Genomic DNA, 70,242 nt, shown 5'->3' on the forward strand with positions numbered 1-70,242 from the left:
CTCCAGCTGTCTTCACCACCTGCAAAGCAAAAGGAGGCATTTTGAGGCTAAGGCCTGCGGAAAGAACCACCAAGAGCCACTGCCTCTTCTCTCCCGGGTCCTGCCACATGCCAAGGACAGCAAACACATGCCCACGTCCCCCCGCAACAACGTCTCTTGCATTATGCCCCATTTTGGGCACAAATGCACGCAAGGCACACATTGGTGCCCCATTTTGTGCACCTCCAAAGGCACACAAGCATGCATGCAAAACAGGCTTCCAAGCTCCCACTTCCAAGACCATCTTGCAATGGCACCTCTCTGCTCAGCAGCACACACCCTTGCCAAGCCAGCCTGCCCACCTCTCCCCAAACTAACACCTGCCGCCACCTACCTGGGAGCTGCTGCCTGAGCTCGACCAGTCCATCGGCTGGGCTGACCTGGCCGATGCCAGCCTAGCTTTTTTCACCACCTGCAAAGCAAAAGGACACATTTTGAGGCTAAGGCACACAGAAAGAGTCACTGCCTCTTCTCTGTCAGGTCCTGCCACACGCCAAGGACAGCAAACACATTCCCATGCCTGCCCCACCAGGGTCTCTTCTACTGGCATCCCATTTGCTCTTACTGACCGCCTACAAGAATGGATACACAACACGTTTTCCAGCCTCATCTTGCAAGGTTAAGCATCGGGCTTAACCTGAGAAATTTTATGAGCCCTAGGCTATTCCCTAGCTCTCCCCATAAGCTCATTTTTAGTGCATATCAGCAAGATTCAATAGGGAAGCAGAAAAGCATGGTACTGCCTCTTACTTATCGCAATGCCACTAGCTATTTGTTGCGGATTATGAGATTTTCATGTATTCCCCATCTCCCTCTCAGTGCAATGGGATGCTCAGAGACATCTGTTGTCAGAATTGCTTTTCATCTGGGAATCTCCACTGTAGCGTTGGCAATGGAGAGAGGTCACCAAGCTGCTCTCACCACATGTTCAGTTATGACCTGTGTCCTCAGGTGGGCCTTCCCCTTCTGTGACTACCCTCTTGCTTTTGCTGCATTGAAATAACTTCTGTACTAGTAGCCGGAGACCCTTCTGCAAAGCTCATCCCAAGCTCTCTTTAAGGCCTCTTCTTTTCCTTATCCTGTCTGATCTTACAGACTTCCCTGCTCTCCTGACCTATGACAAACTATCTAGGACTCCAAGGACGACTTTCCCCTTCTCTACACAGTACTCCTTGCTTTCATAGTAAACCATACAGGGGGGTTTACTGGGACCCTTAGTCTTTCACTCTTGATTGTAAGAAACAGGCTGCTCATGCTCTTCATGCAGAATTTTAGCAGCCTGCAGGCTCCTGCGGCTTTTTCCTGGGCAGTCTTCTGTAGTATTTTACTAATTGCCTCTTCCTTACATCGCTCCCTTTCTTGAAATGATCTGTGTACATCCTGGCTCTGGTTGGCTTGCACTTTGCTATTCTCATGTTAAGCCCAGCTGCACTTCACCACCCCAGAGTGACTCTCTCCAGTACCTCCCAGACTAAATCCTGCACAAACTAAATCCAGACCAAGTCCACCACAGTGTCTTTTCTCACTGCTTCACAGACCACCTGGTGTAGGAAGCAGCCCTTTACAAGCAGGAGACACTTCAGGTCTGAAGGCATCGTCTCCTGACAGGGCCTCTGGCCTTCTAGCCAAGCATCACAAGACGTCAGTGCTGCCTCTGTGCCTCTTCCCATCTTCCCCTTTGTGTGAGGCAGCCCAGCTGGAACCTCAGCCAGCCCTTCCAGGCCTTTGGCAGGCTCTCCCCCTCCTCCTCAGCGCAGGAGGAAGGCCAGGGCACAAAAGCCTGGAGCCTGCCCTGTCTGATGGAAAAGGGCAGAGAGGCATGCCTGCCTCTGCTTCGCCCAGCACCTACCGCTGTGTCACTGTTGAGCCATGCACAAATACTCCCCTGTGTCTCTCCCCATGTAGGTGTCACTTCCCCCTTGGGGGCTTTGGACCAAGGGCAGGGCTGTTCTCTTCACTCTTTCAAAGCACTTTGTGTTCATGTCAGCCATGGTTGTCAGCCCAGAGGCTTTGTGTCCCTTGGCCAGGGCAGTTGCAAGGAGTTCAGGATCTAATGACAAGGCTGCTTTTCCTGTAACTCCAAGAGCCCCTGCCCTAAGGACCCTCTGCCAAATGCCTGCAGACCAGGTGATCATCTGAGGCTGCAGCCTCCCTCCAAACCCCCTCTCCCAGAACATCAGGTGATGTTTCATCCTCAGGAATTTAAATGCCCACAGGCATTTCCAACAACTCCAGGGCCTCACCCAGGGACATCCCCCCTGCCAGGGCTGGAGGCTCCCAGGGGCCAAGACCAGCTCCCCAGCATCAGCAGCCCCTGACTGCTCCCATTCCCTGGGGTCCAGTCGAGACTGCCCATGCCAGGCCAAGTCCTCCCTCACCTCCGCCACACACTGCCTGGGTGCGGCTCCCCAAGGCCAAGGGGAAAGTGGAACGGTTCATGGATAAATGAGCGGCCCAACCTCATCTCTTCCCCATTACCTCCATCACACCCTGCCCCGCCAGCCCCATCTCGTGGGCCTGCCTCCCCTCTCACCCACCCCGCAGGCCTCCCCCACGCCAGCACCAGACATACCTGCCCAAGCTGGCAGGCCCTGCTGCGCACCCGGCCTCTTCTCCCCAGGCCGACACGGCGAAGGCCACAGGCGACCTCCTTCCCTCCTGTGCACATGGGCATCATGAGCAGCAACACACCAACAGCCACCGACCACGGGGAGAACCGCTCTGGCACAGAAACCCCACGGCCGGAGCCCTGAGTGCATCCGTGTTCCCATGGCGATAACGGCCACTCAGAATGGAAGCAGAAGGGGGCCAGGAGGGGGCTGGGGGAGACGGCCCTGTAGCACTCGCCTCAGCACTGCCCACCACGGCTGCAGAGACCAAACCTGGGAGCAGCCAGCACTTGCTGCTTTGGACTGCGTCCCCCACTTGATGCCCAGCTGCTTTCCCAGTCATGGTTTCTTCTGGGTGCAGAGGTTTGGGCCCGCCACTTGCAGCAGGACAAGAGCGCCCCAGCACTGTGCTGATGCTCAGAGAGGAGGATGTTATGCTACGATGCGACCCATCGTTCTCTGTCCCCACCAAAGCCCTCAGGCTGAGACCCCATCTGGGCATGTGCTGACACTCCCAAACCAGCCTGGATAACCGGTACTGCACACCGGACCCCAGAGGTTTAGGAGCACTGTGCAAGGGAGCTGGGCGTGTGGTGCTGCACATGCAGCACAGCCCCTCTGCGCTGCTCCCACTTTGCCTGCTGGGGAGCAGCGCTGAGTCCAAGCCCAGATGTCACAAAACAAGACAGAGCCCCCAGCGCTGAGCCTGGGCTGAGCTGGCACCTCCTCTCAACCCTGGTCCTCAGGTGTGCAGCAGCTCAGGGCTGAGCCCCAGGGTCCTGCAGGGGCTGGGGATCCCCCTGCCGTGGGCCAGGCCAGGGTGGTGGAGCCAGCACGTGACCAGAGCTGGTCGGTGCCTCCTGGCTGGCAGACAGGGTCCCAGGGCCAGCGCAGCCATAGCCAAGGCCGAGCGAGCTCAGGAGCCCCACGCTGACTCTGGCTGGGCTGTGCAGGGAGGGACTGGGGTATGGCATGGCCCTGCACCACTGCTCCCAGCACCGGCGGCCCAGAGCTGGGCTCCCCTTGCTGCCCCGCACGGCCCCCAGGGCAGCCAGGAGCCCCGCAGCGCTCCTGCGGCAGAGCCCAGCCCCTGCGGGGCAGCGGCCGGGCCCCGGGGCCCTGCACTGCCCAGGCACATGATGCCAGGCTGCCCCGAGGCCCCACCATGCCCCGCCCTGCCGCCCACAAGATGGTGCCTGGGCCGGGGAGGGCCGCCCACTGGGTCACGTGGCACTAAGGTTGCTATGGCATCGTCCCCTCCATGCGGCCCTCCTGTTGGCTGGCAAGAGGATGAGGGTGGGGATCCCTTGGACTGACAGTTCTGCCAGCCAATCGGAGTCTAGCATTCAGAGTCTGCAGGAGGGGAGGAAGTTGTGGGGCCTCATCTGGAGGAGAGAAGAGAGAGGAGAGAAAGAGAGAGTGAGGGGGGGAGAGAGAGAGAAAAAGAGAGAGGGAAGTGAAAGAGAAGAGGGAGAAAAGAAGGGGAGACGAGCATGGAGGAGCGAGAGAGCAGCGGGAAAGCAAGAGAGCAGGGCAGAGCTGTGCTGGCAGTGACCGCTGCTCCCTCGCCTCTCCCTGTCACACTGAGGTTACCTCTGCCTTCCCCACAGCCTCCTGCCCTCCCTGCAGAAATGCTTTCTCCCCAGATCTGGCCAGCCAAAAGCCCTCCCGGCCTCACTGAGAAGCACGGGGCCCTGACAGCAAAACTGCCCCAACCCTGTGGGGGCTGCAGGGCCAGCACGGACACCTGCTCTCACCAGGACCTTTAGCAAAGGGGGCCATTTGTCAAGCAATCTGGGTGGGGGGAAATGGCCAAGACTAGGCATTTCCCCCAGGGCTGGCCTACCCTGGAGCTCAGATTTAACTCTGCTCCTGCTTCTCTGAGCCTGGTGTCCTTTCCCATGGCAAGAGCATGCTCCAGCTGCTGCCTCTGCAGTGCAGCGCCTGTGCCCATTGCACAGCCCCGGAAGAAGTCCCCCACCAACCACCTTGGCCATGGGGGCCTTGCAGATGCTCCTGAGATCACTGTGCCTCCAGCAGGTTGCAAGGTATCCCCTCTGGGCCCTCCCACCCAGACACACCGGGGAAAACCCACCCTTTGGGAACAGGGGTCACAAAGCCACCTCAGGGACTAGCTTTGGTCACTCGCTGCTTTGGGGCACTTACCCAACATCTCCTGCCGTGCACGCATCCTCCCTCCCTCCCTGTATACTGGCAGGACAGTGCTCCCTGCCAGGGGCTTCTGACACTTCCTTGCAAACAGCATCACCAGTGCTGAGAAAAAAAGCCCCTCGTGGGTAAATGAGAGCAGAACTGGGACAAGACCAACATGTGTCTCTCCGGCACCCCAGGTCCCAGGTCAGGCTCCTGCCCAGAAAACTCCAGCCTAAGAAACGCTGGCTGAGGACTGGCTGCCTGCTGTGAAGAAGCCAGAGATCCTAGCTGCTCCCCAAAATGACCTGCCTGGCAGCACCCAGGAGGCAACAGCTGCAGATGCAACCAATATTTAGCACTACCCCAAGAGCACTAACAAACAGAGCCACTGTTGTGCCCCACACACAGTGTTGCCCCCCTCCCCCCCAAAAAATCCCAGGGTAGCAGCGGGTTGTCAGGGAGCCCCAGCGATGGGCACAGCAGGCCCCAGGCCCAGACATTTCTGCATATCCATGGACAAGCGCTAAAAGCTCCTTCACAGCTCCCCCCACCACAGAAGGAGAAGGCAGAAGAGCAGTCAGCACCACAACCTGGTGTAGCAGAAGCCAAAATATCCCCCCTCGTCATGGCAGGGCAGGACCGGACCCCAGCTGGACACCACTCCCTGAGCCCTTCATGGCAGAGACCTCGCTGTAGCCGTGCTACCAACAGCGGCTCTGACCCATTGCAAACAAAGAGCTGCCATCACTGGGGATTTATGGGCCACACGGAGCATCAGGGGGATGCTTGAGCCTCTTCCCAGGGAGAGGGCAGCGAGGGGCATATATAAAAATATGTGCACACAAAAACACACACAAATCACCGCACACCCTACAAATCACCAAGAGACCTCTACTTTTCAGATGAGCCTTTGTTACCTGATTATTTCCCTATTTCAGTTATCTTTTCACTTCAAGTATCAAGTATCTTCAAGTATTTAGCCATTCCTGCAAGTATCATTGTTGCAATTGGCATTTCTCCCACAGGAAAACCCACAGGCCAGGACTGGGGAGGGCTGAGATTAGCCCCAGTCCCCTTAGCAGCTGCTTCAAGGAGAGATTTCAACTCTGGCCCAGGAAGAGGTCTGGACCCATCCTTCCAGAAGCTTCATCCCCAATAACCCCTCCAGGGACTTGGGGACTCCTGTTCCAAACCTCAATACATCCGCTGCTCGCCTCGGGACCCCCAGCAAGGGCACAGAGCACACAAGGGGCAGGGGGGCTTTCTCCAAACACTGCCAGCGACTCCTGCCCCACGACAGGCTGTAACACAAGAGCCCCAAAACCTCTGCTTCCCTTAGTGCTTACTCAGCCCAGAGTTGAAAACACAATTTGAGCAGGTTTGCTTTTAGACTGCCTGGAAACCTCAACACACTTTCCTTTCCCTGCGCTCCTCCTGAGCGGGCTGCTCGCACCTCCTTTCCTCTCTGTCTGCCTTGGCTGGGGAAAAGTGCCCAGGAAGTCTGCCTGCAGTGCTTCTAGTTGGGCTCTTCTCATTGCTTGTCCAAATGTGCCACAGAGCCTAGGAAGGGGATTTTCCTGCTCCAAAGATGCACAACGTGCCTGTCCTGCATGGCAGGAGCAGGGTACAAATCCAAGTGAGGAATCAGAAGGGAGCTCCATGGGCCCTCCCAGCCCTTGCTGGCTCCCTCAGGAGACTCCTTTCCTCTGAGATACCAAGGCCTTGCCTCCAGGGATCAAGACACTGAGCTTGCTAAAAGGAGCTGAGTGCCTTCATGGCAAAATTCCTGTTATCCAAGAAGAGTTGGGGTCATTTCCATGCAGGAGGTGCTGCCTCCATCATGTCAAAAACCAGATGCTCAAACGTGGAAGGAGGCACAACAGGCTCCATGGCACCCAGTCTGTCTGCTGGACCCTGCTGCTTCATTTCAGGCACCACTTTGCAAAAGGAAGGAAAATCCATGCCCCCTCCTCAACTCTTTCTCTCTCTGGCCCTGTTGCCTGCCAGGAGCCCCCAGCCAGCTCCTGCCAGGTGCAACCAAGCGGCTGCTGCCACCCACCCCAGCTGCATCCTGCCCTCTCCCTCAGCAGTGCCACTGCTTCCTCCCTCTGACCACTCCCAGCCTTTGGGCACTTTCTGCTTCTGGGGTTTGGGAAAATGCAGCAGGCTCAGAGCAAAGCAGAAGCACCGCAATTCAAACCCCAGGGAGGGGAGGTAGAGCAAGGCCATTCTTGCACAGCCCCAGGGCAGCCAGGGACCCCTGGGCAGAAGGATGGGATGGGGCAGCCCCAGGATGGACCAGAGCATGACCAGGAGCAATAAAAAAATCTCTGCTCACCCTCTGGTATCCTGCTCCCCTCCAGCTCCCTCATGCCTGCGCTCTCCCCAGGCTCGTTGAGGGCAGGCAGGGGGACTACAGACCCCACACCCATCCCAGGGAGCCCAGCTGCCTCACTGACCCCAGCCCAGCTCTGGCCACGAGGCCCCACTGCCTTTCCACCACCAGAAGAGCTCAGCTCTCCAGCTCTGCCCACGCTCTGTCCCCGGACCCTCCTGCCCTCCCACTGCTCGAGAACCCCCGGTACCTGGGGGCCAGGGGGAGGCTCCCACAACCATCAATGCCCTGAGCATTGCCAGGTCCCTGCTGCATGCTGGAACCTTGGGCCGGGCCGGGCCAGGAGGGGGCTGATGTGCTGGAGCCCCCCTGGCTGGCCCTGCTCTGGCAGCACTGCTGGGACCATGCTGGAAGTACTGGGAGCAGTTCTGGACTCCCAGGACAAGACAGACATGGTCGTGCTGGAGCAAGTCCAGCAATGGGCCACACGGATCATTGGGGGACTGGAGTATCTGCCACCCGAAGCGTGGCTGAGGGAGCTGGGACAGTTTAGCATAGAGGAGGGGAGACTCAGGGGGACCTTTTCAATGGGTAGAGAAAGAAATACATGATGTGGGAGGGAGAGGTTACAGAAGATGGAGCCAGACTCTTCTCAGTGGTCCACAGGGACAGGACAAGAGGCAATGGGCACACAAGGAAAGACAGAAATTCCATTTAACCATAAGAAAAGCCCATTTCACTGTGAGGGTGACTGCGTCCTTTCCTTTCCAGGGGCTCATTGTGCTGCCCTTTGGCATGGTGTGCTAGCAATGCCTGCACTCAGAATGGCTGTGGGACCTCCACCAGGATCGGCCCCTTGCTCTGCACCTTTCCCTTGAGTCATCCCGGCTCTCCTGGAGTCCTGCATGGTGACAGCGCTCAGTCCTCCCCGAGAAGACCTACACTTCACCTTGGGAGCCAGGAACTCACCTGTCAGTGTGAGCCCTGCTCCTGCGCCTCCTCCACCAAGCTGAGGACGCATAGTGCGCTGTGCCCAGGACTCCCCAGCGGAGCTGGTCGCCTCGGGGGGACCTGCTGCCGGGCCTCTCTTGGTCAGAGGAAGGCTCCCTGTGCCTGCTGGGCCACCTCAGGGGCTACTGCCATGCTTTGCCCCACGCCGATGGCAGGGCGTGTGCTGTGGGGGCAGAGACTCGCTGAGCTTTTTTCCCTTTTCTCCTCTGTCAGCGGACTTCAAGCTGAGCGCTGCCAACCAGCAGCGTGGCCAAATTCAGCCAGAGCCATGCTTGTGAACTGGGCAATGTCTTCTGCCAAGCAGAAAAGCAACCTCTTCCCTCTGCTCCCCACCTTCCCTGGGCCATGACAACGCATGCCCTGCATGGAGGGGTTGGGTCCTTTCTGAAAAAAGCCCAACTGGACAAGAGCTTGGGGATGTATTTGACACAAGGGGCAACAAGCAAAAGCCTCCCCAGGCAATGTCAGAAGCGCCCAGGCAGAGAGGGCAGATTAGAGCTCAGATGGTGCCAGCAGCATTGCCGGGTGCAGCTGGCTTGTGCTGGCTGCAGGGAAAAAGGCGCCATCGTCCGAAATTCCTCCCTGCTCTGCCGACATCACAGACTAGAAAAGAAAGGGACACTCAGCCAGTGACAGCAGCGTGGAGTGAGCCAACAGCTGGGCTGCATTGCAGGCTGTCCCGATCCAATATCGGGGGGGTTTCGTTACGATCCCAAGGACGAGATTAAGACGCTAAAACCAGTCAAATGTCGTACAACCTTTTAACTTTATTTTCCACAAAGTGGGGAGAAAAGGTGGGGAAAGGCGAAGGGGAGACGAAGGGAAGAAGGGAACAAGGGTAAGGGGAAAGATAAAGTTGGAAAAGGAGAGGAGAAGCTAGCTACCACCACTCCGAGTCCGATGATGTTCTGCCGACTCCGTTCGAATTACAGCTCAGGCTGGGTGCCTCCAAAGAGGGACCCTGAACAAAGAAATCCCTGGGCAATTATATTTTCCAGTCTAAGCTCTCCGCCCTTCACGCAGTAGTTTGGACCAATAGTAATATTTAGGTCTGGGGTCTCCTGCTCCTTATTGGGTCCCTAGGTAGGTTGTTTACCGTTGTGGTTTCTGCTGACAGATGCGTTTTCATTCTTCGGGTCTTGCCCTTATCTCTCAAAGCCCTGACAATTTATTACTTCCCCAGCAGTGACGGTAGGTGTTATTTCCCAAGGTCCAGACAAAGGGAATATGATCTGGACCCCAAGATAGCCCAGACCCCCCCAATCAGCATTGTTTCCGCAGCAAGAGGAGGCCCTGCTCCCCAGGGTCCCGGTGCCCAAGCAGGCCTCACTTCAATGCCTTGACATCCTCCCTCCCGGAGCGTGAAGCATGGGAATGCAAACTGCTGGTAACCCCCTTGTCTTTCCTGCCTGCACCAGCTCTGGGGCCCTTTCTCACTGAACTAGGGAGTGCGGCCTAAGGCTTCAGCAAATTTAGCTACTCATGCTAAGCAAGCTTTATAGAAGTTGTGCTAAGCAGCAGTAATTTATAGTCCAGGTCCCAAAGTCTCTGCCCGATCGTGGTCTGGTTCGGCGCAGGCTTGGTGTGTCCTGAATGGTTGCAGGGAGACCATTTCGGGGGTCACAGCAGCTCAGTCCTGTTCCCGCCGGGAACAGATGGCTTGTTTGGGGTTATGGTTTGCTTGCACCTTATGTACCAAGAAATATTTAAGGCAAAAGTTCACTCATCTGTCCGCCACACAGGCGATCCACACCAACCTCCCATCTGCCCTGCAGGCAGCCCCGCTCCGGCCCTGGGCTCAGCGCAGATCTCGTGGGAGGGCACCGTCCCACAGCCCTGCTCCGACAAGGTGAGCGGGCAGGGCTTCGCCTGGCCCAGGCTGCCTCTCTCAGCCTCTCTTCCTATGACAGATGCTGCGGTCCCTTCATCATCTTTGTGGCCCTTCACTGCACTTGCTCTGGTAGCTCCATGTCCCTTTTGTCCTGGGGAGCCCAGGACCACACGCAGCACTCCAAGTGTAGAGGGGAGTCCGTGAAGGCTGTGTACAGAAGATGCCCGGCCTCATCTGGGGATAAATAACACTAATCAAGCATTGGACTGACAGCAGGGCAGGGCCCATCCCCGTGGGCAGTGTGGGCAAAGAGCCCGCGTGGGCAGGGGTGAGTTGCGCCATGGGCACAGGAGCGGAGCTGGGCTGCCCCATGGGGTCCCTGTGTGTGCCGAGCCCATGAGATGTCCTTGGCTGGGGCCAGGGCAGAGCCCAGGTGCCCTCGGCCCTTGGGAGCAGAGCGCAAAGGCAAGGCCAGAGGCCAGCTGGCCGTCCTGCGGGACGTGGTCCAGGGCTCGTGTCCCCTGCCCCTGCCCTCCGTGTGCTCCTTGGCTGCCTCAGCCCCATCTGTCCTCTGCTCCCACCTGCCCCGCACAGCTTTGGGTGCTCTGGGTCTGCCCTTCCTCACAGCCCCTGCTGTGGCCGAGTGCCCCCCAGCCCCCCAGCCATCCCCGCTGCCAGGCGCTTCTGATGCGCTCGATGGCCTCACAGCTCTGTGGCGGCAGCAACCTCACTGTCCCAGCCCTGTCCCATCCCACGGGGGCAGCAGCCACAGAGGGCTGTGTGGGGAGGCCAGGGCAGCTCCAAAGGCTGCATCCACTCCCAAGCCCTCGGCCCCAGCCCCGCCATGCTGGACGCCATGGGGCTGGCTCAGCACAGCTGGCTCTGCCTGCTCTGGGGCAGTGGCAGCCTCCTCTGCCTCTGCCCCGGCTTCCTTCTGCTCCTGGCTGCCTGGGCCGCCCTGCGCAGCCAGCGCAGCATCTCTGGCCAACACCGCCAGGTAGGAAGGAGGCTCTGGGCAGCCCTTCCTGGGGAGCCTGGCCAGCCTGGCCCCATGGCGAGCGACTCCTGCCCTGCAGGAGGCCCCGGCTGGTGGGACCCACACGCACCATGGGTCGGGGCCTGGGTCCTGCGGGTTCAGCCGAGGCCACGGTCACAGTGCGGGTGATCCTGTGCCTGCAGGTCTCTCCCTGGAACTGGTGCGGGGGGAGGCACTCAGAAGCCCAGGACCCAGGCGAGGCTGCACCACCCCAGTGCCGGCTCCTGCTGGGGATGGCGTGCCCACCTGGCTGGGCTCATGGCCCCAGCATGGAGCTGGGCTCCAGGAGCTGAGTTCACACCGCACACGTTGGGAGGGAGGCTGTTCCCAGGGGGCTTGCCATGGGACAAGCCCTGCTCTGGGATCCTGGGACGTGGGGGTGTCTTGTCCATCTCTGCCCTGCTGATTTGTGTGTCCCTGCTGGGGGCTCCCAGCCCTCCCCTACCTCCCGCCATCCTGGGGTCCCAGCAGCTGCCCCAGGCTGGAGTGCATCCATGCTGGGAGGAACCAGGTCCCAGGACACAGGGCTGTTTGGGGCAGACCCACTCGGCCCTGCTCAAGGTGCTGTGTCCTCCTGCTGTGTTGCAGGTGATGTGCAGCGGATGTCCAGCTGCAGGGGCTGGCTCCTCGCTGCCCACGGCGGGTCCTTGGGCCAGTTCCTCTGCTACGACCTCAGCTGCGGGCCCTGCAGCGAGGCTGCCCGGGAGAGGCAGCGAGGGCTGCGTGCAGCGCGACAAAGCCCCTGGGCCTCTAACAGTCCAGGGTTGCCTTCCTCAGTGGGCTCCAGCCTTGAGCTGGGGTGCAGTGTGCCGAGGACACTCCTTCCCCAGCATGGGGGGCTGCTCAGTCTTGCCCCAGCCCCCCACCCCCCGACCTCAGGCTTCACAGCTGGGCCAAGGAGCTGGAAGACACAATTCGATCACTGCCCAAGAGAGACGTCAGCTGCGAGGCTGGATTGCCTGCCACCCCAGGGTCGCGCTCGGTGGATGGTGGTAGCAGCCAGCCTGCTGGTGCTGACCCTCACCCCATGTTGAGGCTGGAGCTGGAACAGGGTTGTGGGAGGAGGTTGCGGATGCACACCATAAGGAAGTGTGTAGAGACCCATCTGGGAAGCTTCCCCGCTGTGGTGCAGAGATCCCATGAGGTGTCCATCCACAGGCTGGTGCCCCCCACGTCCCTTGCCCTGCTGCACTCCGGCACAGTGCCTGTCTGCTTCCACATGACGGAGGCCCTGTTCCTGCCGGGGGAGGCCCTGGAGCTTCATGTCTGGGCAAAGAGGCTGCACCACCAATGGGACTTGTCCAGGAAGTCCCTGGGAGCGCATGTGCCCCAGGCACTGGTGTCAGCCCTCTGACAGCACTGTGCAGACACCCACATCCAGCACCTCCCTTGACAGTCACCGTGCCATTCCCAGGCCACCCAGCACCACATGGAGCCACAGCCTGACCGCTTCCCTCTGGAGAAGGACCAGATCAGCAGCTGCAAAAGAAAGACATACCACGAGGTCTGGCTTGGCATGCCTCCTGGCCTGGTGCAAGAGTCCCAGAGAGCAGAGCCCAGCATGTGATCACCCACATCCCATCCACATTCTTACTAAATCCTATTTCTAGCTCTTTTTTGCATGGCCGCATTCCCTCTTCTGCACAGCATGTGTGAGCTGCTGGCAACCCTCAAGCTGGTCGAGGTAGCGAGGAGGCTGGGGTGGCTGCAGGAGGGTTTTGCTCCAGTATCACCCCACAAAGCTGGGATCAGGCTCCTGTGCTGTGGGTGTTTCTCTGGAGCACACATGGCTCTGGGGGTAAAGAAAGGCCAACAGCATCTCTGGGTTGAGTGGAAATGCCTGCTGAGGCTCTGGGCTCACCATGGACTGGCGGAGTGATGCTGAGCAACTCAAGAGGCTCACAGAGGGCCTGGGGTCCTGGGGGGCCAATGCAGGACCCTGGGGGCACCAGGACTCACCCACGGCATGTGTTGTGGCATGCGGAGAACAAAGGGTCTCTCTGCGGTGGGGCACAGCCACGAACCTCCTCTCCCAGCAACTTTCCCAGTGCTAGTTACGGCCCGAATTTGTGTCCTGATTGTGCCAAGCCTCAGCTTGGATTCACGGTTGATCTGTTCACATATACCGCGGCTTCTCCACAGCTCAATTTCACCTCACTGAGTCTTGGGATGGAGCATCCTCATGACCGAGTGGCTTCCCATTGCCTCACCCCACAGATGTGACATGGAGGGATACAGGGGAGGGGGACAGAGGCAGTGGGGTGGTACCCAAGGGACCACAAGGGGCCTGAGACAGAGAGCAGGAAGCTCTCACCCCATGGGGTCCTTCCTCCCCACCCGTGCTGAGCCTGACCTGTACTGGAGCCAGGAAGGACAAAATAAACATCAGCATCACCTAAACTGCCCTCCTGAGAGTGTAAAATCGGGAGTAAGGCAGAGGGGCCTTAATAATGTCATCCCAATCATGTGGTGGGCAAACCCACCACCATCCTCCTCCTACTGATGAAGAAACTGGGACCTTCAGCCAACTCTTACCCACCCCACCCCAGCCTGGGCAGACTGGAGCTGAGAAGAGGTAGCCCCTGCACAAGACATGTAGGTATATTAATGAGACTTTGCCTTTAATAAGATTCTTTATTTGAGTTTTTCCACATTAATTTGAGATGGACTAATTATAATGCTCTAATTGGATGGTTACTCATGTGATGACAGCAACAGCAAGTCCTTGGCTTGGCCCCTAAAGGGTGCTCCCTTGGGGTACAAGCATGTTTCCTCCTGCCATCACAAGCCTTTGAGCATGATCAGTCAGTGCAGGATGTGGGCAGCCCCTGTTTGGGATCCTGGGGTGTTTCAGGGTCCTGTCAGCATCTGCCTTAGCAACCCCAGGTGAGATCTCCCCCCTTTCCTGAGGGCTGAGAATTCCCCTCCATCCCTTCTGCCCCTCTGCATCCCCCACACCTCTCCATCCCTGCCTGCCTGCCGGTCCCTGCCTCCAGCTCTCACTCAAGCTCTTCTTCATCTCTCTCTCTCCCCATGTGTTCATCCCTTCCCCCTCCATCACCCACCTCCATGCCTCTTCACCTTCCTCCATCCTGCTGTCTGTGCATCCTTCCTGTCTGCCCTCCATCCCTCTTTTCCTCTCTTCCACTCTCCATCCCTCTGTCTGGCCCTCCATCCATCTCTTGGGCGTTCCATACTTCTGTATCTCTTTCACACCCTCTGTCCAGCTCCCCCTCCTCTATTCCTCTCTCTGTTTTTCTGTCCACACTTACATCCCTCTTTTCTACCCTTCTGCTCCCCATTTCTCTGCCCAGCCCTCTGGCCCTCTCTTTCTGACCCTCTGTCCTTCTCTCAGTCTTTCACCTTTTGCAGCCATCTGTCTGCTTCTCCATGCCTCTCTTTCCTCTTTTCTCTCTCTGTCCAACTCCCCCTCCATCTTGTCCTCTCTCTGTTCCTCTGTCCACCTCTACATCCCTCTTTTCCTCTCTTCTGCTCCCCATTCTCTGCCCAGTCCTCCATCCCTCCTTCTATCCCTCTGCTCAGCTCCCTATCTTTTTGTCTGGGTCTCCATCCTTCCCTTTCTTTCTCCAGCTCTCCTTCCAGCTCTCTATCCCTATCTCTCTCTCCCCATCCCTCTGTCTGGCTCTGGCAGTCCCTGGCAGCACAGAGCAGAGATCCTGGGGAGGGGCTGGGGGTGCTGGCTTACAGCTGGGCTGCTGATGTGTTGGAGCTGATCCCAGGGCACTCGCCCACCTGGGCTGGGTTGGAGGAAGAGTCTGGGCAGGATGATTGGTGCCAGATTGTTCTTCATCACCCACAAAGATATACCATGGCTCTTTCTTTCTCTTCCTCTTGTAAAGCAAAGAGCCAGATGTCTAATTTGGAGTAACATTACATGAATAACACACAATCAACCTGCGCCTGTAACCAAGCAGTACCTGAGATGTCCTACTCTAGGGCATTATTTTCAATGACATATTTACATGGTAATTTAAAACATTCAGCAGAACTACAAGTACATTTTAGAAAAGAAAGTCTCAAGTAAAAAAACTTTTTTTAAGTTTGTTTCACAGGAAAATCTTGAACAAAAATCTGAAGAACCATTTATGACTGGTTTTGATGGTAATTTTAATGCTTGGATAATATATTTTGAATTTTAATGGTTAGAATTGTTTTGATGATGTTTATCTGTTGGTTTTGATGCTAAGTTGTGGGGTTTGATGGTAAGTTTAGTCTGAGCATTGAAGGCTTCTGTCGGTAAGCTCTGCATCTGAAAGACAGAGAGGAAGCGATGTCATTCCCTGTCATGATACTCAGCATAAAACTATCTGGCTGAGGGTTTGATTTCTAAACAGCAAAGGCTTGAACCTCCAAACAGCTTGATCTGCTCTGAGGCTACAGGAACAAACTCGCTCGAGAGGGAGGCTTCCAAAACCCTTACATGAAAGCTGACTGTATTCCAGTTTTCTGCTAAGAGTGGTGTACTGTACAGAGGATTAGGATAAAACTACCTGCTTTAATAGCACATGGTAGACCTTAGCTAAGTGAAATCTGGTGGAAGTTTCACCTAGAGGTTTAGCATGATGGTACCCTTTTTTTACCAATGATTTTCCAGTCAAGCTGAAGAAAAGGAAAGACATGAGAAACACTCAATAATCATGGAAAAACTGCTGATTATGCTGTAATCCTTGCTTATTTGTAATTCTTCTCTCAATGTTTATCTTTGGACTTCTTTTCCTTCTTGACTTTATTTTTTTTCATTTTTGATCACCTGAAAGCTCTTTCTCTATCTCTCTGTGCTTTTTTTTCTATTTTGGCTTCACTCCCCTCTGCACAGGTATGCTTTCTTTTTCTGTTTCTTTGTCAGTCATTTTTCTGGGAACAGCCCTCAGAGTTTGAATGAACCCACACAGGTGGAAGTACCTGGCTTTCATGAGAAGATTTTTCAGATTGCTGCTGAGGCACCGAACAATGATGTGAGGCTGCTCTGTGGCTGCTGAAGTGGTGCACATCCTCTCTAGAGAGTGGATGGTGAAGCCCTCTGCTTTTGTAAGAATCCTTACAAGACCCGTTGCTGTAAGTGTGACTTGATTTGTCAAAGTCCTTATCACAATCAGACAACTCTCTGCCACCTGTCATTGCAGAAGAGGAATGGTAATCATTGTAGCATCTGCACTGTTCCCATCTCCATGGTTCACCTTGACAGGATCTTTCTCTGCTCCAAGCTCGCTCTCTTTTGGAATGAGTACAGCAATTCCTGTCTTGTTCTGTTCTTCTTCTCTTTCAGGATCTGAAAACAGGACATTTTCCAAAGCTTCTGCCATTATCAGGGATGTTTCTTTCGTTATCAGAAGATCTATACATGCTTTCATTTCAATAAACCTGCTCATGGCAATTTTGCTTCTTTGTTTCCACCACGCAAGAGCACCCCTCCTGTGAGAACGACCATCTGTTCTGCTTCCATTTTGCTTGTCTTGCTCTCCAGAGACAGTGTTCTCTCTTCCTTCTGTAGTGCTCTTTGTGAGTTTTTCTACAGTGTTTTTTTCTTATCTGTATAGTTATTTTGTAATTATCTACTTCTCAGATAACTAGATAGATAACTAGATAATTGAGGACTATTATGTACTTCTTATCTACGTAGCTATTAGAAATGTCCTTTGTATCTTGGCATGTATCATCTGTGGTATCCAGAGACACAAGATTTTTAGAAGTATGTTCAATGTCATAGAGGAATTTTGCCCTAATATCTCTTCAGTCTCTGATGTACAAAAGGTTATCTTTCAAAATAAGTCCAGTTTCTTCTGATCTTCTAGGTTTGCCTTTGTCCCCACTGCCTTCAAACTCACACTGCCCAAGCAATTCATCCTCAGTGTCCAAGGATCATTTCCTGACCTTGTGCTGACCATTGGTATTGGGATGCACATTACCAGCTTTTATTATAAGACCTTCAGCAACTTCTTTGTTGGTGGAAATTGTTTCAGAATCTGACTGGATAAAAAGACTCTCAAGATCACAGCTCAAGGTGGTAGGAACTCTTCTGGATTCTTCACAGACAAGCAGTGCTTCCATCACTACAGTTTCCATAAGAGCATCAGTCTCAGAATATTTTTGAGGTCCAGAGAATATGCACAAAACAAAAGTGCCTTCACATTCAGTGAAGTGAAAAAGAGGAAAGAAGAATGCAGAAAGTATAGACAGTATGACAAAATGAAGAGAAAAAAATCTATGTAGAAGCCCAAGTTTTCAGTGAGGCATCATCCACATGTTTTTAATATCCAATTAATACGTTGCAGTGCTGATTGCTAGTTCTGTTCATAACACTATGTGCAGTGTGGAATTCTCTCAACTGATTTAAATCTTCCCATTAAATAGTGTCAGTAGAGAGATAAACCCGTGCTAACCTCATATAAAATCTTACTTTAATCAAAGCATACTTATTTTACCTTATTTCCTTGGACAAACTGTTAAATAGGCTGCCTGTGAGGGATTATAAGATTCTCTCTTGAGTGACTGGAGGCAAAGCTATAGGCATCTGTAATTAAATTATACAAGGTAACAGGTAGGAAGGTACTGTTGGGAGTAGAAAACCACTGTTTGCAAAATTTCTACATTAGGTGTTAAATATGGAAATTTACACTCCCCCTTCCCAAAACGGAGTTCATGAAGATCTCGTGTATTATTATCTCAGCTAAGCTTTTCTAAAGTTGATAAGTTCTAATATATTAGCTGTGTTCTGTAAATTCTAATTGGTTAATGACACAAAGAGCTACAGTGAAATGTGTGCTGTGTATTTTCTCAGTACTTCGCCTGGATTAGGAACATGATAATAATCCTGAATACTGAATACATCATTGGTGAGAAATTTTAGATGCAACCAACACAGCTCCCTCTTCCCAGCAATCCATTTTTTTTAGAAAAGAAAATCTCAGAAGCTTTAGAAGGTTGGATGTGGCAAGTGGAATCATGAAGTTTTACTCCATTTTTTTTTAGATTCATTATCTAAGCTAATAGCACCATGGAGTGACTCAGTTTTGGGCTACTCAGGCTGGGATCTTTCTTCTTCAGAACTCTGACAGGAAAAATGGGAAATCTTCCACACATGGACTACCTTCCAAAACACAATTCCATTTGAAGGTATTGCATTGCATTTCCTTTCTGCTGAGCTCTTTGAGTCCTTCTCATTTTTTTCTGAAGATGCTGCACCATAAGGGACCATATTATAAGAAAGGAGTTTGGGATTTCCAGCCACTGCTGGCTCAACAAGAATTTCATCAGCAACTTCTTGTTTGGAGATGTTAGTAGCAATTGACATGGTGGATGCCTTTGAGCTAGACTCTGCTGCAGAAGAGTTTGCAACTGTGTGTCACAGCCTGAAAGGAGTTGTTTAGGACGACTTCCCTCTCCTTGGGACCAATGACCAAGTTTGTGATGCTCTTGGACTGAATTAAGGTGAAATGATGCCAGCCAACCAGTTTTATAATTTATTAATACAAAAGACAAGGCATGTGGCTAAATATGATAACTTGATGATGACTACTTTAACTAGATAAACAAGTCCCGTGCCACACGATTTGAACAGATCTTATAAACATTCATCAAAAGAGAGGAAGGAGAGAGACAGAGACAGAGAAAGAAAGAGATATCACCACCCGTGGATCCAGTGGTGTCCCGTTGGTCCTCTTCACCCTGGGTGTCTTGGAAAAGTTCAGGGCCAAATCAAGGCAAATTAAATAAATAAATTGTAATGACGTGCACGCAGTAATTGCAACTCGAGCTGGGTGCTTCCAAAGAGGGACCCCAAACAAAGAAATCCCTGGGCAATTATACTTTCCAGTCTAAGCTCTCCACTCCTCACGCGGTAATTCAGACCAATAGTAATATTCAGGTCTGGGGTCTCCAGCTCCCTATTGGGTCTCATCAGTGTCCCTAGGCAGGCTGTTTACTGTTGTGGTTTCTCCTGACAGATGTGTCTTCATTCTTCAGGTCCCACCCTTGTCTCTCAAGCAGAGAGTCTCTCCCCAGCAGTGACAGTAGGTGTTATCTCCCAAGGTCCTGACAAGGGGGAGATAGTCCAGACCCCCCACCCCCCAGTTAACACTGTTTCAGCAGTGAGAGTAGGCTTTGTTTCCCAGGGTCCTGGCACCCAAGCAGGCCTCACTTCAAAGCCTTAACAGCCTCCCTCCTGGAGTGTGAAGCACAGGAATGCAGACTGCTTGTAACTCCCTTATCTTTCCAGCCTGCATCAGCTCTGGGGCTCTTTCTGACTGAACTAGGAGTGTGGCCTAAGGCTTCAGAAAATTTAGCTACTCGTGCTAAGCAAGTTTTATGTAAGTGGCTACCTCTAGACAGCTTCAGTTCAATGATTTACAGTTCAAGTCCCAAGGTCTTCAGTTAAGGATACATGGACCTGCAATTCTTTTGCCAGATTGGCATTACATACCTAGAAATCAAACATTTTGATTTAATGTTTCTTTCAGGGCTTTAGCAGTTCTAGGATGCCCTTGATTAAAGAATGCTTCTTTTTAGAAAATGGAGATAGAAGTTATCCTAATCTACCTAGTTCAAACATTCTTTCTGAGCTTCCCAGGGCTGTCTTGGAACATTACCACCAAGCTCACACTTTCCAGAGGGCACCTCAGGGGGCTCCGATGATTATTTTGCTCTCTTGCTCCGGCAGACGTTGCGCTCAGTGCCCATGGAGAGGGAGGACTTGGTGGGGGCGAGAGCTCCCTCCGTGGCTGTTCGGGTGACACCCCACTGCCTCCTTCCCTCCCTCCCTCAGCGGCAGGTCCACAGGGGGAGGCAATGGGAAACCACCCTGTCACAGGGATGCTCCATCCCAGTGCTCAGGGAGGTGATGTGGAGCTGTAGAGAGGCCTCAGGATGTGCAGAAAGGTTGGCTGTGAGATCGAGCTGAGGCCTGGCAGAATTGGGACATGAACTGGGGCCAAAACCGGCACTGGGGAAGAGGAGGTGCTGGGTGACGAGCAACGTGGCTGTGCCTGACTGTGGCAAGGCGCTTTGTGCTCCATGCACCACAAAACACGCTGGGGGAGCCCTGGTCTCCCCACAACACCTTGGCGCGTCTGTTGGTGCCCCCAGCACCCTACCGGTGCCCTCTGGAGAAGCCCAGATCCCGGCATGTGCCACCACAGCATGGCCAGCCCCAGCCCAGCCCCAGCCCGCGGCAGGCACTGCGCCATGCTGGCCCCACGCCTGGCCAGCAGGCACAGCCCCCACCAGGGCACGCCATTGGGCAGCCTGTATGTCGCTCAGGAAACGACCTGCCCCTCACAGGCATGCCTTGGCTCACCACCTCCCCTTACTCTCTGACTGGGCAGCCAGCACAGGGGGCGGGGCAGCGGGAAGTGCTGTTGCCAGGTGACGGCGGTGGTGTGGGCGTGGTCGGCGCTTCTCCCCGTGGCAGGAAGCAGGGTCCTCCCGGCTGGAGCTGCCCCTGCCCCGGGGCGCCCCCTGGCCTGAGCGGCGACTGCCCCGCGGGGCTGCCGGCACTGCCCGGGAGGGGGCGGGAGCCGTGTGCCTGGGGCTGGGGACACTGCCCGGGGCAGAGCTGCCTTCCCTGCCCTGGTGCTGAGACCTGGGAGCTGCAGGATGGAGGGGCTGGAAGCAGGTGTTGGTCTCTCTCTCACAGTACACTGGCTTTTCTGTACATCTCCTGGGATTTCCCCAGTTCCAGCTTATTCCTGTTTCCCCGTTCCTTCCAACTGACGCCTCTGAGCAGAGCTGGGCTCTGTCTTCTCTGCCCCTCCCACTGGGGGGCTGTAGGCAGCGGCGGGATCTCCCTGAGCCTTCCCTTCTCCAGGCTGGACAGAGATGTGCACAGAGGGTGGCTCTCAAGCAGAGAGACCTGGGGATCCTTCCTGAGAGCTCGTCAGTGGCTTGTGTGACCACTGTCTGCCATGTACGGCAAAAACTGTGATTGCCTAGCCAGTGTGCTGGTGCTAGAGTTCCTACGACACACTCAGCTATCAGCTGTTTTTGCTGTGCCCTTGGGTTCAGAGGCCCTGGGCAGGGAGTGCTGTGTGACCTGGGAGCTCCCTGAACCCTGCAGGGTTCCTCTTCCAGCATTGCCAAACTCACACCCAACCCCAAAATGTGAGATGCCAACAGTCCCCTGAGGAGAAGCAGCCTGGTCATGCAGTGAATGCAGACCAGGCAGCACTCACGTGTGTTACAGGTAATGGGCTGGAGAGGGCTGTGGGCAAGGAGGTGCAAAGGACTGAGGGGTAAATGCAGAGCTGTGGGTTTATGCAGGTGCTGTGCAGGGCTGGTGTGCCCCCATCAGCAGAGCTGCTCAGCCAAGAGCGCTGCAGGCATGAGTCCCTTTTTGCAGGTTGTAGGGGCAGAAGGGATTGCTTGCTGGAGCATATTACAAGGTAACTGCAGGCACTGCTTCTGTGCTGACAGCTCCTGCTGGCCCTTTTCAGGAAGGCAGGTACTGAGATGCCCAGCACAGACGCTCACAGTGAGCTGGCTGGGAAATGTGAGCACTCCCTCAAATGATCACCAGAGGAGGAAGCCAGCTTTTTAGCAGCAGCATGGTAGTGAGAGCAGTCTGCATGCAATTTTGGAGACCTTAGTGCAATTTAAAAACAGAAGCTGCCCCCAACCCGCCGTCTGGTCTGCTGAGCCCTGCCTGCTCTCTTTGGAGCTGCCTTCAAGGTTCAAACTAAAGGGCAGCCAAGAGAGTAAATACAATGCAGGCAAAAAAAAGATGGTAAAGGCCACCAGTTTCTCTGTGTATCTTATGATCACTTCAGTGAGCTTTAATTCTAGAGGTATTTGATAAGGAGACATTTTAAATTGTCCTGCTAACTTACAGAAATCTCACTTTTTAAGACCAAGAAGCTAACTGACCCTCATTTCTCTCTTATTCAGATCATCATTCAGCTTCATTTAAAAGGGTACTTATTTTTTAGAGTAGAATATGCTCTTTTGGGGCCCCCATTTTTTTGTTCTTTAACCTCCTCATGGCTTAGGTACTAGATTTTTTTGTTGTTGATTAACAATCACAGAGAAGTTTTCAATGCGCAGTTGCCTAGTAAGGCAAGCAAAACAAAAGTTTTGAGGACTTTCTTTGAACTACAGCTGCCAAGCCTCTGGCATGCAATCAGAAAGCAGGTGACCCTAACCCTAACCTCTAACCCTAACCCTCTAACCCTAACCCTCACCCTGAACCCTAATCCCTAACCCCTAAATGGCCCTGACCCTGACTCCTAACCCCAAACCCCAACCCCTAACCCCAGCCCTACTCCCTACCCCTGACCCTAACCCCAACCCCCTAACTGCAACTCCAACCCCTAACCCTGACCTGAACTGTCTAACTCCATAACTCCAATCCCCTAAGGCCTACCTCAACCCCTATCCCAACTCCTAACTTCTCACCAGCGTGTTCTTCAAGCCTAATATTAAGGGGGTGGCATAACTGTAATTGTAATAGCAGAAGGGCATATACACACACTACATACCACATATACACTATCTGTGTGTGTGTGTATATATATACACACACACACTGTGTACAGAGTGTACACATTTGGTATGTATAGTGTATATATAGTATGTATAAAAAGAAGAAAAAAATAAATATGCAAATTAAGCCTTTCTATACTTATTAATGAATTCAGTAGCAGGGGTAGGATACTGGCTGGGAACAAATAATTTTTTTTAAAATGGTGAAATTATTATTATTTGCTCCCAGCCAGTATGCTAGAAGAGGAAGGGAGGACAGGACGAAGACAGAGAGGGACAGGACGAAGACAGAGAGGGACAGGACGAAGACAGAGAGGGACACAGAACACAACAAAAGACAAACACAGGACAAAGACAGAACAACAGAGACGACAAACAGAAAAAAGACAACAGAGAACACAACCAGAGAGAACAAAGACAACCAGAGAGAAGACAGAAAGCACAGAAAACAACAGAGAAAACAGAGAACAGAGCAAAAAGCACACAGGAGAGCTGAGAGAGCTGAGCAGAACAGAGAAAAGAGCAGAACACAGAGAAGAGAACAAAGCAAAGAGCACAGCAAAACAGATAATACAGAGCAAAGCAGAACACAGAGCGCAAAGCAGAAAACACAAAGCTGAGGGCAGAGCGCAGAATACAGAGAAAAGCACAGAGCAGAGCACCACAGTGCAGGCAGACTGAAAGAGTAAATAGTAAAGACAGAGAAAGGTAGAGAGAAACCTGGACAAAGTGAACACAAACAATCAGGGAAAAGGAGAAGAAAAAGGCATGAGACAGACAAAGAAAAAAAGAATAACACTAAAAATAAGAAAAAAACCCTTTTCTTATTTTTAAAGGAAACAGAACAGAAGACCAAAACATTAAAATAAGAACAAGACAAAAACTTCAGCCGCCTTCTTATTTTAAAAGGTCAAAAGAGCAAGAGCAAAGAGGAAAAGGGCAAGAGCAAATGTGTGGCACGGGCAGTTCAAATAAGACAATGGAAACAAACAGCAAAAGCATCTTTATTTGAAAGGAGACACACACACCACCATCTTTATTGTTTTATTGCACAAAAAAATTCATCATCACAACATACAAAACATAACAAGCCCACACTCTACATGAGCTGCACACACTCTTCAGCATTCACCTCTACATTCTCACCGCTACTACTCTCACCAGTTGGCAAGCGCCTCCAGTCTTTTGGACGGCTCCCAGTAATGACGTTACTGGACGCCTCCAAAAACTGCCCTGCTTACAAAACCCCCGGTCCCCAGCCAAAGCTCCGCACCGACATTGGCGACGATTGTCGCCTCGCAGAGTGGCCGGGACCGGGGGAAAAAAAACCCAGCCGGGAGAAAAAAAAAAAATCCCCCAGCTGGGGTTTTTTTTTAAATTATTTTTAGATAAATTCTAACTACAACCTGGAAAAACACATGCATACAAAGTTAGACACACTCACCACCAAGCCCACCCAACTGCCCACACACTCCCACCACAGACAGTCATCACAGCTACTAACAAAACCACATGCTTCAATCCTTATTTAAAGATAACACTATCCTGGCATGAATAGAACCCCCCCCCCCCCCAAAATGGCCATCCCAATAAAAAAGATTAAAGAAAAAAACCTACTTTTATCTCTTACTGACACAACCCCCCCCCCCCCCCCCCCCAAAAAAAAAGAAAAAACAAAATAAGTGTTTCATAGATACATTATTCTGCTCTGGCAACTACCATTACTACACCCACAGGCAAGGCAGCTCCAAACACACACACAGACACGTACACACAGACACGTACACACAGACACGTACACACAGACACGTACACACAGACACGTACACACAGACACGTACACACAGACACGTACACACAGACACGTACACACAGACACGTACACACAGACACGTACACACAGACACGTACACACAGACACGTACACACACCCTCCATGCAAAAAACAATGCCAGCACAGAAGATGCTGCCAGCCAGAAAGCCCTACAATGCCACGACCGTGCGGCTCTGGTGCTCTCCACGAGACCAGAAAAGAGTCAGATGCCACCATCTGTGATGGAAAGGGGCCGGCAAAGCGAGGAACGGCCATGCGGAAGAGGCCAGCAAGAAAGACCCGAGGCTCTGATGACACAGGGAAGAAAACCCTGAAAGGGCACCAGGAGGATGCAAAATAAGAGAGGCCTCAGAAAACACACAACCAACAAGACCTGAATGATGGCTGCCAAGATGATTGGCCAGAAACAATGCAGAATCACAGTGACAGACTGCTGCTTTCAGCTGCCTGCACAGAACAAGATGATCATTGGAGCAACACAGATGAGTCGGTCAAGACCAGACAAAAGACAGCAGATGCCTGTTGCACTAGCACTACAAAGCATATGCTGTGCTCCTTGAGCACAAAGAGCAAGGGCAACATCAAGACCTGAGCAAAAGATAGCACAGCTACAACACACACCACATAGACTACACAACAACACAGACACAGGCTGGAGCTGCCCTGCCTGACACCCACCCTCACTTTCTGCCATGCACACCCCACTGCCTCTGCCTCACACACACCAACACACACACACACACCGCAACACCCTTTGCCCATGCACTTCGCTTTTGCAGTGCTCTGCATCACTGTTGCTCCTCAAGAGGCATCCTCAACAGCAGACACATCCTCTGCAGCAGCCACACCCTCTGATCTTCTTTTGCTCACCACATTTGCCTTCATCATCTGCCAAACCAGAGCACAAGCAGTCACCCCCTTGCCAGTCAGCTCCATCCCCATCTGCAAGGGCACCCTCCACCAAAGCGCCATCGGCGCTCCACTCACCTGCACCGCAACAACTCCAAACGCCAACATCCTGCCCGGGGGGAAGCCCGTGGCGCCTGGAAAAAAACAAAATAACAAAGTGACCCTTCTGCCAGGCAGCGCTCACCAGCCCTACAACATCCAGCTCCAATCCACTCACCTGAAAGTCTCAGCCACGCCTGGGAAAGGCCCACAGCAGACCTGAAAAAGCAGAGCAAAAGGCATCACCGAGAGGCAGCCCAGCACCACCCACACCACAATAAAATCAGACCCAACAAGCTCCCCCGCTCACCTGCGCAGGCTCTTCTCAGCACTCAGCTGCTTCTCTCCACCACTTCCTGCAAAACCTGCAAGCACAGAGAGAAATCACGCACTCAGGTGATGCCCGCAACACCACCGCTCCAGTCCATCACTGACACACTCCACACACCACCAGGGCTACCACCCACAGGCAAGGCAGCTCCAGCCCCAAAAACACACAGACAAACAAATATCACACACAAACACGGAGGACAGCCCTACACAAAAAAAACTATTCCCACGCATAAGACACGGCCAGCCAGAAAGAGCCGCACCGTCGTGGCATCGTAGGGCCGAGGCTCTGGATAAGCCCAGGAAAGAGTCAAACGCCACTGCCGGTGATGGAAAGGGAGCGGCAAAGCTTGGAAGAGTGATGCAAAAGAGACTGGCGAGAAAGACCCGAGGCTGTGATGACGCAGGGAAGAAAACCCTGAAAGGGCGCCGGCGAGACGCAAAACAAGAGCGGCCCCGGAAGAGGTGCGGCCAATGAGGCCTCAATGGTGGCCACTACTATGACTGACCGCAAACGGCCACGATGCAGAGTCGGAGTGACAGACCGCCCCTTTCGGCTGCCTGCGCAGAACAAGACGTAGTCCATTGGAGCAATGCTGATGAGTCAGTCAAGACCAGGCAAAAGACAACGGATGCCTGCCATGCTGCCACTGCGGAGCATGAGCTGTGCTCCTTGAGCACAAAGAGCAAGGGCAACATCAAGACCTGAGCAAAAGATAGCACAGCTACAACGCACACCACATAGACTACACAACAACACAGACACAGGCTGGAGCTGCCCTGCCTACCGCACCCTCACTTTCTGCCATGCACACCCCACTGCCTCTGCCTCGCACACGCCACTCATCCAGAACAACCCTCCACTCTACACTGAACATCAGCGCGCGCGCGCACACACACACACACACACACACACACAAACTGAGGATGCCCCAACACCCTTTGCCCCTCAACTTAACTTTGGCAGTGCTGTAGGTCACCAGTCCTCAAGAGCCATCCTCAACAGCAGCCACATCCACACTGATCTTTCTTTCCTCACCACATTTGCCTTCATCACCTGCCAAAACAGAGCGCGAGCAGTCAGCCCCCGTGCCAGGCACCTCCACGCTCATCCGCAAGAGCGCGCCTCTCCAAACCGCCATTGTCGCTCCGCTCACCCGCACCGCCTCAAAGCGATACTCGCACATCCTGACTGACGGGAATCCCATGGCACCTGGAAAAAAAAAAAACCCAACCAAATTATTCTTCTGCTAGGCACTGCGGACTAGCCCTACAACAACTGACACGCCATTACACTCACCCATTCTACCTCACCTCAAATCCTCAGGCATGCCTGGAAAAGGCCCGCACAGTGCCTGAAAAAGCAAAGCGGACAGCCCCAGAAGCCACGGCAGGAGTCGGAAGCAGAGACGCAAAAGAGCAGATGGCAGTGGGTTCGCAGGCACAGATGTAAGAAAAGAGCTGCCGGGTGACACTGCAAATTGGTTCCTGCCGGTCCCAAGAAGTGCAGCAGCTTTTTTCCTCTCTCAGCACTGAGGCTTGGGCAAGAAAAGAGGTGAATTCGTTAGCTTGGGGGAGGTTTCTTTTTGACCCCTTCAGACACATGGACTTACTCACAGTTGCACTAGGTTTCCAAAGACGTGACTTCCTTTCTCATCATACTGCACTTCCAGGCAGGAAGAATGCTCGCTTCTCTCTTCACACTCTTCACATAAAGTCTAGACTCTTCTGTAACTCTGCATACTACAAAAAAAACTTACTCACTTCCTCTTGGAACAGGGCTGACAATATTTCTGAGGCGCAGTAGAACATCCGGCGAGCAAGCCGGAAACCAGAGTAGCTGATGAGAATGACATCTCACATGCATCCACATTACTGAACATAAGGCACACAAGCACCACGTAGAGTGGAAACGTAGATGGAAATGTTTTCCCGAGACCCCTGTTCTGTCCTTTTCTCTACAGTCCAGGTGAGGGACAAACAATTCTTCGAGCGTCATCATCTTCATAGAGCCGAGTGACGAAGCTGGGTCCCTTCCGCAATAAATGCCAGAAAACAATACTCACTGTTAACAGAAGACACGATTGCAGAGTCAGAAGCCCTCTTCCGCTCCTGAACTCCCCGCGCCGAGATACTGACGCAAAGCTGAAACTGCCCGCTTTAAGCGATTTTCTGGCAGGCTTACGACTCCATCTTCAGCCATGCGGTTGCTCTAACCTTAAGGAAGGGCCTTTGCATCTCCAAATGCAGCAATAAGTCTTCCTGGATAGCTTTGCTTCTGCAAATGCTGCTATTCACTGAGACAAGTTCACAGCACTAACCCCAAAGGACAGCAAACACAGAATGAACTCCCTGCCACCAGGCCCTCGGTTTATGTACCCCTAGCCCCGCCCACTGCCCTACCCACAAGCCCCGGGAAGGGGAGGGGCAAAGCACTGCCAGCCATAAAGGCAGAGGGATGGGTAAGAGCAAGGCTTTTGCTTCCACTCCACAGCTAGGCTGCAGAGCACAAAAAGGATAAACAGACCTCTTGGATAAAATGGACCATCTTCTTTGTTACTAAGACTTCGTATACTGTATCCATAATACCAGGAGGTCTGTTATTAAATTCTTTTACCCTAACTAGCACTAGCCTTTACACTGAAAACTAGAAATCAGTTCTACTTAGGCTTAGAAAGAAAACTACGAGATTCCACGTAACCTATAAAGGGAATGCTACACCACACTGCTCTAATTGGTTCACACCTGCATTTAGTACAGCTGTTGTAGGAAGACAGCATTTCCTCTAGGGCAAACCAAGATATCCAAATAACCCCCTGGAACAAGGCTGCTTCTGTAATGTGAGTACTTCCAAAGAGGGGTATTTCCTGTATAGTACATAGAGCGCTTAGAAAAAGGGGCCAGTGGGCGGAACGGAGAGTTCCCCGGGGGAATACTACCTCTGTATGCCTAAGTGGAGGACTCGCACGAGGAGGGAAGAGGGATGCTAAGAGGGCTGGAGAACCCACGCAGGGCTCTGGGGCGCAACAAAGGCTTCCAGAAGCAGTTATGAATGGATGACAGGGGTCGTACAAGGACTAAAGGGCCAAAACAGAGCTCAGGCAAAAAAGGAAGGCTGACAGAGTAGTCCAGAATAAAATAAAGGGGTTCCTCAGGGCTCTACAGAACCAACAGAGGTCTATGCAGCACAACAAAGCTCTAAAGAGGAATCCAGAGCAGATTAGATATCTCTTATGCAGACTAGAGAGCAACTAAAAGAAGCCAGAAGAGAATAAGTAAAGCCTCCAAAGGGGTTCAGAAGAAAACACGGGTACTCAGGCAGCTGAATGATGAAAAGAGCACTCTAGGGCATAAGAGAGGGCTCAGGAAGAGTTCTGAGACCACTGAAGAACTCCTAAAGGAGTTAGAGAGCCAAAAGACAGCGCTAGGGAACAAGGAAGGCCAAAAGAGTAGTCCAGAGGGCACTATAGACATACTAAGGGACCCATATGGCCAAGGAATGACTCTAGAGAACAAGGAAGAAATCTGGAGGGCTTCTGAGGAGACTAGAGAGTTCCAAAGGGGACTGTGCAGCCACAGGACACCTCTGGTGCACAACAAGCACCCCACCCCAGGAGTGGTTCTGAGCAGACCAGAGGACTCCTAAGGGGACTAAATGGCAAAAACTGGCTAACATGACTGACCTCAGGAGGTGCTCTGAGGGGACAGGAAGGCTCTTCTGGGATGCATATGACCAAAAGAGGGCTCTGGGGCACAACGAAGACCTCCAGAGGGGTTCTGAGTGCACTACAGGGGTCCTAAGGAAACTCGAGATCCAAAACAAAGCTTGGGAGCATGACAAAGGCCTTCACAAGCCAGCTGAGGGGACTAGAGGGGTGCTGAGGGGTCTGGAGGGCCAACAAAGCTCTGCAGGGGGAAAATAAAAGGTCAAAACATGAGGCCAAAGCAGAATAGAAGGCTGATAAGTGTGCTAGAAGGCAAAAAGATGGCTCCACAGCATAAAGAAAGGCTCCACGGAAATTCTGAGGGATCTACCAGGGTCCTAAAGCGCTCTAGAAATCCAAAACACAACTCTCAGGCAAAAAGAAGGCTGATAGAAGATTCCAGTCTGCACTAAAGGAGTGCTAAGGTGTCTATATGCTCAAGAAATGCCTCTGGGGAAGAAGGGAGAAATCTGGAGGGGTTGCGAGGAGATAAGAGGGTGTCTAAGGGGTCTGGGGGGCCAGAAGAGAGCTGGGGGGCCCCATTCTGTGCGAAAAGAGTGGTCTAGAGTGCAGTAGAGGGGTGCTAAGGCGTCTACATGCTCAAGAAATGCCCCTGGGGAAGAAGTGAGAAATCTGGAGGGGTTGCGAGGAGACTAGAGGGGGTCTAAGGGGTCTGGGGGGCCAGAAGTGAGCTGGGGGGCCCCATTCTGTGTGAAACAGTGGTCCAGAGCGCACTAGAGGGGTGCTAAGGCATCTACATGGTCCAGAAATGCCTCTGGGGAAGAAGGGAGAAATCTGGAGGGGTTGCGAGGAGATGAGAGGGTGTCTGAGGGGTCTGGGGGGCCACAAGAGAGCTGGGGGCCCCATTCTGTAGAAAAGAGGGGTCCAGAGCGCACTACGGAGATCTTAAGCAGTCTACACTGTCAAGAAATGCCTCTGGGGAAGAAGGCAATAATCTGGAGGAGTTAGGAGAAGACTAGAGAGTGTCTAAGGGGTCTGGGGAGCCAGGAGAGAGATGGGGGGCCCCATTCTGTGGAAAAGAGGGGTCCAGATTGCGCTAGAAGGATGCTAAGTCATCTACGTGGTCCAGAAATGCCTCTGGGGAAGAAGGGAGAAATCTGGAGGGGTTGCAAGTAGACTGGAGGGTGTGTACGCGGTCTGGGGGGCCAGAAGAGAGCTGGGGGGCCCCATTCTGTGGAAAAGAGTCATCCAGAGCACACTAGAGGAATGCTAAGGCATCTACGTGGTCCAGAAATGCCTCTGGGGCAACAGGGAGAAATCTGGAGGGGTTGCAAGGAGACTAGAGGGTGTCTAAAGGGGTCTGGGGGGCCAGCAGAGTGCTGCGGGGGCCCAATTCTGTACACAGGAGTGGTCCAGAGTGCACTAGAGGGGTGCTAGGGCGTCTACATGCTCAAAAAGTGCCTCTGGGGAAGAAGGGAGAAATCTGGAGGGGTTGTGAGGAGACTAGAGGGTGTCTACAGGGTCTGGGGGTCCTGAAGAGAGCTGGGGGGCCCCATTCTGTGGAAAAGAGGGGTCCAGAGCACACTAGAGGGGTGCTAGGGCATCTACACTGTCAAGAAATGCCTCTGGGGAAGAAGGGAGAAATCTGAGGGGTTGCAAAGAGAGCAGAGGGTGTGTATGGGGTCTGGGGGTTCCAAAGAGAGCTGGGGGGCCCCATTCTGTGGGAAAGAGGGGTCCAGAGGATACTAGAGGGGTTCTAAGGCATCTACATGGTCCAAAAATGCACCTGGAGAAGAAGGGAGAAATCTGGAGGGGTTGCGAGGAGACTAGAGGGTGTCTAAGGGGTCTAGGGGGCCAGAAGAGAGCTGGGGGGCCCAATTCTGTACAAAGGAGGGGTCCAGAGTGCACTAGAGGGGTGCTAGGGCGTCTACATGCTCAAAAAGTGCCTCTGGGGAAGCAGGGAGAAATCTGGAGGGGTTGTGAGGAGACTAGAGGGTGTCTACAGGGTCTGGGGGTCCTGAAGAGAGCTGGGGGGCCCCATTCTGTGGAAAAGAGGGGTCCAGAGCACACTAGAGGGGTGCTAGGGCATCTACACTGTCAAGAAATGCCTCTGGGGAAGAAGGGAGAAATCTGAGGGGTTGCAAAGAGAGCAGAGGGTGTGTATGGGGTCTGGGGGTTCCAAAGAGAGCTGGGGGGCCCCATTCTGTGGGAAAGAGGGGTCCAGAGGGTACTAGAGGGGTTCTAAGGCATCTACATGGTCCAAAAATGCACCTGGAGAAGAAGGGAAAAATCTGGTGGGGTTGCGAGGAGACTAGAGGGTGTCTAAGGGGTCTAGGGGGCCAGAAGAGAGCTGGGGGGCCCAATGCTGTACAAAGGAGGGGTCCAGAGTGCACTACAGGGGTGTTAAGACATCTACACTGTCAAGAAATGCCTCTGGGGAAGGAGGAACAAATCTGGAGGGGTTGCGAGGAGACTACAGGGTATCTACGGGGTCTGGGGGGCCCGAAGAGAGCTGGGGGGCCCCATTCTGTGGAAAAGAGTGTTCCAGATTGCACTAGAGGGGTGCTAAGGCATCTACATGGTCAAGAAATGCCTCTGGGGAAGAAGGGAGAAATCTGGAGGGGTTGCAAGGAGAGCAGAGGGTGTCTAAGGTGTCTGGGGGGGCACAAGAGAGCTGGGGGGCCCAATCCTGTGGAAAAGAGTTGTCCAGATTGCGCTAGAAGAGTGCTAAGGTGTCTACATGGTCAAGAAATGCTTATGGGGAAGAAGACAATAATCTGGAGGAGTTAGGAAAGACTAGAAGATGTCTAAGGGGTCTGGGGGGCCAGCAGAGAACTAGGGAGCCCCATTCTGTACAAAGGAGGAGTCCAGAATGCACTAGAGGGGTGCTAAGGCGTCTTCACTGTCAAGAAATGCTTCTAGGGAAGAAGGGAGGAATCTGGAGGGGTTGCAAGGAGACTAGAGGGTGTCTACGGGGTCTCGGGGGCCAGGAGAAAGCTGCGGGGGTGGGGGGGGCGAATTCTGTACAAAGGAGGGCTCCAGAGTGCACTAGAGGGGTGCTAGGGCATCTGCATGGTCAAGAAATGCCTCTGGGGAAGAAGGGAGAAATCTGGAGGGATTCTGAGGAGACGAGAGGGTGTCTGAGGGGCCTGGGGGCCCAAAAGAGAGCTGGGGAGCCAATTCTGTGGAAAAGAGGGCTCCAGAGCGCACTAGAAGGGTGCTAAGGCGTCTACATGGTCAAGAAATGCCTCTAGGGAAGAAGGGAGAAATCTGGAGGGGTTGCAAGGAGACTAGAGGATGTCTGAGGGGTCTGGGGGGGCAGCAGAGAGCTGGGGGGCCCAAATCTGCACAAAGGAGTGGTCCAGAGTGCACTAGAGGAGTGCTAGGGCATCTGCATGGTCTAGAAATGGCTCTGGGCAAGAAGGGAGAAATCTGGAGGGGTTGCGAGGAGACTAGAGATTGTCTAAGGGGTCTGGGGGGCCAGAAGAGAGCTGGGGGGCCCAATTCTCTGGAAAAGAGGGGTCCAGAGCATACTAGAGGGGTGCTAAGGCATCTACACTGTCAAGAAATGCCTCTGGGGAAGAAGGGAGCAATCTGGAGGGGTTGCGAGGAGACTAGAGGATGTCTGAGGGATCTGGGGGGCCACAAGAGAGCTGCAGGGGCCCCATTCTGTGGAAAAGAGGGGTCCAGAGTGCCGTGGAGGGGTGCTAAGGCATCTACATGGTCCAGAAATGCCTCTGGGGAAGAAGGGAGAAATCTGGAGGGGTTGTGAGGAGACTAGAGGGTGTCTAAGGGATCTGGGGGGCGAGCAGAGAGCTGCGCGGGCCCCATTCTGTGGAAAAGAGGGGTCCAGAGTGCCGTAGAGGGGTGCTAAGGCATCTACACTGTCAAGAAATGCCTCTGGGGAAACAGGGAGCAGTCTGGAGGGGTTGCAAGGAGACTAGAGGGTGTCTGGGGGTCTAGGAGAGAGCTGCGGGAGCCCAATTCTGTACACAGGAGCGGTCCAGAGTGCACTAGAGGGGTGCTAAGGCGTCTACATGCTCAAGAAATGTCCCTGGGGAAGAAGTGAGAAATCTGGAGGAGTTGCGAGGAGACTAGAGGGGGTCTAAGGGCTCTGGGGGGCCAGAAGTGAGCTGGGGGGCCCCATTCTGTGCGAAACAGTGGTCCAGAGCGCACTAGAGGGGTGCTAAGGCATCTACATGGTCCAGAAACGCCTCTGGGGAAGAAGGGAGAAAGCTGGAGGGGTTGCGAGGAGACTAGAGGGTGTCTAAGGGGTCTGGGGGTCCCGAAGAGAGCTGGGGGGCACAATTCTGTGAAAAAGAGGGCTCCAGAGCGCACTAGAGGGGTGCTAAGGCGTCTACATGGTCCAGAAATGCCTCTGGAGAAGCAGGAACAAATCTGGAGGGGTTGCGAGGCGACTAAAGCGTGTCTGAGGGGTCTGGGGGGCCAGGAGAGAGTGGCAGGGGCCCAATTCCGTACACAGGAGGGGTCCAGCATGCATTAGAGGGGTGCTAGGGCGTCTAAATGCTCAAGAAGTGCCTCTGGGGAAGAAGGGAGAAATCTGAAGGGGTTCCGAGGAGACTAGAGGGCGTCTAAAGGGTCTGGGGGGCCAGAAGATATCTGGAGGGCCCCATTCCGTGGAAAAGAGGGGTCCAGAGCACACTAGAGGAGTGCTAAGGTGTCTACATGGTCCAGAAATGCCTCTGGGCAAGAAGGGAAAAATCTGGAGGGGTTGTGAGGAGACTAGAGGGTGTCTAAGGGGTCTGGGGGGCAAGCAGAGAGATCGGGGGCCCCATTCTGTACAGAGGAGAGGTCCACAGTGCACTAGAGGGGTGCTAAAGCATCTACATGGTCCAGAAATGCCTCTGGGGAAGCAGGAAGAAGTCTGGAGGGGATCTGAGAAGACGAAAGGGTGTTTAAGAGTCTGGGGGGCCAGAAGAGAGCTGGGGGGCCCCATTCTGTGGAAAAGAGGGGTCCAGAGTGCAGTAGAGGGATGCTAAGGCGTCTATACGTTCAAAAAATGCTTGTGGGGAGGAAGGAAGAAATCTGGAGGGGTTACGAGGAGACTAGAAGGTCTCTAAGTCTGGGGGCCTTAACAGAGCTGGGGGCCCCATTCTGTGGAAAAGAGGGGTCCAGAGCGCACTAGAGGAGTGCTAGGGCGTCTACACTGTCAAGAAATGCCTCTGGGGAAGAAGAGAGTAATCTGGAGGTGTTGTGAGGAGACTAGGGGGTGTCTGAGGGGTCTGGGGGACAGAAGAGAGCTGGGGGGCCCCACTCTGTGGAAAAGAGGGCTCCAGAGTGCATAAGAAGGGTGCTAAGGCATCTACATGGCCCAGAAATGCCTCTGGGGAAGAAGGGAGAAATCTGCAGGGGTTGCGAGGAGACTAGAGGATATCTAAGCAGCCTGGGGGGCCAGAAGAGAGCTGGGGGGCTGCATTCTGTGGAAAAGAGGGGTCCAGAGCGCACTAGAGGGGTGCTAAAGCGTCTACATGGTCAAGAAATGGCTCTGGGAAAGAAGGGAGAAATCTGGAGGGGTTGCGAGGAGACTAGAGGGTGTATAAAGGGGCCTGGGGTGCTCGAAGAGAGCTGGGGGGCCCCATTCTGTGGAAAAGAGGGTTCCAGAGCATACTAGAGGGGTGCTAAGGCATATACATGTTATAGAATTGGCTAGGGTACTAAGATATCTGCACTGTCAAGAAATGCCTCTGGGGAAGAAGGGAGGAAATCTGGAGGGGTTGCGAGGAGACTAGAGGGGGTCTAAGGGGTCTGGGGGGCCACAGGAGAGCTGGGGGGGCGCATTCTGTGGAAAAGAGGGCTCCAGAGTGCATTGGAAGGGTACCAAGGCGTCTACATGGTCCAGAAATGCCTCTGGGGAAGAAGGGAGAAATCTAGAGGGGTTGTGAGGAGACTAGAGGGTATCTAGAGGGTCTGGGGGACCAGAAGAGAGCTGGGGGGCCCCATTCTGTGGAAAAGAGGGGTCCAGAGTGCACTAGAGGGGTACTAAGGCGTCTACACTGTCAAGAAATGCCTCTGGGGAAGAAGGGAGAAATCTGGAGGTGTTGCTAGGAGACTAGAGGGTATCTAGAGGGTCTGGGGGACCACAAGAGAGCTGGGGGGCCCCATTCTGTGGAAAAGAGGGGTCCAGAGTACACTAGAGGAGTGCTAAAGTATCTACATGGTCCAGAAATGCCTCTGGGGAAGAAGGGAGAAAGCTTGAGAGGTTCTCAGGAAACTAGAAAGTGTCTAAGGGGTCTGGGGGGCCAGAAGAGAGCTGGGGGGCGAATTCTGTGGAAAAGAGGCGTCCAGAGCGCACTAGAGGGGTGCTAAGGCATCTACATGTTACAGAATTGGCTACGGTGCTAAGATGTCTACACTGTCAAGAAATGTCTCTGGGGAAGAAGGGAGAAATCTAGAGGGGTTGTGAGGAGACTAGAGGCTGTCTAAGGGGTCTGGGGGCCAAAAGACAGCTGGGGGGCGCATTCTGTGTAAAAGAGGGGTCCAGAGTGCAGTGGAAGAGTGCTCTTTTCCAGAGAATGCGGCCCCCCAGCTCTCTCCTGGCACCCCAGACGCCTTAGACCCCCTCTAGTCTCCTCGCAACCCCTCCAGATTTCTCCCTTCTTCCCCAGAGGCATTTCTTGACAGTGTAGACGCCTTAGCACCCCTCTAGTTCGCTCTGGACCCCCAAGGTGTCTACACTGTCAAGAAATGCCTCTGGGGAGGAAGGGAGAAATCTGGAGGGGTTGCGAGGAGACTAGAAGGTGTCTAAAGGGGCCTCGGTGGCCAGAAGAGAGCTGGGGGCCCCATTCTGTGAAAAAGAGGGGTCCAGAGCACATTAGAGGGTTGCTAAAACCTCTAAATGGTATAGAATTGGCTCTGGGGAAGAAGGAAAACATCTGGAAACATTGCGAGCACACTAGAGGGTGTCTAAGGGGCCTGGGGGAGCAGAAGAGAGCTGGGGGGGGGCCCATTCTGTGGGAAAGAGGGGTGCAGAGCACACTAGAGGGGTGCTAAAACCTCTAAATGGTATACAATTCGCTCTGGGGAAGAAGGGAGGAATCTGGAGGGCTTCTGAGGAGAATAGGGGGTGTCTAAGGGGTCTGGGTGCCAAAAGAGATTTGGGGGGGGCCCATTCTGTTGAACGTAGGGCTTCAGAGTGCAGTAGAGGGGTGCTAAGGTGTCTACATCGTCCAGAAATACCTCTGGGGAAGAAGGGAGAAATCTGGAGGGGTTGCCAACAGACTAAAGGGTGTCTACGGGGCTTGGGGGGCCAGAAAAGAGCTGGGGGTTCCACTCTGTGGAGAAAAGGAGTCCAGAGCGCACTAGAGAGGTGCTAAGGTGTCTACATGGTCAAGAAACGCCTCTGGGAAAGAAGGGAGAAATCTGGAGGGGTTGCGAGGAGACTAGAGGATGTCTAAGGAGTCTGGGGGGCCAGGAGAGAGCTGGGGGGCCAGGAGAGAGCTGGGGGGCTGCGTTCTGTGGAAAAGAGCACCCTTCTACTGCGCTGTGGACCCCTCTCTTCCACAGAATGTGCCCCCCCAGCTCTCTTCTAGTCCCCCAGACCCCTTAGACACCCTCTAGTCTCCTCGCAACCCCTCCAGATTTCTCCCTTCTTCCCCAGAGGCATTTCTTGACACTGTAGACACCTTAGCACCCCTCTAGTGCATTCTGGACCACTCTTTTCCACAGAATGCGCCCCCCCAGCTCTCTTGTGGCCCCTCAGACCCCCTCTAATCTCCTCGTAACCCCTCCAGATTTCTCCCTTCTTCCCCAGAGGCATTTCTTGATCATGTAGACACCTTGGCACCCCTCTAGTGCGCTCTGGACCCCTAAGGTGTCTACATGATCAAGAAATGCCTCTGGGGAAGAATGGAAAAATCTGGAGGGGTTGCAAGGAGACTAGAGGACGTCTAAGGGGTCTGGGGGGCCAGAAGACAGCTGGGGTGCCGCATTCAGTACAAAAGAGGGGTCCAGAGTGCACTAGAGGGGTGCTAAGGAATGTACACTGTCAAGAAATGCCTCTGGGGAAGAAGGGAGAAATCTGGAGGGGTTGTGAGGAGACTAGAGGTTTTTTATGGGTCCTGGGTGGCCAGAAGAGAGCTGGGGGGCCCCATTCTGTGGAAAAGATGGGTCCAGAGTGCACTAGAGGGGTACTAAGGCATCTACACTGTCAAGAAATGTCTCTGGGGAAGAAGGGAGAAATCTGGAGGCGTTGCGAGGAGACTAGAGGGTGTCTAAGGGGTCTGGGGGGCCAGAAGAGAGCTGGGGGGGCCCATTCTGTGGAAAAGAGGGGTCCAGAGCGCACCAGAGGGGTGCTAAAGTGTCTACATGGTCCAGAAATGCCTCTGGGGAAGAAGGGAGAAAGCTGGAGAGGTTCTCAGGATACTAGAGAGTGTCTAAGGGGTCTAGGGGGACAGAAGAGAGCTGGGGGGCGAATTCTGTGGAAAAGAGGGGTCCAGAGCGCACCAGAGGGGTGCTAAGGCATCTACATGTTATAGAATTGGCTAGGGTGCTAAGATGTCTTCACTGTCAAGAAATGCCTCTGGGGAAGAAGGGAGAAATCTAGAGGGGTTGCGAGGAGACTAGAGGCTGTCTAAGGGGTCTGGGGGGCCACAAGAGAGCTGGGGGGGCCACATTTCTGTCGAAAAGAGGGATCAAGAGCGCACTGGAGGGTTGTGAAGGTGTCTACGCTGTCAAGAAATGCCTCTGGGGAAAAAGGGAGAAATCTGGAGGGGTTGCGAGGAGACTAGAGGGTGTCTAAGGCGTCTGGGGTGCCAGGAGAGAGCTGGGGGGCTGCATTCTCTGGAAAAGAGGACCCTTCTACTGCGCTCTGGACCCCTCTTTTCCACAGAATGGGGGCCCCCAGCTGTCTTTTGGTCCCCAGACCCCTTAGACACTCTCTAGTTTCCTGAGAGCCTCTCAAGCTTTCTCCCTTCTTCCCCAGAGACATTTCTTGACAGTGTAGACGCCATGGCACTCCTCTAGTGCGCTCTGGACCCCTCTTTTCCACAGCATTGCGCCCCCGGCACTCTTCTGGCCCCCAGACCCCTTGGACACCCTCTGTAGTCTCCTCGCAACCCCTCCAGATTTCTCCCTTCTTCGCAGGAGGCATTTCTTGACCATGTAGACACCTTAGGGGTCCAGAGCGCACTAGAGGGGTGCCAAGGCGTCTACACTGTCAAGAAATGCCTCTGGGGAAGAAGGGAGAAATCTGGAGGGGTTGCGAGGAGACTAGAGTGTGTGTAAAGGGGCCTGGGGGGCCAAAAGAGAGCTAGGGGGGCGTATTCTGTTGAACAGAGGGCTTGAGAGGGCACTAAAGGGGTGCTCTTTTCCACAAAGTGGGGACCCCACCTCTCTTTTGGTCCCCAGACCCCTAAGACACCCTGTAGTCTCCGCAGAAGCCCTCCAGATTGCTTCCTTCTTCCCCATAGGCATTTCTTGACCGTGTCAACACCTTAGGGGTCCAGAGCGCACTAGAGGGGTGCTAAGGTGTCGACATGGTCAAGAAATGCCTCTGGGGAAGAAGGGAGAAACCTGGAGTGGTTGCGAGGAGACTAGAGGGTGTCTAAAGGGGACTGGGGGGCCAGGAAAGAGCTGGGGGAGTCGCATTCTGTGGAAAAGAGGGATCCAGAGTGCACTAGAGGGGTGCCAAGGCGTCTGCACTGTCAAGAAATGCCTCTGGGGAAGAAGGGAGAAATCTGGAGGGGTTGTGAGCAGAATAGAGGGTGTCTAAGGGGTCTGGAGGTCCCAAAGATATCTGGGTGGCCCAATTCTGTAGAAAAGAGCGGTCCAGAGTGCACTAGAGGGGTGCTAAGGTGTCGACACTGTCAAGAAATGCCTCTGGGGAAGAAGGGAGAAATCTGGAGGGGTTGCTTGGAGACTAGAGGGTGTCTAAGCGGTCTGCGGGGGCAAAAGAGAGCCAGGGGGGCCTATTCCGTTGAACAGAGGGTTCAAGAGGGCACTAGAGGGGTGCTCTTTTCCATAAAGTGGGGACCCCCCCTCTCTTTTGGTCCCCAGACCCCTAAGACACCCTGTAGTCTCCGCAGAAGCCCTCCAGATTGCTTCCTTCTTCCCCACAGGCATTTCTTGACCGTGTCAACACCTTAGGGGTCCAGAGCGCACTAGAGGGGTGCTAAGGTGTCGACATGGTCAAGAAATGCCTCTGGGGAAGAAGAGAGAAGTCTGGAGGGGTTGCGAGGAGACTAGAGGGTGTCTAAGGGGTCTGGGGGGCCAGAAGAGAGCTGGGGGGCCATTCTGTGGAGAAGAGGGGTCCAGAGCGCACAAGAGGGGTGCTAACGTTTGTACACTGTCAGGAAATGTCTCTGGGGAAGAAGGGAGAAATCTGGAGGGGTTGCGAGGAGACTAGAGGACGTCTAAGGTGCCTGGGCTGCCACAGGAGGGCTGGGGGGCCAATTCTGTGTAAAAGAGGGGTCCAGAGTGCACTAGTGGGGTGCTAAGGCCTCTACACTGTCAAGAAATGCTTCTGGGGAAGAAGGGAGAAATCTGGAGGGGTTGCGAGGAGACTAGAGGGTGTCTAAGGGGCCTGGGGGGCCAGAAGAGAGCTGGGGGGCCCATTTCTGGGGAAAAGAGGGGTCCAGAGCGCACTAGAGGGTTTCTAAGGCGTCTACACTGTCAAGAAATGGCTCTGGGGATGAAGGGAGAAATCTAGAGGGCTTGCCAGGAGACTAGAGGGTGTCTAACGGGCCTGGGGGGCCAGAAGAGAGCTGGCGGGGACCATTCTGTGGAGAAGAGGGGTCCAGAGCGCACTAGAGGGGTGCTAAAGCATCTACATGGTCCAGAAATGCCTCTGGGGAAGAAGGGAGCAATCTGGAGGGGTTGCCAGGAGACGAGAGGGTGTCTAAGGGGTCTCAGGGGGCCCACAGAGACCTGATGGGGCCCATTTGTGGGGAAAAGAGGGCTCCAGAGCGCACTAGAGGGGTGCTAAGGCGTCCACACTGTCCAGAAATGCCTCTGGGGAAGAAGGGAGAAATCTGGAGGAGTTGCGAGGAGACTAGAGGGTGTCTAAGGGGCCTGGGGGGCCAGAAGACAGCTAGAGGACCCAATGCTGTGGAAAAGAGGAGTCCAGAGTGCACCGGGGAGTGCTAAGGCGTCTACACTGTCCAGAAATGCCTCTGGGGAAGAAGGGAGAAATCTGGAGGGGTTGCGAGGAGACCAGAGGGTGTCTAAGCGGTCTGGGGGGCCAGAATAGAGTTGGGGCGCCCAATTCTGTACAAAGTAGGGCTCCAGAGTGCACTAGAGGGGTGCCAAGGCGTCTACATGGTTAAGGAATGCCTTTGGGGAGGAAGGGAGAAATCTGGAGGGGTTGCTAGGAGATGAGAGGGTATCTAAGGATCCTGGGGTGCTCGAAGAGAGCTGGGGGGCCCCATTCTGTGGAAAAGAGGGGTCCAGAGTGCACTAGAGGGGTGCTAAAGCATCTACATCATCAAGAAATGCCTCTGGGGAAGAAGGGAGAAATCTGGAGGGGTTGCGAGGAGACTAGAGGGTGTCTAAGGGGTCTGGGGGGCCCACAGAGACCTGATGGGGCCCATTTCTGGGGAAAAGAGGGCTCCAGAGCGCACTAGAGGGTTTCTAAGGCGTCTACACTGTCAAGAAATGCCTCTGGGTAAGAAGGGAGAAATCTGGAAGAGTTGCGAGGAGACTAGAGGGTGTCTAAGGGGCCTGGGGGGCCAGAAGACAGCCAGAGGACCAAATGTTGTGGAAAAGAGGGGTCCAGAGTGCACAATAGAGGGGAGCTATGGTGTCTACATGGTCCAGAAATGCCTCTGGGGAAGAAGGGAGAAATCTGGAGGGGTTGCAAGAAGACTACAGAGGGTGTCTAAACGGGCCTGGGGTGCTCGAAGAGAGCTGGGGGGGCCATTCTGTGGAGAAGAGGGGTCCAGAGTGCACAAGAGGGGTGCTAAAGTATCTACATGGTCCAGAAATGGTTCTGGGAAAGAAGGGAGAAATCCAGAGGGATTGCGAGGAGACTAGAGGCTGTCTAGAGGGTCTGGGGGACCAGAAGAGAGCTGGAGGACCCAATGCTGTGGAAAAGAGGGGTCCAGAGCACACTAGAGGGGTGCTAAGGCGTCTACATGGTCCAGAAATGCCTGTAAGGAAGAAGGGAGAAATCTGGAGAGGTGGCGAGGAGACTAGAGGGTGTCTAGAGGGTCTGCGGGGCCAGAAGAGAACTGGAGGACCCATTCTATGGAAAAGAGGGGTCCAGAGCACACTAGAGGGGTGCTAAGGTGCCTACATGGTGAAGAAACACCTCTGGGGAAGAAGGGAGAAATCTGGAGGGGTGGCGAGCAGACTAGAGGGTGTCTAAAGGGCCTGGGGGGCCACAAGAGAGCTGGAGGGGGGGCCCTTCTGTGGAAAAGAGGGCTCCAGAGTACACTAGAGGGGTACTAAGGTGTCTACACTCTCAAGAAATGCCTCTGGGGAAGAAGGGAGAAGTATGGAGGCGTTGCTAGGAGACTAGAGGGTGTCTAGAGGGTCTGGGGGACCAGAAGACAGCTGGGGTGCCCCATTCTGTGGAAAACAGGGGTCCAGAGTGCACTAGAGGGGTGCTAAAGTATCTACATGGTCAAGAAATGCCTCTGGGGAAGAAGGGAGAAAGCTTGAGAGGTTCTCAGGAAACTAGAGAGTGTCTAAGGGGTCTGGGGGGCCAGAAGAGAGCTGGGGGGCACATTCTGTGGAAAAGAGGGGTCCAGAGCGCAGTGGAAGGGTGCTCTTTTCCAGAGAATGCGGCCCCCCAGCTCTCTCCTGGCATCCCAGACGCCTTAGACCCCCTCTATTGTCCTCGCAACCCCTCCAGATTTCTCCCTTCTTCCCCAGAGGCGTTTCTTGACCATGTAGGCAACTTAGCACCCCTCTAGTGTGCTCTGGACCCCTCTTTTCCACAGAATGGGGCCGCCCAGCTCTCTTCTGGCCCCCCAGGCTCCTTAGACACCCTCTCGTCTCCTCGCAACCCCTCCAGATTTCTCCCTTCTTCCCCAGAGGCATTTCTTGACAGCGTAGACACCTTCACAACCCTCCAGTGCGCTCTTGACCCCTCTTTTCGACAGAAATGTGGCCCCACCAATTCTCTTGTGGCTCCCCAGGCCCCTTAGACACCCTCTAGTCTCCTCGCAATCCCCCTAGTGTAGACATCTTAGCACCCTCGCCAATTCTATAACATATAGATGCCTTAGCACCCCTCTAGCGCGCTCTGGACCCCTAAGGTGTCTACGTAGCCAAGAAATGCCTCTGGGGAAGAAGGGAGAAATCTGGAGGGGTTGCGAGGACACTAGAGGCTGTCTAAGGGGTCTGGGGGGCCACAAGAGAGCTGGGGGGCACAATTCTGTGGAAAAGAGGGGTCCAGAGTGCACTAGAGGGGTGCTAACGCCTCTACACTGTCAAGAAATGCCTCTGGGGAAGAAGGGAGAAATCCGGAGGGGTTGTGAGGAGAGTACAGGATGTCTAAAGGGGTCTGGGGGCCAGAAGAGAGATGGGGGGCCCCATTCTGTGGAAAAAAGGGGTCCAGAGTGCACTAGAGGAGTGCCAAGGCGTCTACACGGTCCAGAAATGCCTCTGGGGAAGAAGGGAGAAATCTGGAGGGGTTGCGAGGAGACTACAAGGTGTCTAAGGGGTCTGGGGGGCCCCCAGAGAGCTGGGGGCCCCATTCTGTGTAAAAGAGGGGTCCAGAGTGCACTAGAGGGGTGCTAAGGCCTCTACACTGTCAATAATTGCTTCTGGGAAAGAAGGGAGAAATCTGGAGGGGTTGCAAGGAGACTAGAGGGTGTCTAAGGGGTCTGGGGGGCCAGAAGAGAGCTGGGGGGCACAATTCCGTGGAAAAGAGGGATCCAGAGTGCACTTGAGGGGTGCTAACGTGTATACAGTGTCAAGAAATGCCTCTGGGGAAGAAGGGAGAAATCTGGAAGTGATGCAAGGAGACTAGAGGGTGTCTAAGGGGGCAGAAGACATCTGGGGGGCCCAATTCCATGGAAAAGAGGGGTCCAGAGCGCACTAGAGGGGTGCTAAGGAGTCTACATGACCCAGAAATGGCTCTGGGGAAGAAGGGAGCAATCTGGAGGGATTGCCTGGAGACTGGAGGGGGTCTAAAGGGTCTGGGGGGGCCAGAAAACATCTGGGGGGCCCAATTCCATGGAAAAGAGGGATCCAGAGCACACTAAAGGGGTGCTAAGGCATCTACATGGTCCAGAAATTGCTCTGGGAAGAAGGGAGAAATCTGGAGGGATTGCAAAGAGACTAGAGGGTGTCTAAGGGGTCTGGGGGCCAGAAAAGAGCTGGTGGACCGCGTTGTGGAGAAGAGGGGTCCAGAGTGCACTAGAGGGGTGCTAAGGAATGTACACTGTCAAGAAATGCCTCTGGGGAAGAAGGGAGAAATCTGGAGGGGTTGCGAGGAGACTAGAGGGTGTCTAGAGGGTCTCGGGGGCCAGAAGAGAGTTGGGGGGGGCATTCTGTGGAAAAGAGGGGTCCAGAGCACACTGGAGGGGTGCTAAGGTGTCTACATGGTCCAGAAATGGCTCTGGGGAAGAAGGGAGAAATCTGGAGGGGTTGCGAGGAGACTAAATGGTGTCTAAGGTGCCTGGGGGGCCCTAAGACAGCTCCAGGTCACAGCAAGCACCCCAGTAGGGGTGTTCTGAGCAGGCGAGGTGTTTTAAGGGGAGTAGGTGGCCAAAAACCCAACTGTGGGGAACCAGGACGAAATATGAATGGTTTCTGAGGAGACCAGCTGTTCTCTAGGAGGCCTGGGGTCCAGAGAACAGCTCTGGGGCCATACCAGCACCCCAGGAGGCATGCTCAGCAGAGCAGAGGGGTCCTAAGGGGCCTAAACAGCCAAAATAGGAGAACTGGCTAACAAGGAAGACCTCAGGAGGTGCTCTGAGGGGACAGGAGGGGATGGATTTTGAGCAGACTAGGGGATGCATAGAGGTATGTGAGGCACAACCAAGGAAGACAGAGGAGTCTTAAGGGGACTGGAAGGAAAGGGGAGCAGAAGGAAAGGGGATCTGATGGGATAGAGGGCACGTGGAATGGTCATAGGGATAGGGCATAGAGAGGACTCCACAGTGCAGCCAATGGAAAAGAAGGGCCGTAGGGCATACTGAAAGGGTGCAATGAATGCACAGGGTTCTGGGGTACCCCCAAGGCAAACCAAGGCGTCCTGAGGGGAGTGTGTGGCACTCAGAGGGGTTCTGATGGGGCTAAAGGGCTAGGAGATGGACCCTAAGGGGCTCAGAGGGCAAAGAGAGGCATCCTGAGAGGACTAGAGGGAAAAGCAAAGGCGCCGAGACGCACCAATGGCAAACGGAGAGGTTTTGAGGAGACTAGAGAGAAAAGAGGGGGGACTTAATAGGACAAGAGGACAAACATAGGAGTCTTGATGCTACCAGAGGGCCTACAGACACCAAATGTCAGAATAACCTTGCAGGAACTAGAAAGCAGCAAAGAATTTTGAAGGGACAAGAGAACAAATGGAATGCCTTGGAGCACACCTAAAAGCAAATGGATTGGTCCTGAGGGAACTAGGGAGCAAATGGGGGAGTCCTGGGGGGGACGTGGAGGAAAACTGAAGGTTCTGGGGCATTAGCTCACCTGCCATAATCTTCCTGTGTGGAGCCTGCTTCTTCCCTCTGAGAAGTTGGCCTTTGCTTTCACTGCACAGGCAGCTGTGAGCTGTTGCGTAGTCTCGGCAGACAAGTTGGGGATCGCTGCCCAGGCAGTCGTGACCTGCAACACTGCATGCTCAGAACAGTTCTCAGGAAGTCACGCGTACTCATAACCTGAAGAGCAAAAAGCAAATCTCTCTTAAGGTCAGTTTTTATTTCATCATAGGAGCAAGTTTTCCCTCTCTTCTGCACTGTACTGCCTCTAACAGCACACCTTCCTCATCACCATTTTCCCCTGCTCCTTTCACTCCTCTCAGTTGCCCCTGCATCTTAGACCTCTAAAGCAGCTGTTTCTCATCCACAGGTACTTTCCTGTCCTGTTGCCGATTCACCCCCCAGTTGTCCTATAGCAAGCAGTTGAGACACCTTGGCCTAATTCTTAGCCGCACACGCCTTTTGATCTGGCAAGCAGCTCAGACAGAGCAGAGGGCAGCAAGAAAGGTGGATCTGAATGTAGTAGACTTGGGCACCGAGCAAGATGGAAGCAGCAGCAAGGCATCAAAGAGATGGCATCTTTGTAAAGAGAAGAGATATAGTTCCAGGCAACCAGGGATTCTCTGTACCTGTGGCCAGGGCTCCTGCCTGCAGGCTCTTTCCACACAGTTAAAGGTAGCTGAACGCAGTGCCCTTGGGAGGCAGTGACATGGTGTCCCCGGTACTGCTGTGGGGTGGCTGTTCCAGGGTCTCTCAGGCTGTTTTGGGGTCCTTGGACAGAGACAGTGCTGTTCACATTTCCTTGAGGACTTTCCCTTGTGCTGCACAGCAGGACAGCTGCACACCGTGCCCTCCCAGCACTGCCACTCCTCATAGCTGCTGCCTAATTGGCCCCAATCTTGAGCAAAGCTACAACTACCAGGAGCCCCCAGCGCCCCTCCTACTCTCCCTGCCCTCCCCATTTCCAAGAGGGACAGCCCCAGCCCCTGGGGACAAGCCTGCCTGGTCACACCAGAGATGGAAAATGCTTCCTGCCTTGTACCAGGGAAAACCAGGGAAATGCCACTGTCCCCAATGACCTATGGGGACTCCTGCGTGAGCGGCACACGTCCAGTAAGGAACAGACCCGGCAGGCCACTGCTGCAAGGCCGAGAAGGCACCGGCACCTGGAACTGCAGCTCCTGGCCTGCCACAGAGCATAACGTGGCCGGCTGGTGAGAACCCCGCTGGCAAAGGACTGCCCCTCCGGCCGCCTCGAGAGGCACAGCAGGCTGTCCGAGAAGCCCAATGCGGGAAGACTACATCTCCCGGCATGCCGTTCAAACAAAAAAGGCCTCCCGGAAGCCTGGTGCCGGAAGACTACCGCTCCCAGCATGCCGCGCAAACCAACATGGCCTCCCGGAAGCCCGGTGCCGGAAGACTACCACTCCCGGCATGCCAGCGGCGCCCCCGGCCCCCCCCACTCCCCCCCCCGTAGCGCTAGGTGAAGTTTAACCCTGTGGAGATTCCGTTCCTTTCCGTCCCGCCCCCGTTCCCTTTTCCTCCCTGTCTCCCCGGAATCCACCGCAGAGCCCCGAGCGCGACCCCGCGGTCCACAGCACCGGTCCGGGGCTCCCCCGACACCGCCGCGGCCGGCTACGGGTCAACTCCAACACTGCCCCTGCCTCCCCCCACAACCCTCCCTGCGCTTCCCCTGGGATCCCTCCTCCCCCTCCCCAACGCGGTCCCGAGCGGACATAGGAGACATCCCCCGCCCCCCCCGCGCTCCTCCGACCGCGCAATAAACCGCACCACAGCCCCAGCGGACCGCCTGCCTTCCCCCCTCCCCCGTCCTGGCGCACCCCCCTTCTTCCCCCCCAGCACCACTGCAGACCCACCGCACCTCCTTCCTCCCCACCCGAACCCCAACGCACCCCCTTACCCCCACATACCACCACAGCCTCGGCACACCCCCTTCCTCCCTCCACCTCCATGGCCCTGGTGCACTGCTCTTCCCCACCACATCCTCAGCCCCCACTGCCCTGGCACACCGCCCTCCCTAGCCCCAGTGCAGTTTCCCCTGGCCCCAGTGCACCCCAGTTGTGCTGCGCTGCCCAGGACACTCCCACCCACCAGGACCCCCGGCACGTGAGGGACCTGCAGCCCGGAGCGCGCACCCCCCCAGCCCCGCTCACCTCCTCCGCAGGGCAGCCACGTGCCAGTCCCAGGCAGCAGTGCTCAGCAGCAGCTCCATCGTCCGGAACCAGCCCCAGCACGAGCTTCTCCCAAATGCAGCCCCAGCCCAGGTGTGTGCCCACCCTTGCCATCAGCCCCACCTGGGGCTTGTCGCACCTGTCCCAGCCATGGAGCCCCACCTGGGGCCTGTCCTGCCACCCAGCTCCACCTGGCATTCAGCCCAGCCCCAGGGCCTGCAGCTGCAGCCCATCAGGAACTGGGGAGAGGGAATGGCCATCAGCCCCATCAGGGACAACTGGGGCTGCCAGGGCAGCAGAGGCACCCCCACTCCTGAGAGCAGCTTCCTGAAAGCTGAAGGGAGAGGCCTGGGGTATAGAGAGGGGAAAGGGGAGTATGCAGAGGACAAGAGAACAAATGGAGAGCTCTGGGTGCAACAAAAGTAGAAAAAGGCAATGACAGAGCAAACAGAGTGACTCTGGGGGCACCACCAAGAAGCACCCAGAAAACTCTGGGACAGGAGAGAAAGCTAAACAGAGAACTTTGCAGTGTGCTGCAAAACAACCACAGGGCCCAACAAAAGGCACACAGAGCCCTTGGGGGCAACCCAAAATGTGAATTGAGGGCTCCGGAGGGCATCAGAGGGCAAATGCAGGGCTCTGGGGCAAAGCAAAATACAAATAAAGGGGCTTAGGGCACACCAGAGGGGCCATAAGGCATGTCACAGGGCTCAGTGCAGCTGACAGGATGGTGCCTGCGGGCTCCCCCCGCCCCCATGGAACCTCTATCTCCCCACTCCAGGCACACAGGCCCTGGCACCAGACCCACAAGGGACACTGGGGAGTGCTGAAAGCAAATCCAGAAGCAGTCTGGGGACCTCACATAGCCCTGCAGGGGCCCTGGCTGCCCCCACAATGATGGGAAACACCCCCAAGAGCCCAGGCAACGCAAGGGAAATTCCCCACAGCTCTGTCAACAGCACTGGGTTCCCTGGGAAGCGCAGGCACTCCAAAGTACAAGGGACTCGGGGACCAGCTCCCAGCCCCAGACACAATGTGTAACCTCCTCCCCTGGGCATCATCTTCAGGCAAACCGACAGCAGGAACCACAGAGATGAGTGCAAAGAATAAAGCAACTGTTTATTGCTTTACTGCGCAGAAACAATAGCTGGAAGCAAGTCTGCCATGGAGCTCAGTGTCAGCATGCTTCCCCTTACCTGTGATGCCTGAAGAGTCATCACCACACCAGCGTCCATCCATCCATCAGGGAAGGGTCATCTCCTGCTGCTGCCCTTGATGTGGCAGGTGTCCGAGTAGCTGACAGCCTACTCCTCTGCTTTTTCCTTCAGGCATAGGATTCATCTCAGAGATGAGAGGAAAATGCCTGATCTTGCCTGTCTGCACTTCTGCCCTACCCCAGGCTAGAGCCCTGCAAGACACTTCCACAGCTCTCAGCTCACCCGTCACATTGCCAGTCTCCGTGTGATGGGCCTGTGCCATATCAAATCCAGAACTCAGGTCAGTGTGCAGAGCTGAACGCTGGGTACAGGGGAAGGTTACAAAGCCCAAAGAAGGGTTTGCAGCCTGCTGCTTAGGCTTCAGGGCTTACAGTTTATTATCTAAGGATTTAGCCCCTCTCATTTCTCAGCAAGTCATAAGCCCTGAACGCTAACTGCAAGTCTTGGAACCCTAATAGTTGCCGAGACTTTAAAATTTATGGCTAAGGTTGGATTTTAAATTCTGCGCCCTGATCACTAAACGAGCAAACTGTAAACCCTGACTGATAAAGACTGAGCCCCACAAAAGAAAGGAATAAACTGTAACTCCGGAGTGAGAGACCCTCAACAACAAACTAAACAATAAACCTTAAGTGAAAAATTCCAAACCCTCAGCTTTAAGCAACAAACACCAAAGCACCCATATGCATGAAAACAGTAAAGAGAAGGCAAGGAGTTTTGCCCACAGCTTAAGAAGTTTTCCCTTCTTCTAGAAGCACAGCAGAACAGGAAGACATGCACCAGAATCACGTTACAGCTGCTGTTTAGAGGCTTGGTTTTAGCCACCATTCAAATGTGAGCATGTGCAAGAATCACTCCACAGGACTGCACTAAGCTGCACTTGCACTGAACCTACCTGAAGCACTGCAAGCACTAATTCATCTCCGGGTCAGACAATTAACATTTTTGGTCCTCAGCTCCATGGGCAAACAGCCACAGCCAGTGACACCAGTGACCACCTAGGGAACAATCACCTCGCATCTCCCAGCACTGCTCACATATGATGCAGCCCAGGACTTAGCTGTGTCCACGCTGCAAGTCAGAGCTCACTCTCCATGGCCAGCCGCGCATCTCCGCAGAGCTCCCAGCTGTGACAAGGCTCCTTCGACTGCCCGACTGGGCTTCGGCACCTGCAAAGAGGCCAGAGCAGTTAGTTAGAGGCTGGGCAACTGCACGGCCCTCCTAGAACTACTCCCTAGTACAAGGCCCGTAATTGTTCCCACAGTTATGACTGACCCTCCGTGCTGCTTCAGTCACCCTCTCTGGCTCCATTTCATCACAAAGTTGTCACAGCAGCTCTCATGGACAGGCAGGCTCGCTCAGGCACCCGGCCGCCTCCAGCCTTTGCTAGATGGTCCTCTGCAGGGAAACTCTGCCTCTGACAGACACTCTCAGAAAGCACCATCCAGCCAAGGCAGGATAAAAACTAAGGCCTCCAAAACCTCCAAACCCTGGAGAGATGGAGCTGATGGGAAACTGACTTGTGCTACCAGTACTGTAGATTATGGCTTTGCTGTGTACTACGGTGCTGTTGCTCATACACATGTAACCCCATTTCTCTGCTATAGCAAAGTTACTGTTGTAGCTGGCTCCTGAAAGAAACAGTAACTTGCGAAAACAAAAATCCCAGGTAAGACAGTTGCATACTTAAGACATGAGTTGTGAAGGACCTTTACTCTCAAAGTACAAACAATACTGGAACCTCTGGACTTCAAAGAAGGAAGGTCTAGAAGGTTTAGGGCCCAACACTAATAATGCTAGAAACAGAAATTGTTTGGAGGGACCAGAACAGCAAAGAGAAAGGAGTTCCAAGGAAAGAAACAAGCCAGAAGCTATGTAAATGATTGCATTCATCAGGAAGCGATGGCAGGGGTGGGGTGGGAGTGGGTGTTGACAGCACAGCATATCCCCTCAGGAAGCACTAAATCAACAACATGGGTTGAGCTGTAGACATAGGGAAGACACCACTTTGCATTAAAGGCAGACCTGACAGAAAAGTGGGCTCGATGCCAGCATCGCAATCGCAACTCAAGCTGCACCACGTGACAGCCCTGGCTGCGCGCAGGCAGACAAGAGGCAGTAACTGCAGACCGCGCTGACGAGTAGGACAGACAGCAGCAGCAGCTCCAGACCGCCCTACCGTGAGCGCCTGTCCTAACGCCCAAGGTCTCGGAGCCTCTGCTGCTCTCTGCCTCTGTGACACCTTCCCCAGGAGCCTCTTCACTGCCTGCTGCGTACCCCACGGCATCTCTAGCCCGCTAGCGCTCCCCCGCTGCACACCCACAGCCCCGCGCCTCCGCGGGCAGAGTCCCCGCAGAGGCGTCCGATGTGACCCGAGCCAGACCGACCGACGGCACCCTCCGGGCGCTGCCGATCACCATCTCTGCCGAGCGCCGACCGCCTCTCGCCACCCGCCGCACCAGACAAAATGCAAAGGAACGACAGACCTCCACCTGGACGTGGGGACAGGGGGGAGAACAAAAGAAAAGAGGGACAGAGAGCTTGGCAGATGGATGGAGGGAGAAAGAAAGAGAGGGACAGAGAGCCGGCCCCAGGGTCTGGGCGCTGGACAAAGGAAGAGAAAGAGAGGGACAGAGGGCCACACAGATGGAGGGAGGGCTGCACAGAGGACCGGGGAGCAGAAGAGAGAAAAATGAGGAAGGCGAGGCGGCCAGAGGAACGGCGAGGGAGCAAAAGAGAAGGGGGGAGAACCGGAGAGAGGAACGGGGACGGGAAGAGAGGGACAGGGAGCCAGTCGGAGCAATGGGAAGAGGACGAGGTGGCCAGAAAGGTGGAGAGAGAAAAAGAGGGAGGGCAATTCAGAGAGAGAGATGGGACAAAACAGGGGAAAAGAGGGATAGGGAGGCAAATAGATGGATGAGGAGCTGAGCAGAGGGCTGGAAATAGAGAGAGACGGCTGGAGGGGTGGACAGAGGGCTGGGAAGGCAAAGAGAAGTACAGGCAGAAAGGCAGACGAGAGCGGCAGACGGATGGGGAGCCGCATGGAAGGACAGCGGGCAGGTACTGGGATAGGGAGAGGAAGAGGACGATGAAGAGCTGGATAGAGCGATAGAGAGCCAGTTAGAGGGACACAGATATTGTCACAGAGATGGAAAGAGTACAAGAGGGATGGGGGAGCTGGGCAGAGGAATGAGTAGCTAAACAAAGGGATGGGGCACTGGACAGAGCCACGGGGAAAGAAAGAAAAGGATGGAGCGCTGGACAGAGGGGCAGGGAGCGGAACCGGATGGATCCCGACAGCCCAGAACAGCCCTCGCCACGCTCCGACTCCACCCCACCGGCCAAGCCCACAGCGCTCTCTGCGCACCGCTGCGCCCAAAGTCCGCTCGTGGGCCTGCTCACCCGTTTCCCTACGGCTCCGGGGTGTCTGTGGGAGCGAGGGTGCACACACGGGCCCAGGCTGGGGAGGAACCTTGCGTTCAGTCACAGCATTTTACCGTTCCTCGTGCATTAGCCCCTCTCAGATGCTCAACGCCAAATGCCCTCAGCCCGTAACAACTTCAGTACCCGCGGCACCTAGTTTTTCCATGCTCTCAAATCTTCCTTGCTCTTTCCCGTCTTGTTTGAAAACCCTCCCAGACCCCTTCTGTACTTACATGCTTCCTCAAAACAGCATCACCGAAGTCAACAAAACGGGCTGAGCTGCATCCCTTCGAGTTGCTGGCCCTCAGAACAGCATCCTGCAAGTGAATCAAGCCACCAAGGTCACTGGGAGATTCTCCTTTTAGAGCTTTCTTCCCCCAAAGCTTTAACGATGGCTCCCTAACCTGGGCAAATGCAGAGCCTCCCTTAAGCTCTGCGGCAGTTTTTACTCTGGCGTCCCAAGTTGCTGCCAGGCAGCAAAACAAGGCAAAGACGGGTGCGGTCACAGCTTACCCATCTAGCCACGAAAATTCTTATTTTAGGCCTCACTGGTCATTCCAGGTAAACAGACCAAAACAGAGCTCCAAACAGACAGGCGAGGCTTCGCACAGACCTCGTGGCCCAGCTAGCAACAGCAAGACTCTGTCTTACCGAAGACTCTGGGCTACCAGTCGCTATTCCCCCCTCCTTTGCCGGTCCACGCATCGTGGCTTATTACCCGCGAGTCCGGTAAGGACACTGCCGACCTTCCTGTGGCCGAAGCCTCCTCGTCGGGACCAGGTGGAGAACCTTTCCGCTGGCGTTTGAATTCTCCTGGAAGCTCTCGATGCGTGATAACTTACAAAGGTCCGAGAGCGGTGGTAGCCTGTAGTTCTTCACGGCAGCACACAGTCGTTCCCCGAGGTCCTGAACGCCTACGATTAACACAGTTTATCAAAACAAAAATACTACTGCTACAGGGTGTAAAGGCAAGCTAAAATTCCCGCAGCCAAAGAAAACCCCTTCGCGTCTGACACAACGAGCCACACGCGCCAGCGCCTATAGCTCGAGGCTAGTGACCCCTCCCGGGCGGCGTTCTTCTGGCAGGCTGCGGATCTGAACTCCTCCGTCTCGCCTAAGAGTCTCCATTGGGACACAGCAACTTTGCCAGCCAGCGCTCGTTGACGGAGGCATAGTAAAATCCATCAGGGAGGGAGCAAAGCAAAAAAAAAAAAACAAACAAACCGAGAAGAAAAGCAAAAAAAGAAAAAGATCAAAGCTCTGCAGAAAATCATAAGAATCCAAAGTTGTTTATAAGCACAAAAGCGGATCCAATATACACACTCAAGCAAGGTAAATGAGAATACGCAAGCCACAAGTACCGCTTCCCCCAACCCCTGTTCTGGGAGCTATGAAGACAGTCGGGCTTGCCGCGAAAGGGAAGTCAGACTAAGTAGCCGCTAGAGATCAACCTCTCGGAAACCTCCTGCGTCCATGTTTTTGGCGCAACCGTGCTCTGCCCCTCAGTCAATTCAGACGCGCACAAGAAGAGCCACTGCTTGTAACACTTGCACAGCAACCGCCCCCCTGCCCCCGCTCATTAAGATCAGCACCCACTGCGCCACTTGGATAGATGATACTCCGCTGTCTCTTCATTTCCCTGACGTGACTACTTTAGAGGGAATTGAACAGACTGGATGGCCCCTGCGCGATCAAAGCTAAAAGTCTCAAAGACGGTTACAGCCCAGATCGCTGCTAAACAGTCTTTCTCACAGCCAGAGACTTTTTGTTCCAGCCCCAAAGGGGACGTAAAGGTGAGGCGACTGGCACCCGCTTTCCTTTACCGCCATTTTCTAGCGGTGCTGCTCCCACGCAGTCAGCAGATGTGGAAAGCATTACCGAAAAAGGCTTTCCTTGTCCTGGGAATTTGAGGGCAGGAGGTTTTATAGCCACTTCTCCCAGTTCAGTGAAAGCAGCGTCACGTTCCTCGTCCCAGCTCCCTTCCCGACTCCCTCCCAGTACTTTCCACCGCGGTCTGCTGACACCGGCAAAGCCACCTTAATGCTGCTGGAGGAAACTAAATCCTCCTACAATTGCTCTAAGCGGGAACCGGTGAGAAGGAGCCTTAATTCCACGAGGCTTCAACCTATCTACTGTCTTCCCGTCTCCCCAAATACCATTGCCAGGTAACTAACCTGGGGCTCGCACTCATCGAGCCGTCCTGAAATCGATCTCTCAGTTTTACACTTCAGACCCTTCTCTCGCTCCCTTCCTCTTCAGTAGCTCTGGTCACTTGACCACCACACCCCCAAGACAATAATTTGCTGTCTCGCAGCTCATAAAGTATGACGCTTCACAGGCACGTAAAGTCACACGCACGGAGACAAATGTACGCAGAGCACTTCTTGTAATGCATACAGACCTTCCGTTATACGCTGGCGATCTATTATTCGGATCGCTATTAACGGCGCTCCTTCCTCGCCAGGAGGAATGGGCTTTCCCTTTTTCTGGCAGAGGGAGACAGCTTTCACTTGGCTCCCTTGGATTCTATTACTTCAGCTTGCTCACGTTTTTTACTCTCTTCAACTTCAGCCGTGGCAATTAATCTAAGAGAGCATTCGTTCTGTCTTTCCCTTTCCATGTACGCGCGTGCAGTAACAACGCAAAATAGAAACAACCAAAGCAAAACTAAGGCAGATACAGTTAGCGATAGCCACGGGGTAGGAACGGTTTACTCAGTCCTCAGTGCTGCTTCTGGGAGGCCAAAATAACTAACGGTCATTATCGACGCTTGCCTTAAGTCACCCGTGCCAGAACACCTCCTGCTGCAGCCGCTTCTGGCGACATCGAGGGTCCGCCGCATTTTTGCTTCCTTGCTTCATCCCGTCCCTTAGGTATTAACCACAAAAAACTGCTTGTCCAGCTTTTCTCTTGGTCAGCATTTGCTATCGTTGGTCCCATCTCTGTAACAAAGAGAGAAACTCCCATTTTACTTTCAAGGAAACACTTAGATGTTCTTTTTCTCTTTACCGTGCTCTTTTCCTCCCCCCGCCCCCCCCTTTTTTTTTTCCTTCTTCTTCTTTTCCTTAAGGGAAAGGTCTTAATACGGCACTTTGCACCATACGTTGCAGGGTAAACGGTCTGGAAACGTTACACACAGCAATTAGGGCTAGGTTATTAGGCAGGCGGGCACGTCGCCTAATACCTACCTAACGCCATCTTCCACAAAACCTTATTTTTATTCCGCTTCAGTGTTATTGTTACTGTTCGCAAACCCTCGTATGCATGCGCTTAACCGACAACTATCTCCGTCTTTAACTACGTGGAGGAACGACAGCCCTCGATTTGCCTGTCTCCCTTTCAAACCTATTACCTTTTTGAGACTGCTCCTAGCTTCCTCTTACTCTTGGATGCTGGCCTCACAGGCGACGACCAAAACGAACAACTGGATCACTAGGTCTAGCCCCCTCTCTCCAAGATGTGCCCCTTCGGGGCTTACGTTTCTCGGTCTCTTCAACTTCAGCCGTAGCAATTAATCTAAAAAAGTAAGTATGACATCTATTCCTTTCCGTAGCTGCGTGTACGATAACAAAACAAAAGAGAAACAGCCAAAGCAAAGCTAAGGCAGATACAGGGAACAGCAGCCACAGGGTAGGAACGGGTTACTCAGTCCTCAGCGCTGCCTCGGGGAGGCCGAAATAACTGCTAACAGTCATTAGCGATACTTACCTACCACACAGAGGGCTCGGGGGCAACCCAGAATGTGAACTGAGGGGTCCTGAGGGCATCAGAGGGCAAGTGCAGGGCTCTGGGGCAGACCAAAATACAGAGGAAGGGCCTTGGCGCACACCAGAGGGGTCACCAGGCACGCCGCAGGGCTCAACGCGGCTGACAGGATGGCGCCTGCAGGCTGCCCCAGGCACACGAGCGACACTGCAGAATGCCAAAAGCAAATCCGGGAGCGGTTCGGGGACCTCACGCAGCCCTGGAGGGGCTCTGGCTGCCCTCGCGATGAGGGGAAACACCCCCAAGAGCCCCGAGGGTCCAGGCAACGCAAGGGAAATTCCCCGCAGCTCTGGGAACAGCACCGGGCTCCCTGGCAAGCGCAGGCACTCCCAAGTACATGGGACTCGGGGACCAGCTCCCAGCCCCGGACACAATGCGTAACCTCCTGCCCCGGACATCGTGTTCAGGCAAACCGCCCTGGAGCTCAGCACCAGCGTGCCTCCCCTTACCTGCGATATCCAAAGAGTCACCGCCGCACCAGTGTCTGTCCGTCCATCCGTCCGTCGGGGAAGGGTCAGCTCCTGCCCCTGCCCTCGACGTGGCAGGTGTCCAAGTAGCCTCCCCCCAGTGCTTTTTCCTTCAGGGCTAGGATTCAGCTCGGAGAGCTGAGAGGAAAATGCCTGATCCCGCCTGCCTGCACTTCTGCCCTAACCCAGGCCAGAGCCCCTCGGGTTACTTAGTCCTCAGCGCTGCCTCGGGGAGGCCGAAATAACTGCTAACAGTCATTAGCGATACTTACCTTAGTTACCCGTGCCAGAACGCCTCCTCCTGTAGCAGTTCCTGGTGATATCGAGGGGCCGCTGCATTCTGGCTTCCTTGTTTCATCCCGTCCCTTCGGTATTAACCACAAGCAAACGCTTGTCCGTCTCTTCTCTTGGTCAGCATTTGCTGTCCTTGGTTCCATCTCTGTAAGGAAGCGATAAACTCGTGTTTTACTTCCAGTGAAACGCTTAGGTTTATGCATGATCTTTTTCTCTTTACCCTGTTTTCTTTTTTCCCCTTTTTTTTCTTTTTTTTCTTCTTCTTTTCCTTAAGGGAAAGGTCTTAATACGGCACTTTGCACCATACGTTGCAGGGTAAACGGTCTGGAAACGTTACACACAGCAATTAGGGCTAGGTTATTAGGCAGGCGGGCACGTCGCCTAATACCTACCTAACGCCATCTTCCACAAAACCTTATTTTTATTCCGCTTCAGTGTTATTGTTACTGTTCGCAAACCCTCGTATGCATGCGCTTAACCGACAACTCTCTCCGTCTTTAACTATGTGGAAGAAAGATAGCCCTCGATTTGCCTGTCTCCGTTTCAAACCTATTACCTTTTTGAGACTGCTCCTAGATTCCTCTTACTCTTGGATGCTGGCCTCACAGGTGACGACCAAAATGAACCACCGGATCCCGAGGTCTTGCTGCTTCTCTTTGAGATGTCCCCCTTCGGTGGGCTACCCTGCCAAACAAACCAAAAAGACTGCCGAGGCCACGAGGGTACCAGATTTTCAGACCGCTTCTCCGAGGCTTTCGGGGTGACTGACGTCACCGCTTCGCTTCACGTTACTCACAGCTACCTTCATCTATTACTTAGGGCTAAACCTGTTTCTGTTTGCAGAGGGGCTTGTTGCTTGTTTAAACTTGACATATAGTCCATAACCTGCTCTGCATGCTCCCTAGTCCCTTCTGCTTTTGCAACACTTGTGGTAATTCAAGGCGGTAATTAAGAGTCCCCATTGCCCCATAGGCTGGAGCGAGACATTGCTGCTGCTCTGAGGAGGTGCCTAAAAGCCACGCTGTTTTCACTAGCATCACTGGGGCTTCCCAGAGCCCATCGGTGTTCTCTTTGGCTTTTCCCGAGCCTTTTAGGTTTTTTAGGCTATTCCTTAGCCCGCCATTTTAGGGCAATGTTCTCCTTAAGCACTGCGCACAGCATGATTATCCCAGATCAGCCACATCGTGCACACACAGAGGCTTCTGAGAGGCGGCTCAGAAGAAAAGAGAGAAAAATCTCTTTGTCATCCACGCATCCACCCGTCAACACTCTTCACCAGGAAGTGCTGTAAGTTCCTGTTTCTCTAAAGCAGGATTGAGTCGAGGCGGAGACGCAGATCACACCCCATCTTTGTTAGAACGCCTCACTGCTGCGGGGACTGGGTCTGGCAGCAGTTTGAGGAATGTTTGGGGCCTTGGACAGAGTGCAGGGGAAGGTCTGGAGTCAGTGACAACATTGCGGCAGGGCTCGGAGGCGTTTTGGGGCCTGTGGGGGCGTTGGGGCAGGATTCGTGGGTGGTTTACTGGCTTTGAGGGGGCTGGTTGCAGGAAGGGTGGGACTCTGCGGGGCCCTCAGGGTGGGGGTGCCATCCCAGATGCGTAGTGAGCACATAGGGGTGCCCTACGTGGCTCTCAGCTCGGCAGCAGGAGCCACCGGTCTCCCACCCCACCAGACAGGGGAGCGGGGCGGGGGGGGGGGGGGGAGAGGAGGTGGAGGGATCTATGAGCTCGCAGAGAATGCCAGAGGAGGCAGCAGGGAACTCACCAAGGACCCCGCATCCCAGACGAGAGGAGGCATCAGGCTGCCGTGCCGCTGCTAGAGACATCCAGACCCCCGCGCAGACACCCCCACACACACTCCTCCAGGCTGCGTCCGCAGGGGCGAGCGCACGGCCCGGCCCGCGCTGGGAAGGAATCGGGGCCCTACAGGCGACACACGCAAAAGGGAGAGTCAGAGCCGCGCTCCGGCAGACCCGGCGCCGCACAGACCCGGCGCGGCGCGGCGCGGCGCGGCGCGGCGCCGGGCCCGACCCCCCCCCCCACCCCGCCCCGCCGCCTCCACGCAGCGACGGCCCCGGCTGGCAGGACACAGCCCGACACCCGCGGCCACCCGAAGGCACACGCTCGCCTCACCTCGCCTCACCGCGGCCCCCACATGCTCGACTCCAGGCCGCCTCTGCCCTCGCCCGCCGCCGTCCAGCGAAAACACCTGCCCTGCTCGCCGCCATCTTGCCCGCCACCGCACCGCGCGTGCGCCGGCCGCCCAGGGCTCGCGCCGCCGCACCGCGCGTGCGCCGCCCAGGACAGCGCGGGAGGGGCGGGGGAGCGCAGCGCGAGGCAGGCAAGACCCGCAATGGCGCCCTCGCATGGTCGCAGCGCCGCACTGCAGCCGGCCGGCTCCCGCGCGCGAACCGCAGCCTGCCGCGCCACCCCGGCGCTCAGGCCGAGCAGCGAGCGCCCCGAGGCTGCTTCTGCCCGCGCCCGAGAGAGCGGCGGGCATCAGCGAGCAGGCGCTGGGGCTGCCCTGGGGAGAGAGTGCCGCGGAGCAGCTCCGAGACGGCACTGCCCGTCCCTGCACCCCCAGGAAGCACCGAGAAGGAAAAGCCCTCTCGGGAAAAGCGCTCCCGGTCCGTGAGCACCGGGCAGGGGGCACGAGCGCGGCCCCTTCGCTTACCCGTCCCCGAGACAGCGCAGAGTAGCGGCGAACACGGCGACCGGCAGCGCGCACGTGTGCGCCGGCTGCCTGCCACGGTCTTCGTACGCAGCGGTGGCCGCCGGCGGCTGCAGTGCTGCCTTGTCGACACGCGAGGGCAGCCGTGAGCGCGCCGGAACGCAATGCGCATGCGCGCCCCCCCTCCCGCGTGCAGTGCCGCCTTTCAGACACGCGATGGCAGCAAGGAGCAGGGCGCAGCGCTTTCCTGCCCCCCTTGCAAAATACTCGCTAGACAAAAGTGGCTTGGGCTCCTCCCGAACGCTTACCTGGCTTCATTACTACAGCTATTAGGAACCGAAGTGCATAGCCTTCTAGAAAAGGGAACGACCGTCTTTTCAAAACTTCCCGTGACTCCCCAGACTTGTCACTGCTTTGCATCAGCAGCCAGCTTCTTCCAACCCAGCCGCAAGAAACATTTTGCCTTCCCGGCAGAACTTTCTGCTCCCCGGGGGGTCCAAAGGAAACCCGTCATTCGCTACTGTCTGTCAAAACGTACCGGAAGCCCTCAAATACAGGACAAGACGCCTTCTCTAAGGAAGCTGACTACTAGGTCTGCTTCATGGCAGCTTCTCCCCAGTATCAGGGTCCACTCAATAAACAAAATGGTACGAGAATGTCTTAATCTGCTCCAAGTGCTTTCGTATAAGAGAACAACATCAAAACGAGGTATTATTGCATTTAGCCTCCACTACACGTGCTACCCCAGCGCCACAGACTTGCTTTAAAGCATCAGTGACGTACGCGGTCTGGCAGTAATTAATATTCACAGAATGAATACGCACTCGATCGAGTACGGGTGTTCATAAAAAGCTTTGCCAGTGCGTCATTAGGTAACAAACCTAGACAAGCAGCTATTTGCCCTGATCCTTCGGCTTACATTTCTTCTGCCGGATGTAGTCAAACGTACCTGAACGCAGTGGCCTTGCGAGGCAGCGACATGGTGTCCGTGGGGTGGCTGTTCCAGAGTCTCTCCGGCTGTTCCAGGGTCCTCGGACAGCAATGGTGCTGGTCGACTTTCCCTTGCGCTGCACAGCAGGACAGCTCCGCACCGTACCCTCCCAGCACCGCCACTCCTCCCAGCAGCTGCCTAACTGGCCCCAATCCTGAGCAAAGCTACGACCCCCAGGAGCCCGCAGCACCCCTCCTACTCTTCCCGCCCTCCCCATTTCCAAGAGGGACAGCCCCAGCCCCCGGGGACAACCCTGCCTGGTCACGCTGCTGTCCGAAAAGCGGATTCGTTGCCCGCTGTGCACTAAGCCAATAATGACACGCTCAGGAGAGACATTTGCTTATTTATTTCAGAGTTGTGCAAGCCTGGCTGCTCAGTGTTTTCCCCACAAATCAAGCGCAACTTCCCCGCCCCGGCTTTCCAAGTAGCATTTATACAAGTTGCAAGGTTTGCAACTTTCCCTCTTACACCAGTTGGTTAGTGATTTACATACAATTCTAATATTGCTTACACACCATTTTAAAACTACGCATGCTCAGGGGAGGGGTCTTCACCCAGGCGCGGGTCTTTCTGACCTACGGGCATGATTTTCTTGTATTATAATGAGGACAGTTCAGTTCGGGGATACCTCGAATTCCTTTGCTAAATTGGCAACGTCTACATAGAAAACAAAACATTTTGATTTACTGTTTCTTTAAGGCTTTAGCAGTTCTAGGATGGCCTTGATTAAAGAATTATTTCCTCCCAGGAAATGGGGGGAGGGGGGGTTCTCCTCATCTGCCTAGTTTAAACAGCAGGAACACTCTTTCTGAGCTTCCAAGGTTGTCTTGCAACACCATCGGAGATGGAAAACGCTTCCTGCCCTGTACCGGGGAAAAACAGGGGCATTCCACTGTCCCCCATGACCTGTGGGGACTCAGGCATGAGTGACACATGTCCAGTAAGGAACAGACCCAGCGGGCACTACAGCTCCTGGCCTGCCACGCGGCCGGCTGGTGGGAACCCCACTGGCAGGGACCTGCCGCCACCACCCCCCCGCGGGGCCACCTCGAGAGGCGCAGCATGGTCACCCAGTAGCCCCGCCTGAGAAGACTACACCTCCCAGCATACCGTGCACGCGAAAAGGGCGGCCCGGAAGCCCAGTGTCGGAAGACTACTGCTCCCGGCATGCCATGCCAAACAACATGGCCGCCCGGAAGCCCAGTGCCGGAAGACTACCGCTCCCAGCATGCCGTGCTCAGAACAAACATGGCCGACCGGAAGCCCAGTGCCGGAAGACTACTGCTCCCGGCATGCCGCGCCGAAAGCTACGGCTCCCCGCATTCCCGCACCCCAACTCCCGCCCCCCACCCGCAGCGCTGGGGCACCTTTGACCCTCGGCACATTCCGTTCCTTTCCGTCCCGCCCCCCTTCCCCTTCCCCCCTGTCCCCCCGGAAACCGCCGCAGAGCCCCGAGCGCGGCCCCGCCAGCCCCACCACCGGCCCGGGGCTCCCCCGACACCCCCGCGACCGGCCCCGCCTCAGCTCCGACACTGCCCCCGCCCCTCCACGACCCTCCCGAGGCCGCCCCCCGCGATCCCTCCTCCCCCCGCTCCCCGACACGCTCCCGAGCTGACACAGGAGACCCCCCCCCCCCCCCGCGCTCCTCCGACCGCACAGTAAACCGCACCACAGCCCCGGCGCACCCCTTCCTCCCCTCGCCTCCGTGGCCCTGGGGCACCCCTCTTCCCCACCACGTCCTCGGCCCGCACCGCCAGCCCTGGCCCCGGTGGTGCTGCGGCACCTGGCACGCTCCCAGCTGCCGGCACCCCCAGCGCACGCAGGACCCGCAGCACGCCTCCCCTGGCCCCACTCACCTTCTCCGCGGGGCGGCCGGCGGGTCGTGCTCCGCGGCAGCTCTGCTGCCCAGGTCCTGCCCCAGTGCCAGCTCCCCCCAACTGCGGCCCCAGCCCCCAGATGTGGGCCTGCCCTTGCCATCAGCCCCACCTGGGGCCTGTCCTGCCACCCAGCTCCCCCTGGCATTCATCCCAGCCCCAGGGCCTGCAGCTGTGGTCCTGCAGGAACTGGGCAGGGGGCCTGGCCATCAGCCCCTTCAGGGACAGCTGGGGCTGCCAGGGCAGCAGAGGCACCCCCACTCTCCTGACAGCAGCTTGCTGAAAGCTGAAGGGAGAGCCCTGGGGTGTAGAGTGTGGAAAGGGGAGTATGCAGAGGACAAGAGAACAAATCGAGAGCTCTGGATGCAGCGCTCTCCCCTCGCGGCCCAGGGTAACGAGCACCCCGCGCCGGCGCCATGCTGCTGCCGCGCAGCGTGCATGCGCCCACCGCCAACCGAGCAGGAGGCGGCTGCCGAGCAGTGCGCATGCACCGCGTACGGAACAAGGGGCGGACTCAGGAGGGCTGCGTGGGGGAGCGGGAAGGGCTCAGGACGGGGATCGGCGCCCTCGCGTGTCCGCAGCGCGGTCCTGCAGCCGCAGCTCTGCTGCCAGCGCCTGCACACAGCGCGGTCCTGCAGCGCGGGGTCCCACGCATGCGCAGTGCAGCGCGGCACTCCCGGCGCTGCGCCCTCGCGCCCGTTCCCGTCTGGGAGCGGGGCTGCTCCGCTCTGTGCGTCCCCGGCGGGGCTCAGTGAGGAAGCCCCGGTGCTGCCGCAGTGTGTGAGGAGCCCTCCCTGCCTGCCGCAGTGCTGCACCGCTGCGCCGTGGCTGTCCCAGGGCGGCAGTGAGCGCGGCGTGGCCGCACTACCGGGCCCCTCCGGCTGTGGTGGCGGCGAGCGGCGCGTCGGCACGGCGCATGCGCGACCTCCACCCGCTCTGCCGCCGCGTCAGCTCGGGCTGTGGGCGCCGCCTCCACGCGTGTGCGCTGCGTCGGGGGCGGGGGTGCGTCACGGCCCGGCGGCAGCGCCGAGCGCAGCCCGCAGGCTCTGCCCATGCCCTTCCCGCCCCGCATGGCTGCCCGTGGGGGTTGGTGCCTTCCCGCGCGCCCTCCACCCTTCTCTGCCCCCGGAGCCATGTCGGGGAGGAGGAGGCGGCAGCAGGGGCTCACGGGCACTGCGCGTCCCAGGGGAGGCAGCAGCCTCGGGGCGCTGGGCATCAGCGTGTCCTCAGCACGTCGGTGCGCACGGAGCACATCTATATATGTATATATGTCTATATATATATATGTCCTAGGCACGTCATTGTGCATGCAGTGCGCTGTCGAGGGCACCAGTGGGTGTGGGGCAGCTTTCTGCTGCCGCCCCCATGGCTGTGGCTGCTCGTGTCCATTGCTGCGGCACAAGCCCCCGAACCGGGACAGCGAGGGCTGGTGCCGGCCCCCGCCTGGTGCTGGTGCCCTGTGGTGCCCAGCTGTTAGAAGGGTTTGGAGTATTTTGGACAGTAACGGAGTCAGAGGAAGCTTGTCGGTTACCTTGAAACACACACACCAAGTCATGCCGTTCTGTCACAGAGCATGAATAGGGTAAGAGGGATGGAAACAGCTTCAGTGAGGCAGGCTGAGCATAAAATGGCAATGAATATCTTTTTCAATGGTACTGGAAACTGAAAATGTGGAGATTATAATAGATGTTCTTCCTAAACTTTAAGAATCTTGTCAAGTAACTGCTTGAAGTGCAGGAAGCAGCAGTATGTTGTTGTTCCCCCAGCTCTGGAGTTATATCCCGAGTTAAGGAGGGTTAATGGCGTCTTCCGTGAGTCTGGAAATTTAGCAACACTGACACATCTTTGGTGATTTCCATTAATCAAGTCTTGTGTATTGATCAGTATCTGTTATCTAATGGATATATTTGTCTATACACTGGACAATGTGAACATGGATCCATGATTGCCTTTCTTCAAGCGTATTTGCAAATGGAGAGTGAACAAATCTGTTGTTATCCAAAAGAGTAAATAGACAAATTGAATGTGTATGCAATAAGGCTTAAATGAGGCATTACAAAGAAAAATTGTATACAATATTTGAAGAAAGCGCGCTCAGACACAAACACTGTCAGATGCGCACGTACTGGTGTACTTGGTCCTGGATGATTGCCTGGCCAGCCAAAAAGTCCTTGAGGAGCCAGGGTCATTGAAGGATGTGGCCCACTCACAGCCGTAAGTTCCCATGATGATCCTACAACAACCCTCTCTCTCTACATTTAAGATCTTGTCCTTTTGTAAGATGCTTGTGTTTCTAAGCTAGTCTTTGCCTTTGGCCTCTGAACCCTGAATTATGTGTACTTTCTGATGCTGGAGAGTGTTACTTTCCCAGGCCACGTCAGTCCTTGTCCTTTTGCTCAGCTGTTTTTTGGTGTTTTTTTTTGGGGGGGGGGGATTCTTTTCTTTACTCAGCATCTTCTTTTCTTAGTTATGTTCAAAGCAGCTTTTTTTCCCTGCTCTTGAGCTTGTGCTTCTTCTGTGACCAGCAATTGACCATTAATGAGCTGTTTATAGTCCTGTGGGCCACTGCCTTCAACTTGCACCCATTTTTTCAAGGGCTTTGCTTTTATTTCAGGCTTAAAGATCATATCATAACAAGAGACACCTGATACCAAGCTCTGATTCACACAGCAAGTTCTCCTAACAAGTTGGCAACAGGCCCAGTAGGCCAGGACTGGGGCCTCGCAAGTCAGCACTGAGTCCTGTGCCTCTTGCCAGCAGTGGCAATACTGTTTTTCCTGGGCTGCTGGGTGATGCTGTTATGACGTGGTTTGTCTTGCTTCTGCGTGGTGGTGAAGGCCATGGAGCTGAGCTGAGCTGGGCTGCCTGTCCCAGACGTGTTTGGCATGGACACTTCATCTGAGGTTTTCATTGTTACTCAGGAGAGCAGAGTGCTGAAATGTAATTCAGTTGAAGGACATACAGCTTTTTATATCTGAAGCATTTGCAGGAGGAAACATTTAGAGATAACGGCAGCCAATTTTATGGTTTACCAGCAGGACCAACGTTGTCCCTGCAGCCAGAGTGCTTGGGAGCCCAGGAGTTTTTGACTTGGTACTTTACAGGAGGCTTTACACTATTCAATGGCTTTTGCACTATTTAATCAAATTTAATTGTATTTGTGAGTTAAAAGTAATGGAATCTGGTCACTTTTGACATTAGTTATCTTTTGAAAAGCAGAACTGGAGGGAATCTTATAACAAGGGGCAACTGTCCCCTAAATTTCAATGTATTTATGAAACATTTTGTCTCCAGCAGTCTCTCAAATAACTCAGTGAAGCAGGCTTAACACTGCCATAATGATATGCTACTTGTAATACATGTGAAATATGTAATTGCTTTGAAAGAGTGTTAAGCTTTGAAAATGTGTTAAGTTTTGAAAGAGACTTAGGCTCAGAAGTTGATATGTGACTAGAATTTGCTTTTAAAACTCATTCTTTAATGTAAATTCTACCATTTAACTTATAGTTCATGTCATGAACATGGTGAACACATGATGAATGGATCACTTAATTATTAAGATGGTTGGTATAGGCTTCAGGCAAAGTATTTAAAGCATTTTTATAGCAGGCTGCTCTAAAGATTACAATAAACCTTAGTAAAAATAACATTTTGCATGGTGCATTGTTCAAGGGTACTAATGATAAAATTCCGTTAAGTAATTTACTTCTGCTGATACGGCTTCAGTGCAGTGTAGAGAACAAATTCTGTTGTTGTTTTACTGTTTGCCACCTCATTAACAGAAGCTAACATAATGAGTAGGGACTACAAATCTCAAAGTCTGACTAACAATTTCTCATTCTTTTATTTAAGTTTTAATTTACTGGTCAATATAACTATTCTTTTCATCTGGAAAACTGATTACTATTACTTTATTGGATTCAGCAGTAGACAGTCTCTGTATCTAGAATTCCCGTCTGATACTCAAGAGAATTTGCTTTTTCCGCTGCTTGTTGGCATCAGAAATTGTGCTCGTGGGCAGCAGAGCTGTCTCTGGCCGTTGTCAGGAAAGCAGACGTTCTCCTGCTGATGGGGCTGCTGCCTTACTGTTCATGCTTCCCAAACTTTAACTTTTCTTCTTAAAGCATCTCCTGCTGGGTGTCTCCCAGGGCTTCAGCAGTTTCTTACTTTCCTGTAACGATAGTGCTAGTGCTGGGCAGCGAGGCCGAGCAGACGAGGCTGCTTTGTTCCAGTATCCAGAATGCCGCTGGTGGGTTGCAGCTGCACTGTGGCTGGGCTGTGTGCAGACAAGTTTGCAATCCAGAACCATTTCTTATATCAGAGGGTGCGCAACGGTTTGGTACAACAGTCTCCTTCTTGTGATAGTGGCTGATCGAATTTCTGTATCTTATGAACAGGAAAGTACAGGAGAAAAATATATTTCTGAAAGCTGTCCCTTGTTTCTATATGGTTGATGTCTCTGCTCCTGGACAGATGCTTAGAGTGTTTGATATCTGCTCAACAGGTCCAAAAGCTTGCCAGCGTAAAGATAACACCTGTAAATGTAGTGCTCTGCTGTCATTTATGAATATAAAGCATACGTGTTCTGCGTTCTGCCTTTATAAAGGTCAGTCTCACTCACTTCGGTTAAGTCTTGTTTGCACTGCAAATTACTTACATTGAATAATGCCTGTCAAATGCAACTGCAATATAGAAAGGGTTCTTGGGTATCTAACACTGGGATTGTGCTGTTTTTCCCCTGCCCCTGGGGGGTTCTTGAGTGTCCATTTGGCTCACCCTTGGTGGAGGCAGTCCTTAGGTGTGAACAGCTTTTCACTAGGATAGGTGGAAGACGCTTTTGCCAGGGGCGTGGGAGTCCAGGCAAACCACTTAGATTTATGGGAAAGAGAATCACCCATCAATTCAGAAATTAACTGTTTCTCAGAATTTACCCTGCGGTACAGTTTTTTTCTGTTGATGACAGATACTCAGTCTGACAAGTGCAGCCCTTCTTTCTGAAGAAACCCAAATTCCTCTCCACTTGTAACTCTGGAAGCTAATTGGTGGTGCTTCCAAAATATGTCTGTCCTGTTTAGGGATTTGCCTGGAAGCAAATGTAGTATATGTATTTTACAGCGAATAAGTTACTTGCTTAGTTAAACATTTTTGTCAGTTTTAAAGCGGGTAATAAATGACAAAATATTTATCTACATGTTCTGCAGACAATTTGTGAGAACAGATTTTAGTGTCTGTGATTACTTTGGTTCTTGCTGTTTAGTATTCTTGTTGATTGTTCGTTTCAGTCATTGTGTTCTTTTTACAGTGAGTGGAGGACTGAAAACTGTACATAAATAGAACAACAGAAAGCACTCTTAATTACAGACTGGTACTTATGTTTGCATTTGAATGCCAAGCGATTAAGAACAATTTTCCTGGAATGTTGGCCAAAAATGCAAATCTTATTCATGGGAATAGTTAGGAATAGCAAAGAAAAGCACATGAGAAGGGTCTGAGAAGTGCGGTCTAACTAGAAATGTGTCTGCAGGCACTGTGTCTGCTCTGGTGCCAGCTCAGTCTGGCTTTTTGTGGGCTGACGGCTCTCCTGCGGTGGCCCTGGGAGCAGCTGGGGCAGGGTATTACTCAGGTTCCCCCACCTGCCCTTGTTCCTCTGCTGCTTTGTGTGTGTGTGCATGGGTGAGCTTTTTAATCATATAACCTAACATATTCAAGTATAAAAACAGATGTTATTTCTGTCCCGAATAGTCTGCTTTCTGCTTGCTCTCACAAGTAGCATTGGGTGCTATTCCCTTATCTACTGTATTATACCAACAGTTTCTGTCATCCCATTTCTGTTCCAATATGCATGCGTATAGACAGAGATCAAGTTTCTCCTTAGTAACTGAAACAGATTCATTTCTTTTAACTTTTCACTATAAGATAACTCTTCCATACTTTAAGCGTTCTTACGTCTCACTGCTCAAACATCTCTGATTTTTAGAACTGAAAACGGTATTCCAGTAGAAACTGTCAGTTTGGTAGTAGTATACCTTTCCTCTTCCTTTTAGACACACTGTTATTCAGGACGTTCATATTCATTTGATTATTTGTAGTATCTTTTGCAGAATAATTATCATCCTGGATAGCCATCACCTGGAGTTTAGTATAGTCTACATTCTGTTTCTCCTGGATGTATGACTGTATTTGAATAAGCAGAAACCTATCTGAGCTTGTCCAGGTCATTAAAATTCATTATGTGTTGGTGATTTGTCATGGAAAGCATGACTTAAATATCTAGGTATAAAATCTTCTTCAACAAAAAAGAATATTCAAAGTTAAAAATATAAAATGAAAAACAGTGAATAGATCTTTAAGAAAGTAGTGAAAATATATTCCTTTTCATCTAAATAGTTCCAGCTTTTGTGGATTTAACATAAGATATTTTCAAATGTATGGGCCTAAATTTAAGCCTAGATTATGAAAACGTTGGCTATGAGTCAAACTTTCATACCAGCTTTGAACTCATTACCAGAGCACACCCTTTTGCATGCATTTGATCATGCAAGGCAAGTAAACAGCTGATTTTTACATATGAGTATTTTGTGTGTGTGGCTTGAAAATATACAGATGACTTGTGTCTGAAAGATTTTCCTTATTTTAATGTCCAATAAGACATGGTTTATTTCTTAAAAAAACAAACCAAACAAAGACCCTTAGCAATAGAACAGAAAAACTGAGAGAAATCAATGACAACTGTCATCAGCTATATCACATACAATAATATTTTTAGGCTAATCATTTATATGAAAAGAGCTTAGATGAATTTAGTTTTGACTGTAAATCACAATCCACTTCTACAGTTTTAAACAGCATTGAACACTGTATGGAAGATGTATTTAAACCACATCTTTTCCAGCATATAACAGATCACATGAATCAATCACCTATATGCTGGACAAGTTCAGAAGAGTATGGAGCAGTATTGTAGCTTTTAGGCAAGAAGGGAACATTAATGTTACGATCATTGGCCTGCTGCAGAGTATGGGTGACATACTCTGACCCAGTAATAACTACATTAAATACTTCCTGATGAATTTTGGAGTATCGGAGAGAAGGCATCCCATGTTAGAATCCTACATACCTCTAACGTCCCCTTGGTCAATGGGATATTAGACCAAGGACAAATGCTCATGTAGGTAATTTTTTTTCAGATATATTTAAGATGCTGCTCACTTGAGTAGATTCATATCCATTCACCTGGAAAGCAAAATATAACTCAGTGTGCCTAGATGTACTCAGAAAATATCCTGAGTAAGTTCTGTCTTTAACATTTAAAATATTTCACTGTCCCTTTCTCAGCAGGGGCTCAGTCATGCAAGGACTAAGCACTTCCAGGTCGCTGCAGACATCAGTGACCATGAGATTGCACAGCCCTGCCCAGTGTCAAGCCTCTATTACTCATCCAAATTCTGTACTTGGTTTTGTGCCTTTGTCAAACCAAAAGTGTTTTATGAGTTTTATGTATTTTATCCTTCTGAAATACATTAGAGTATCACTGGACTTCAAGATACTACTTGTCTATCCACTGTTGGGATTTCTTTCATCTGCACAATATTTTTCCCTGTCACCTATCATTTCTGTTCTCTGATGTTGTACATTTGGCAAAGTTGCCTGGGAAAGGCAGTATCAGCACGAGTAAGAATCAGTCATAGAGGCATCAGATTGCCTGCACCAGACGATACAGCTGGTGTTACATGCCATGAAGAGCTCCTATGTGCATTTCTGCTACTTTGATTTTTTTGTCTTTGATGATCTGAGTTAAAGAACGCTTGTCCTCTCTGGTGCTCTGCAGCCAGCTGACTTCCTCCCCTAACTCCTTCACCTGGCAACGCAGCTCACCAGCAGCAGCACACCCGCTGCAGGAAAGATGACCGTCAGCCCCAGGTCATGGAGAGGCCCCGGCCACTCCTTGCAGCCTGAGGCTTGCAGAGCTGCATCCTCCATCAGAAGGTCTGTCTGGGTGGAAACTCTGACGCGGTAGGGACGGTGACTGCAGCAGCTGCTGGGGAGCGCACCTTGTGTGTCACAGCTGCCCCGAGAACGTGCACGCTGCCCGGCGAGGACATGAGGCGCCCTTCTTCGTGCCCCGCTGCACAAGCTGCTGCGTCTGTCGGCTGCATCCGCAGGCTGCTGCTGCTGGTGAGCGCCGCAGCATCTCCTGCCCCATCTCCACCCCAGATGGACACCCTCTTCTGCAGGGACCACGTCCTTCCCCTTACATTTCCGTAAGCGGTATGGATGGCCACGGTGGGTGTCTTTGCTGTTAGCACTAGCACTTCGGTCACTGCACAGCCTTCAAAGGTTGTAGTTCAGCTGGTAGAAAAGGAGGTGAAAATATATCTCATGAGTTTTTTCTTGCTGTAGCATTTTAGAAGATACTTTTGCTGCTGCATGAGTGGTTATTTATGTTTTGCACAGTAAAGGCA

At 53.8% G+C, this 70,242-nt stretch overlaps 3 long non-coding RNA genes across 4 annotated transcripts; all 3 read right to left on the reverse strand.

Annotated features, from left to right (window-relative positions):
• Nucleotides 1-24,172: 24,172 nt before the first annotated feature.
• LOC135329900 (uncharacterized) lies at nucleotides 24,173-25,509 on the reverse strand. The gene is made up of 3 exons (XR_010391531.1): nucleotides 25,469-25,509; nucleotides 25,330-25,385; nucleotides 24,173-25,230 (listed from the first exon to the last, which is right to left on the reverse strand). It is a non-coding gene; the product is annotated as an uncharacterized LOC135329900 (long non-coding RNA).
• A 22,671-nt stretch (nucleotides 25,510-48,180) lies between these two features.
• LOC135329973 (uncharacterized) lies at nucleotides 48,181-52,184 on the reverse strand. 2 transcript variants are annotated; one of them, XR_010391686.1, is made up of 3 exons: nucleotides 51,953-52,149; nucleotides 49,192-49,465; nucleotides 48,181-48,401 (listed from the first exon to the last, which is right to left on the reverse strand). It is a non-coding gene; the product is annotated as an uncharacterized LOC135329973 (long non-coding RNA). The 2 variants fall into 2 exon arrangements; XR_010391685.1 differs by lacking the exon at nucleotides 48,181-48,401 and having other exon boundaries at nucleotides 48,761-49,465; nucleotides 51,953-52,184.
• A 3,455-nt stretch (nucleotides 52,185-55,639) lies between these two features.
• Nucleotides 55,640-58,519, reverse strand: LOC135329974 (uncharacterized). Its single transcript, XR_010391687.1, has 4 exons — nucleotides 58,378-58,519; nucleotides 56,802-56,929; nucleotides 56,224-56,390; nucleotides 55,640-56,089 (listed from the first exon to the last, which is right to left on the reverse strand). It is a non-coding gene; the product is annotated as an uncharacterized LOC135329974 (long non-coding RNA).
• Between the last annotated feature and the right edge of the window lie 11,723 nt (nucleotides 58,520-70,242).

Source organism: Dromaius novaehollandiae, chromosome 14 (genome assembly GCF_036370855.1).
Source record: "Dromaius novaehollandiae isolate bDroNov1 chromosome 14, bDroNov1.hap1, whole genome shotgun sequence".
Lineage (NCBI taxonomy): Eukaryota > Metazoa > Chordata > Aves > Casuariiformes > Dromaiidae > Dromaius > Dromaius novaehollandiae.